The 71,443-nt window shown below is 33.5% G+C and overlaps 6 protein-coding genes across 8 annotated transcripts; 3 read left to right on the forward strand and 3 right to left on the reverse strand.

Annotated features, from left to right (window-relative positions):
* The first annotated feature begins 5,052 nt into the window (after positions 1-5,052).
* Positions 5,053-11,684, forward strand: LOC120085923 (PX domain-containing protein EREL2). Of its 3 annotated transcripts, none has more exons than XM_039042238.1 (10): positions 5,053-5,629; positions 6,321-6,463; positions 6,798-6,888; positions 7,054-7,140; positions 7,709-7,817; positions 7,977-8,773; positions 9,220-9,384; positions 9,470-9,712; positions 10,142-10,360; positions 10,999-11,684. In XM_039042238.1, exons 1-10 carry the CDS (start codon positions 5,537-5,539, stop codon positions 11,263-11,265), a joined length of 2,214 nt encoding a protein of 737 aa, XP_038898166.1. In that variant the 5' UTR covers positions 5,053-5,536; the 3' UTR covers positions 11,266-11,684. The 3 variants fall into 3 exon arrangements, with proteins under 3 accessions (XP_038898166.1, XP_038898167.1, XP_038898168.1); XM_039042239.1 differs by having other exon boundaries at positions 5,054-5,629; positions 6,321-6,431; positions 6,790-6,888; XM_039042240.1 differs by lacking the exon at positions 5,053-5,629 and having other exon boundaries at positions 6,321-6,431.
* Positions 11,685-13,541: 1,857 nt separating this feature from the next.
* Positions 13,542-17,385, forward strand: LOC120085126 (DNA-directed RNA polymerases II, IV and V subunit 6A-like). Its single transcript, XM_039040989.1, has 6 exons — positions 13,542-13,788; positions 14,508-14,541; positions 14,639-14,811; positions 14,899-14,950; positions 15,962-16,029; positions 17,156-17,385. The coding sequence occupies exons 1-6, from the start codon at positions 13,754-13,756 to the stop codon at positions 17,223-17,225; spliced, it is 432 nt and encodes a 143-aa protein (XP_038896917.1). The 5' UTR covers positions 13,542-13,753; the 3' UTR covers positions 17,226-17,385.
* A 6,711-nt stretch (positions 17,386-24,096) lies between these two features.
* Positions 24,097-27,828, forward strand: LOC120086075 (myosin-11). The gene is made up of 2 exons (XM_039042508.1): positions 24,097-24,405; positions 25,357-27,828. The coding sequence occupies exons 1-2, from the start codon at positions 24,343-24,345 to the stop codon at positions 27,658-27,660; spliced, it is 2,367 nt and encodes a 788-aa protein (XP_038898436.1). The 5' UTR covers positions 24,097-24,342; the 3' UTR covers positions 27,661-27,828.
* Positions 27,829-29,080: 1,252 nt separating this feature from the next.
* On the reverse strand, positions 29,081-32,696 carry LOC120085949 (probable serine/threonine-protein kinase DDB_G0292354). Its single transcript, XM_039042281.1, has 5 exons — positions 32,522-32,696; positions 31,759-32,138; positions 31,327-31,418; positions 30,704-31,177; positions 29,081-30,267 (listed from the first exon to the last, which is right to left on the reverse strand). Exons 2-5 carry the CDS (start codon positions 32,122-32,124, stop codon positions 29,316-29,318), a joined length of 1,884 nt encoding a protein of 627 aa, XP_038898209.1. The 5' UTR covers positions 32,125-32,138; positions 32,522-32,696; the 3' UTR covers positions 29,081-29,315.
* A 3,651-nt stretch (positions 32,697-36,347) lies between these two features.
* On the reverse strand, positions 36,348-39,600 carry LOC120086568. The gene is made up of 5 exons (XM_039043286.1): positions 39,049-39,600; positions 38,590-38,689; positions 38,152-38,251; positions 37,751-37,839; positions 36,348-37,151 (listed from the first exon to the last, which is right to left on the reverse strand). The coding sequence occupies exons 1-5, from the start codon at positions 39,260-39,262 to the stop codon at positions 36,821-36,823; spliced, it is 834 nt and encodes a 277-aa protein (XP_038899214.1). The 5' UTR covers positions 39,263-39,600; the 3' UTR covers positions 36,348-36,820.
* Positions 39,601-49,039: 9,439 nt separating this feature from the next.
* Positions 49,040-53,053, reverse strand: LOC120085062 (UDP-N-acetylglucosamine transporter UGNT1). Its single transcript, XM_039040907.1, has 11 exons — positions 52,957-53,053; positions 52,623-52,811; positions 52,092-52,168; positions 51,489-51,644; positions 51,258-51,391; positions 50,662-50,792; positions 50,472-50,516; positions 50,245-50,342; positions 49,728-49,835; positions 49,555-49,611; positions 49,040-49,458 (listed from the first exon to the last, which is right to left on the reverse strand). The coding sequence occupies exons 2-11, from the start codon at positions 52,792-52,794 to the stop codon at positions 49,384-49,386; spliced, it is 1,053 nt and encodes a 350-aa protein (XP_038896835.1). The 5' UTR covers positions 52,795-52,811; positions 52,957-53,053; the 3' UTR covers positions 49,040-49,383.
* Between the last annotated feature and the right edge of the window lie 18,390 nt (positions 53,054-71,443).

Raw genomic sequence — 71,443 nt, forward strand, 5'->3', positions numbered from 1 at the left:
ATAATTCATTCGATGCAATTAATTAACATGAAGTGATTATTGAAGGACTGTGAGGTCTGATGCGGAAGTGAGGATCGGTCTCAATTTACAATTTCACAGTGAATAAAATTATAAAGATCAATATTATGTATTTTGCCATAAATTTACAACATGCTATAACAAATACGGAGAAGAGGGATTAAGGTTGGTTCACTGACCTCTTGAAGAAACTAGTCTTCATGTATTCCCTTTCAATTGGTCACGAACCCTCCTTGGTAATTGACACCAAAAATAACAATAACCAAAAAGGTCAGACACCACCACAATTGAAACCTTGGTACTTTCTTAAGGTTGAGAATATGCAAGAGTTGTGGACTTTGCTTCAATTTTGGTAGAGGAAAGAGTTAGAGATGAGAGGAATTTTGTAGGGAGAGTTTTCCTGTGTACTTAAGGAAAAAGCCAGAGTTCTCTGTGTGATCTCTCACTATCGAAGACTTTTTTTCCTCACACCCAAAAACACCTTACTGTGAAACTGCTTTCACGATTCCCAAATTAGAGAGATATGTGGAGGGAGTGACCCACTCTTATTTTTAGAAATAAAACCATATTATATTTATATATTTATATATCAATAATTAACACAGCTACATAAGACGAAATTCACTCATTCCCTAACGTCGAGGTAAGTAAATAAATTTCTCCCTTAAGGGTCGATTCCGGGTTTGAACATTGTGGCGCCACACTTTCTCTTGGCCCGAGAAGAGTTTGGTCATAGTTGGATCATGACTTATTGTTCATTAGAGGAATCAATGGTACATAAAGAGTTAGATGTAACTACAGGGGTAAAATTGTACTTTTGACTCAGTTGTACTTACGGAAATTTGTAAAGGGTCATTGTATTGTTGACTAGTTATATCCAATGAACACAAGAATATATCTATAGTGCGAATAGTACAACTGTCGGTCTTTAGTAGGGTGAGCGATAGTTAATTGATATTGGGCAATTTAATTAAATAAGTTTAATTAATTATTCAAGTACCATTAGAGCTCCAATCTACAGGTCCATAAGGTCCCTCGGTAGCTCAACTTGAATTATTGAGAATTAATTTTGGATTAATTTGAAATGTTCAGATTAATTGAGGGAATTAATTATATATGCTATAATTAACTATAATTAATTTGAATTAATTATAAGTGTTATAATTAATATAATATATTTGATACATTATAATATAAAGTTTATTTGAGAGGAAATAAATATTTGAATATGATTAGAATATTAGTTATGTGAATGAGATTCATATAATTAAATTTAATATGAATTTGATTTATATTAAATACTATAAGTTATATGAGAGATTATTAACCTTAGTTATATTTGATATAACATAAAGTTATATATATATATATATATATAACTTTATGTTAATTTGATTTATATTAAATACTATAAGTTATATGAGAGATTATTAACCTTAGTTATATTTGATATAACATAAAGGTATATATATATATATATAACTATATTAGTATTTAATATAAATCAAATTCATATTAAATTTAATTCTATATGAATCTCATTCACATAACTAATATTCGAATCATATTCAAATATTTATTTCCTCTCAAATAAACTTTATATTATAATGTATCAAATATATTATATTAATTATAACACTTATAATTAATTCAAATTAATTATAGTTAATTATAGCATATATAATTAATTCCCTCAATTAATCTGAACATTTCAAATTAATCCAAAATTAATTCTCAATAATTCAAGTTGAGCTACCGAGGGACCTTATGGACCTGTAGATTGGAGCTCTAATGGTACTTGAATAATTAATTAAACTTATTTAATTAAATTGCCCAATATCAATTAACTATCGCTCACCCTACTAAAGACCGACAGTTGTACTATTCGCACTATAGATATATTCTTGTGTTCATTGGATATAACTAGTCAACAATACAATGACCCTTTACAAATTTCCGTAAGTACAACTGAGTCAAAAGTACAATTTTACCCCTGTAGTTACATCTAACTCTTTAAGTACCATTGATTCCTCTAATGAACAATAAGTCATGATCCAACTATGACCAAACTCCTCTCGGGCCAAGAGAAAGTGTGGCGCCACAATGTTCAAATCCGGAATCGACCCTTAAGGGAGAAATTTATTTACTTACCTCGACGTTAGGGAATGAGTGAATTTCGTCTTATGTAGCTGTGTTCCTAGCTCCCCAATCAGACAAATCCACAAAATGGTAGGCATATTGAGTCGGCGAATTGACCACTCTCACCCACACAAATCAAAGAACCGCCTTCATAGGTAGAAGTTCACAACTCACTCAGGATTCAGCTCGTGTCATCTATGGTCATCTTGGTGAAATGTAAGTCTCTACTATTAACGGTATTATATAATAAGACTATTCATTTCATGGTCCGATCTTATACAAACCCTTTTGTATAGAACAGTCTCACTCACATGTCTTTACATGAATAATCAGGATCGTATTATTTGTAGAACTTTACAGCAATTGTAACATCCACAAAACAGGTTGTATTCATAGTGTCATTAGGATAGGGTACCCAGCCTTATCCATCTACTACAAATCGTTCAGGTTATCACTTAAATATAATCCATCTATATGTCTCTACATACATGATTAAGCTTCAAAAGATAGCCTTGGATGTTTGTTTATTGCTTTTGTGGATTAATGTTACTAAATGTCAAATAAAATACCTTATATTTTATTAAGTAAATAAATTGATTGTACAATACAATTACAAACTACAAGACCCACGAGATTTAGGACATCAACCCCAACAATTACTGCATAAAAAATATTGAATGAAATTAAAAAATTGAAGACACTCCCAAATTTAATTTCCATCCGCGTTGTTGTTGTCACTTGGCATTGCCGACAAAGGAAAATTTTCTTCCTCTGGAAACTGTAGGGGCTGTTGGAGATACAGCAGGATAGCAGGTCTTGTCAGGAGTTGACCAAGAACTTATTGAATATATCGAAGTGTGAAGCAAAATTGCTCATGTTGTCTTTTTGTTTGGTGTCAAATGAAGTTTTTCATTAAGATCTGCTGGTGTTGAACTCGTTGTGGTTGCCGTTGAACAAACCTTTGCATCTCGACTTCTTGCTACACAAACTCCCGCTGTTGCGGCAAAAGTGTGTCTTATTTGCGCGACAACTCATCAATACTCCCTAAGAATGGTTCCTGGAGGTCTTCATGCAAGAACTTAGACAAGTCATCATTGTCTAGATCAGTTGGTTCATCTTCAGATATAGAAGAAATGTTGTTTTGAGTTCCTTCTTTAATTCGTGGTGAATGCTTACCTAGCTCACCAATGCCTGATCCTTCCCCCATTTGAAAAGTAGTGGGAGGACGGAGGGTTGGATCATCAGCAGTAGGCAATGGCAGAAGGAAGCTTGCAATCATTGACTCCTAAAAAATTGGAGCCTTGCCTTTGTTTTCTTCTAGAGGTGGCGGTGGAGTTTACTCCCTTGGTTTAAGTAGTAATGGAAGGAGGAAGGATTCATTTGGAAGGATTGAAGAGTGTTCATTCAAATCAACAAACAACCTTAGAAATTCCCTTATCAATTGCTCTTGAGGTGGAAAAATGGTCTCAACCTCAGATTCAATGTGGTGCGGTGAAGGAGTCTGTCGTCTAGATTACGGTGAGGGGGATTTCTTTTCTTCATGTTATATTTTAATCAGGACGACGGAGGGAGGGGAATTTGTCTCTATCATCAGCCTCGAGATGGTGTGATCAAGTTTCCTTCTTCAACAGGCGAAGAAGGCACACTGAGTAATTCTTCTTCAGTGCTTGACGCAGTTTGTTCAAATAACCTTTTCACCAACCTCCTTCTTTTGGGCTGGAGAGGCTGCACTAGAGGTGTTGTTTACAACTGAGAAGGCCACTTCTTAGTCTTTTTTTGCTTAACCGCCTTAGCTTGAAGCGGTGAATCCTTCAATGGTCATCGGAGAGTGTTGTTTGTTATGACTCCCCTAACAGGCATCTCTTCTTCATCTTTAAAAACCCCTTGGACAACGTATAACCTTGTTACAATAAAGGGAAATAATAACCGTCCCCTAGATTTAAAAAAATATATCCTGCATCTAGGCTGCGATGATGCGCCCGACATCCATAGGGATGCATCACATAATGCAGTATATCGCCATTACTCGATCCCTTGATATGGAGCTGTTGTGCGTGGTTAGGAGCATCTTATTTATGACAAAATAAAGCCACACATTTGCCTCTAGAGTTAGGCTATGCGGCGACAACGTCCTTATCCCTTTAGTGGAGGTGATCCAATTCGACTCTGGTTTGGCCAACATTCTTAATGCATCTTTCATCTCCTCACGTGTTGGCTCTTCAATTATTTTGTTCCCTTCAACTTCAGGGTCGGTTTATAAGGTGAACAATGCGTTTATCCTATTGGTGCTGAAACTAACTTCCTCATCGCCTATATGAGCAATGTATTTACTGGGATGAGAGGTCCCTTCATAGAACACATGGACCACACTTGGTTTGAGCTTTTAAGGTCCCTTTGCAGAAGTCCCGCCACCTCAAATATTGTTATTGTAACAATATGAAATTTGTGAATTTATTACATTTATTATTATCTTTGAATTTATTACATTTATTATTATCTTTATTGTTATCGTTATTTTTACTGTTACCATTATCGTTATAGTGAAACAGTAACGATAATAGTAACTGTAGTGATAACATAGATTCATAATTATAGATAAACGCGATCAAAAGCAATTATGTTTGTGATTCAGGCCTATTACGATTCGCTCATCAATGAAATCTCATCTAAATTACATCAGTTTAGTAAACATGACCTAAAATATCGTTCCTAGTATTTAGAATATTTGGATGGTAAATTCCCAAAAAAAATTTGACATTGGGCGAGGGCCATACCTCTCTCGGGTCTCGTAAGAAGATTAAAATGGTCATTACGAACGAAGTATGGGGTATTGTCCCAATTCAAATTTAACAACACAATTTAGAGTCATTTTTGGGGAAAAAAGAGAAAATAGGGCCATTATAGCTAATTATTCTGCTTCCGCCGAGATGCTCAAGGAAGAAAGTCTCGGGCGAGACGACGTCAGTTCGGTGTTTGCTTCTCAAGCACCCTCTCTCTCTTCATTTTTTTTCTTTCATTCTCTCTCTTCAACAGCTACAGGACGGAACCCAAAAGCCAAAGCTCAGAGAAAATTCTCAATTCACTCTCTGCACGCGCCTTCAGGTGGCTACGTTTTCCCCCTTTGCTGGCGTAAGATTCTACTTCCATCTGTCCATGGTCAGATTTTCCATCTCTTGTTTTGGTATTTCCTATTCGATCCGATGGAGAAAACATTGCTGATTGCTGTGGAATTCGAGCGGGAGGGTGGTTCATTGAATGGTTAATTGGATTTCATTGCGTAGAGGATAAGGAAGGATAAGGAAGACGATCTAATCGTATTCGTGTTTCCGATCCTGATGATTGTCTTCAGTTTGTGGTAATTTTAGAAGAAATTTGAAGTATGATGCTGAATCGAAGTCCGCCAAAGCATAGACATGATGGAACCTCGCCGTTGCCTCTTGGAATGGACTGGAGCCCTCCTCCTCGAAAATGGGTTGGTCTTGTGTTATGATTATGTGGAATTATTTGCTTGGAATTTCGACTTATGAGAATTCTTAATATAAGTTTTTTTTTTCTTTGGATTTTTCTTGGTGGATTGACCGAATTGATTTCACTGGTTTTGTGGAATTTACTTGTCTGGCTTGCTGGATTATGGGATTTTGAATAATATCTACTGTTTGTTTTCACGATCTCATTGATTTGTAGTTCAATTTAAAATCTACTTTCAAGCTGATGTCTAAACATACCATATTTACTTTAGGTTACTTCTAACGAGTTGCGTCGTTCTTAGTGTATCAGTGTCCTTTTTTTGCACTCCCCCAACGAACTGGAATTCTTCTACCTTCTTCTTCTTCTTCTTCTTCTTTTTTTTAATAGGGCATTTGTGGCTGCTTAGATTGCAATATTTTTCACACCAATTGCTGTTCTTTTAAAATAAAAATTAAAAAAAAAAAAACTGAATTTGATAAGTCTGTGTAAGTTCAGTTAAGAAGTTATCTCATTTTAAGTAATAAATTTAGAAGAAGAAAAGTAAGGATTTGTGGCCTAGCTCTATGTTTTTACCAATGTTGGGTGGTGTATAGCAATAGCAACTATCTCCCTCGTTTCCTTTACTATTGACTGCTCTCTTTATATTTGGTAGTTTACTTATATCTTCACTCGTAAAGCTTTTATTACATGTGCAGAATGGGAAGGACACAGTTTGGCCTCATGACCATCGCACAGGATGGAGTTACTGTGTCATAATACCTTCATGGGTTGCCCTTCCTAAGACACGAGCTGCAGATCCTGTGGTGGTACGCTTTTCAATGGCTCCCAGTTTCTTTTGGTACTTATGGTTGGATGTTTTTTTTAATTAATAGCATGATTGTGCCTTTACGAATAATATCTTAGTCGTTAGTAAATGCTGATGTACAATAATCACTTGCATTACTTGAAGTTGCAAAATATGATGCCCAAAATACGATGTTGCAAGAAAATGTGTTCTAGCATTAATAATTGGCACAAATAATTTCTCTGGTATGAATCAACTTACCCATCTTCTAGCCAATCTGCGCATACTCAAAGGATAAATAACCAAAACGTATCCGATTTCAATCATTTTTTAATAGCATAGCACATCTTTTCTTGTACCTTAACATTATCAAGGGACAGTTCTACAGGGTTCAGGTTGGTGTACAGTCACCTGAAGGGATCACAGCAATGCGGGGAGTATTAAGGCGATTTAATGATTTCATGAATTTATTTTCAGATGTAAGTTTATGCATTTTATTTTACTTGGGAATAACCCCTTTTCACATTGAAAATCTCTCTTTTACCTCCTGTCTTTTGAGGAAAAATGATTTCCATTATTATGTTTGAAATAAAATTACTCTCATGTTTAATTGTTCTCAATTATGAGATTTTATCATTTTCTAGGTTAAAAAGGCTTTTCCAAAGAAAATTATTCCTCCAGCTCCACCCAAAGGAATCTTACGGATGAAAACCAGGGCACTCTTAGAAGAGGTGCGCAATCTGCAGAATGTTGCATGCATGAGCATGTCATTTAATTTCTGTTCTTCCTCAGTGTCTTTGTTTACTTCACACGTAACCTTGCTGGCAGACGTTTTGTATGAATTGATAATCATTGCATGAATCAATCTTGTTGCCAATATGTAAGGAATCAAAAACCAATTCTACAGGAACTTGGAATGAGGAACATTAGAATAAATACCGAGTTACTGACTGTTTTTGACATTCTTAGATCATACCCAAGTTTAGACACTTTGTCCTGCATTACTCTACAATAATTTCTTGGAACGAAAGCGGAATTGCTAATCACCTACATCTGTCTTTCAGATATTATAGGGCTTCTAACAAATTTCTAGATCCCTTGAAGCACTGCACATTTCTACCATGTGTTCCAAGTGTGCTGCGTGTCTATTTTCTGCAGTTTCTACAGTTAACTAAAACCTTTTGGTTTTGAGATAGAGTGTCGAAGTTATCCTTTACATGTGCAATTATTTTTCTGCATTTTGGTTGTGTATCTGTAAGACTGTAACTATTATTCTTCACAGGTTTAATTTTGTTGCAGAGAAGGCGCTCTTTGGAGGAGTGGTTGACAAAGCTGCTGTCTGACATTGATATATCAAGAAGTGTTGCAGTAGCATCCTTCCTTGAGCTAGAAGCTGCCGCTAGGTCTTGTACGTTCTTTCTAGTTTAGAGTACACTTCAAAAATATCTATGCTTTGTTCTAGTTTTTACCCATTTTATAGTGTTAATTCTAAACGTTATAATATGCAGTTCTCCACAACACATATATTGGAGTTCTAATATTTTAATTCCTATGACAATGCTTTCAGCTTTCCAAAATGATAATCAGGGGCCTTCAGGTGAATACCCTGATTATAACAGCAAAATTTCAGCACATCAATCCCCTCCTAATTCAAGCTCATCTACTGTTGCTGGTGGTTTGTCGTTTGCATCAGATTATGGTAGTGATACTGCTTATGAGGCCTCTGAACTTGGTACAGCAAGTCTGGGAAGAGATGATAATTCTGAAATTGCCATAGACGATTTAGCTCTGGATGATGATCTTTCCAGTCCAATCGAAAAACTTGTGAAGTATGGATTGTCCAATATTGATGAGGGACTGTTTATGGGACAGACCATTCTAGAGCAGTTGGAAGGCCTTCCAAAACATAAAGCTCATCCTAGATATAATAACAATTTAAAGGATGGTCACAATGGTAATACTTCCAAGGCATCGTACTTGGATAAAAATGGACTGGTGCCGTTTGCAGAGCCTGAGCATGGCAAGGTAATTGGCCATGCTCGCAAGCTGTCTGATGAGAGTGTAGCAAGTGATGCAAGTTCTCTGAAAGGTGGAGAGATTTCAAGCTTTTCACTTCGGAATTCAGTAGGCAATGGCTCACTTGATCATTCAGGTGCCGAGGTTTCAAATGCAATTGAATTTCATAGCAACCCTGAATTGCATTTTTCACATGATGCACTCCTCTTCCCAAAGGATCATCGACATAAAATGAATAGGGTTCTTTCAACAATGCATCAAAGGCTAGTGACAGCAAAAACAGACATGGAGGACCTTATATCAAGATTGAATCAGGAAATTACCGTGAAAGATTACCTTGCAACAATGGTATAACCATTGATATACTAAAAATTTTCTGTTTATTCCAATTGTGGATTAGCTGGCTGTTCTTGGTTTAGATGTTAGAATATGTCCACTCCAAGGGCCCTTTGGTTATATTTTTCTTTATCTAAATTTTTCAACATATTTTTCAGTAATTCATTTTTCCAGCCATGCAAAGTTTCTTTATGAGTGGCTGTGTTATATGTTTGCTCTGTCATGAGAAATACATACCAGCTGGTCCATATATTGGATGTGCGCTATCATATACTGAATGTCAAATCATTTTTTGATGTCAAGTTTCGTGTTCCAGTTATCCAATAGCTTCTATTCTTTGGACTGAATAATATAACATACGCATGACCAGCTCAATAATACTATCATATGGTTGTAGTTGTAGTTACATGCTGGACACTGACAGAAACCTAATTCATTTTGTGCCAATTTGTTCCCAGGTTAAGGATTTGGAAGTAGAACTCGAAATAAACAAGCAGAAAAGTAAAGAAAACCTTCAACAAGCTATTTTGATGGAGAGGGAAAAAGTTACCCAAATGCAGTGGGAAATGGAGGAACTTCGTCACAAATCATTGGAAATGGAGTTAAAATTGAAGTCTAAAGAGGTTTCTAATCTTCAAAATTGGCTTTATTTACAATGCTATTACTATTTTACACTAACTCCTTTTGATGCCATACAAAATTCTCTAGGGTGAAAATTCATTTTCAGTGCCTACAAAAGGTTTTACCCTTCAGGAGAAAGTCGCCTTGCAAGAAGAGCTCAAATCCACGAAAGAGCAACTAAAGAATGTGTCTAAGCAATTTGAAGAGCTTGAAGGAAAATCAAAAGGAGACATCAGGGTTCTTGTTAAAGAGGTCAAATCTCTTCGAAGTACCCACGCCAAACTTAAACAAGAGCTTAGTCAAACACTTCAACAGAAGTCTGAGACCGAGGTAGTACTGCGATCTGCTAATTGTGCTATGATTAAGGTGTTAAACAATCGTTCAAAGTTCAAACTGATAACAACTGTTTCCTGTTTTTTGCAATACTTGTTTTACATGTTTCAACATGGACTTTTTTATTATTTTTATTTATTTATTTATATATTTTTTTTTTTTGCTTTGGTTTCTCAACCCAACCCTCTTTTTGCCCATATCTCATCTACTTTTTACTTAGTAAACCAAACAAAATCTTTTTTCTCTCTGAGTATATATGTTGAAAAAATAATAATAATAGAAAAACATCTACTATTTTAGCTGGCAATTTGCATTTGCAATATCTGTTCGGTTTATTAACTGAGAAAATTTAGGTGACATATTTTGACAGAATTGAAGAATCTAATTTTAGTATGTCCTGCTACTGTTCCTTTTCTCCTCATTCAGGAATTCCTTCGACAAGAGAGAGAAATGAGACAGCATGCAAACACCGCTTGGAGAAAGCTGCTGTCTGAATGTAGGAGCCTACATGGTCGGCTTAAAAAATGCAGCATGAATTTTTCAGCAGATGATGATTATAACCATGATGTGGAATCATCATCCTTACCTAATGCCTTGGATTTGTTGACGACATCTGATGACCAACTAAATCTCCTCCTGGCTGAGGTATCCAATATGCTTTAATATGTATCTATTATGCTGTAGAGCTCTTTTCTGGTCTGCATACTCTCAAGCCCCAACTAAACCAGTCTCCGCATCCCTCCCACTCCCTGTACCAAACCCCTTGGCTTATGAGCAATGTACTTAATACCCTATTAATATTTGCTTCCAAAGGGCGGTTCCGTTGGCAAAGACACGGTCTTTGAGTAACACCTACACAAAGTTTGCGTGTTCAATTCTTTGACTGAGCTCAATAAAGAAGTTCTTGATGTCTCTTGGGTCAGGGCCAACCCATTTCAGGGTATTTAAAAGAAACTTCAATAATATATCTAACATCTGCCTCAAGGACGTTCATAACACTCAAACCCTTTATCACTGTTGAGTTAGAATCCTTTTTTCATACCATTCTAACTCATCACGCTGCTCCATCTGAGTGCTTGATGATGTTTTCAAGTTATTGGAGTTGGTTTTGTCTACTGTTTTTTCTTGGTACAAGACGAAGCACGCTCTCATTCATTATAGTTTATCATTTTTAGTTAGTAGTTGGTATTCTCTTTTGCAATCATCTTTAGGCATTTGGGGTTCGCTCCTGTTTTCATTTATCAATGAAATGTTTCTTTTACTAAAAAAGGTAAACTGTTCAGGAAAATCTTCTGGCCAATGGCAAACAAACTGCTACTTCAATGGCAGATGATGACGTTCGGGATGGTGACAACGATTCGGTTAAAGTAGACGCAGAGTTGAGGATGATACTTAAAGACATATTCACCGAAAACACTAGGTTGAGGAAACAGGTCAATTCTTATTTCAGGCACAGTATGAGATTGAGGATGTCAAAGGAAGCTGATGGTGCAGAGGCTGCTTCTTCTTCTTCACAAAGTACTAAAGTAAATACCACAACAGAGACATGATTCCCTGTTCCTCAGTATATTATTTCCCTCTTTCTTTCTTTCTTCTTGTTTTTTGCCCCTCCACCCCTTTAAATATAAGAAAGCACTTTGTTGATTCAGAAGCCATTTTGCACATCTTTGGATAAATAATGCTTGGTATAGTCCATAATTTTAGTTAGTGCAAAAGTCAGTCATGTCGTTCTGTGACTTGGCGTTTGCTGACCTAGTTTTTTAGGGAATATATATTTTTTTTTTACTCCCACGATGTTGTGTTACTATAAATTAGGGGGCCCTGCAACTGAAAAGGGATGCTCGTATAGCCCTATACATTTGAGCTTTTTGGCCCCTCCCACATGCCACAACACAGATGTTTTTCTTCTGCTTTTTGTTCATTTTGAGAAGAGATGCAAACAAAGCCAAGAATTGAATTTAGATTTGCACTTTTGGTCGGTCTATTTATGGTCAGTATGTAGATATGTTTTAGGTTGTGATTTTAAGAAATGGTATGACAGATATCTATCTAAGAACATCATCTAAATGAATTTCAATTTCAAGGGCCATTTTGAATATTTATATAAGATTAAAGGGTAATATTTTAACTTTTGAAAGAATGATAACATTTTTATTAGAAACTGTAAAGTTCACAATGTTTTTGTTTGGTTTTGTTTTTGTTTCTGTAATTTAGCATTTTTATGACAAAATGGATGTCAGATTGATTTATTGGTTTGAGAAAGAGAAACCAACTTCATAGAACTTTGACTGAAATGAGTATAACTTCATTGATTTTGTGCTTGTATCATCAATTTTATATTCAAAAGTTCAATTTCCCATCGTAGAAAAAGGGAAGAAAAAAAAGAAATAATAGAACTTTGTTCAAAATCAATATGATCAAACTAAACATAAGAGAGTTGGTCTATATCAATTGAAACCCACAAAATTAATGCAAATTGAGTAATTTAGATCCTGCCTGGTAATCATTTTATTTTTCTTTTTTAAATTAAGTCTATGGACGTCATTTTCACCTTTGTTATAAAAAAAATGGTTTTCAAAGAGTTATTTTTATTTTTGAAATTTGGTTAAAAAATCAATCATTATACTTCAGAAAGATACAAATTATTGTAAAAAACGTGAATGATACAGTCTTAACTTTAAAAAACAAAAATAAAAAATCAAATGGTTATCAAATAAGACCTTAATCATAAATTTTCATCCAATTAATTTTCTCTCCCTAGTGAGGTGGCTTCTTTCATATTTCTTCTTCACTTAGACAATTTTCTTCCAATTGTCATGATAGTAACATCGATAATGTGACGCTTTCTTGAAAAAAAAAATTGTTTTCATAGAAAAATGAACCAACTTATTTATAAATATAGTAAAATTTTATTGTCCATCTAAAGAAGAGTCTCTATATTTTTATTAAAACAATGATATTTTGTTATATTTAAAAATGTTTTAAGTAGTTTTGCCATTTAAAATCATTACCAAAATAATAATAATAATAATAATGTGAAGCTCTTAAAACAAATTAATATATTTTCTTAAGATATTCTTTTCCTTGCTCCTCATGTATGAATGTTTTTCGACTTTCTTTTTGTAATAGAGCTTGCAATAAGGTTGCTCATGTCTTTGTGACAGCAAAGGCCTCGTTTCCTCGTGATATTTTTCGTAGTGTCTCTTCTCTTGTGACGGGTCAAATGAACTTTTTTATTTGGACTTTTCCGCACGGAGTACACTCCATTTTGTCACCTTGGTTGTTTTTAGGCCCCGTTTAACCATTGAAAAGTAATCCATCAATGGTAATGCAAAAAGTGGACCCCGATTGATTACTTTTGTTGTTGTTTACATATTTTTCATAATTGTAATGAGATATGTGGCTCGTCTTGAATTTGTAATCAAAATATGTTATCTGATTGAGGAATAAAATGTGTTCAATTTGATTATGATTAAAATTATGTGGGACCTATTGCTTTTATTAGATATTGTTACTCTAACAACATGAAAATTATGAATTTGCTACATTTATTGTTATATTTATCTTGTCATTATTGTTATCATTGTCGTTACCGTTAGGGTCAAACGGTACTTGTAACAGTAAAATATGACAGATTCATAATTCTATATAAACCTGATAAAAAACAATTCAATTATATTTACGATTCTTGTTTGATAGCACCCATTTTCATTAGAGTTTGGTAAAAGTTTTAATTTTTGATCGCGTTATTTTTTAAAAAAATATTTTTTTTAAAAAAAATTAAAAAAAAAAAAAAATATATCATTTAAGGTCGTGGTAAATTACGAATCCCCTCCCTATCGTTCTTCTCTCTCTCTTCTACTTCCATCAAACCCTATTCCTCCCCTACTTTGCTCTCTTTGTACTTCGGTTCAGACTCGTGCTCCTCGAAAATACCACTCAAGGGTTTTGAATCCGCGTCGGAGCTTAGGTCTTCTGCAACTGAGGGTTTTCGACACTAACCACAGAGCGCGACAACAGTTTTTCTATCCTTCATCAATGGCGGACGAAGATTACAATGACCTTGATATGGGGTTCTCTCTCTCTCTCTCTCTCTCTCTTTATCTATCCATTCTGTTTTTTCTCCAATCCTTTTTATTTTCCTCTGCTCTATTGCTTTCTTAGAAAATTCGTCAAATGCTAAACCCTAATCTCGAAACTAACTTCATTATTCAAGTTCAAGTCATAATGGATTACTAGGCCTCTTGCTGCATATGTATCATAAATTATTCATTAGCAACATCCATGGATTATTACTGAGTGAGAATTCTCAGTTCTTCAAAGCAGGCTTCTATTCGCTTTATTCCCTGTTTTTTATGCCCTTTCTCTTTTGCATCAATGACTCAGCCCTGTTTCTAGAATACAGTTAATTTATCAGAGCTGTATTTTTTTAAAATTTTATTTTATCTGTTAATTTAGCCACCAATATACCATGGTTAGTGTTTTGCATCACATTGTTCCTTATTTGTGTTAATGGATTTTTATTAATCGTGCAAAATCAACACAAGGAATGCAGATAAATGGAATATAGTTGTAAAAATTTATGCACAAGGACGACTTGAAGTCCAACTCTTCGGCCTATGCACAGTGGTTTGTTAGTTGAATTGAATATATTAATACTCCATTCTTAGTTGTAGTTTTGGTCACACTGGTATAATCTTGTTTTGTGAAAGGCCTGTATATTTTTATTTAGGATGATTTGAAGGTGCAAATATCTATCATTTCTTATATTGATAAGTGGTTTTTGCTGCAGATATGAAGATGAGCCACCAGAGCCCGAGATTGAGGTAAGAAATAATTAGTGTGAAATTCCTTTTCAAAGAAAGTGGACTACTGTTCTTTTTGAAGTTGATTAATGATAGTGGAACTGTGAATGACGTATAGGAAGGCGCTGAAGAAGAATTGGATACTAATAACAATGATGATGTTCTAGGTGAACCCATTGAAGCTGAGGAAAAGGAAGATGAAGAACCTGTTGAACGTGTGCGTAAAACCTCAAAATTTATGACTAAGTATGAACGTGCTAGAATTTTGGGTACACGTGCCCTCCAAATCAGGTTCTCTTTTTTTGACATTTGGTACGTCCAAATTTTTACATGCATCAAGTTGATATATGGTAAGATGATTCTTTTTCTTTTGGGCAGCATGAATGCTCCTGTAATGGTCGAGTTGGAGGGTGAGACTGATCCACTTGAGGTTAGATTTTTAAATGTTAAGCTAAAATCTTTTAAAAGCTTTCTTATGGTTTTGGCATTCAGCAGATGTATTTTAGTTGCCCTATATGTGCATGTTGGTTGGTATGCCTACTCAATAGTAAAAGATTAACTTTGCTAACTACAAAAATGCCTGCGAGCATTGAAGTAGGGGGTTAAAGTGAAGTCTTACCTATTGAGGCTTATGCCTTAAGGCAAGACTCTCTTTTGGCCTTGAGCCTTGCACCTTTATTGAACCATAAGAGACTTACGCCTCTCATAGAAGAAATGTACGCCTTTGCAAAAACACCTCGAGGCTTAAAATTTCTATGCCGCGTCTAGTGGATAGAAAAATAATTGTGATTTACCTCATTCTGCAATAATATATAGGTTTGAGTTGTGAGAATTTGAACTATTACTACTTTTTGTGATTTTAAGAACATGGAATACAAAAGGTTTCTATTATAAATCAATCCTACTAGAAACATGGAAAACTTTCAAACTTTTAGAATGAACTTTAAGAACAATGATAATAGTAGTGATATTAAAGATATTCTTATAGAATTATTTTCTTACTTGAAAATTGTGGGTTTATTTATTAATTGAAAATTGTGGGTTTTTCTTTGTTATATGATTATAATGTTTAGCAATACTTGGTCATACCAATTTAGAATTTGTAAAATGCTTTTTATTCAATTGGAGGCTTTCATCGTATTTCAAAAGAAAAAGCCTTAAGGCTACCTTTAGCCTTTTAAAAACAATACAAAGAGTAAAGTCCAACTGAAATGAACTTCAAAGTTTATAGGCAATTTGTATAAAGGTATTGTTTACAGTTTCAACCAACCCATGCTGAACCCAAAGTAATTTGTTGGATGCCATTATGGGTTTCGCTTACTAATTTTGCTGTTTACTGTTTACTGTTTGTAATAGTTCATGCTTTTATAGCGAATTAGGATTTATGCTTGTCCATTATTCTCTGACATCTCAATTCTCATCTAATCCTGCACTGTCTTAGATTGCAATGAAGGAACTTCGTGAGCGGAAGATACCCTTCACCATCCGTCGCTACCTGCCAGATGGAAGGTTAGGCCCTCCCTCTTGGATATTAGTATGTTATCTTTAATGTTTGGAATGGATTCAACTGCCAGCGGGGGTGAGGTGTGCAGAAAACTGAAAACTAAGGCTTCGTTTGCCAACCATTTGATTTTTTAAGATTAAACTTATCAACACTTTTGATATCTATGGATTTGTTTGTTTTGTCACCTATTTTTTACAAGTGTTTTAAACTAAGCCAAAATTTGAAAATTAAGACTTCGTTTGATAACTATTTTGTTTTTAGTTTTTAAAATTAAGCCTATAACCACTACTTTCATATATTGATTCGTTTGTTTTGTTTTTTACATTTCAGGGGTGTTTTTAAAATCCAAGCTAAATTTGAAAACTAAAAAAATGTAGTTTTTAAAAACTTGTTTTTGTTTTTGATATTTGGCCAAGGATTCATATGTTTACATAGAAAATATGAAAATCATGACCAAAAAATGGTGTGAAACAAGCACAATTTTTTAAAAAATGATTGTCAAACGGAGCCTAAAAATAGTTTTTGAAAACATATTTTTGTTTTTAGAATTTGGCTAAGAGTTCAAATCTTTAATTAGAACAGATGAAAACCATGGTGAAGAAGTTAGAAAATAAGTACAGTTATCAATAAAAAAAATCAAATGGTTATCAAATGGGGATTAAGTGCAACGAACTGGTTTGGTTTTTTTTATGTGTAACCCTATAATAGTTGGTAGAAGTTTTTGTTTGTTTATAAAGAAACCTTGAGGGTGTGTTTGGGGCACAGACTGTCCTAAGATTATAATAACCACTTCTTGCTATAGGAAATATTATTTTATATTCTCCAATTAGTTACTATAAACACTATTTCAAAACCTTCATTTATTACCGTATTTACTGTTTGTTATAATTTTTACTATTTTACATTTATCATTTTTTTATTCTTTACTACAGTGTTTACTATTTCCTTTTGAAACTAAAATAGTTTACACCTCAAACACATACTATTATAACTCAAACTAAAATAATCTCTACACTCAAACATAAACTGTTATAGTCTAATTATAATAACCAACTCTTTGTCTCAAATGCTCCTTAAAACTTTAGAATAAGAGCTAAATAAGTGAAGTATGTTTCTGTTCATTCTGGACAGTTACGAAGACTGGGGCGTTGATGAACTGATCGTGGAGGACTCTTGGAAGAGGCAAGTTGGTGGCGCTTGAATTTTGATGTGTTTTGTTAGATAATTAGTTTCTTTCAACTAAATAGCCGATTTGTGAATGTTGTTGCATAATTATATCTATATCTATATCTATAAATATATTGGAATGGAACTTCTTTTGACAAACATTTCTTGCTATTATAAACTAAGCATGCCATTAACACTTGAAAAATCTTCATTAATCAATTACTTTGTGAGTCTTCATTGCTCTTTCTAACTTCTATAAAAGAAACAGAGGTTTGTTAAAAAAAATTTAAGATTATTCTGTGTGGTCGGCTTGTGCTTGCCAGTTTTTTATGTTATGTTTAGTTTTTTGAAACATTTTTACACAGAAAATCTGTTGATTTGAATTATTTTCTTTAGAGTTTTTAGCTCTAATTTTAGACCTTTTTAACCTGTTTCAAATTTTTTTAAATATAGTTACAAGTCAGCTTATTTGTATTTATATGGTCTCTTGAATCTCCTATTTATCTGTTTTTTTAATTTGACTTTGTTTTTGTTATAGGCATGATATTTCAAATTAATGTTTTTTTCCTTTTAAAAGATTTCATTTATTTTGTTTTATATTTCTAGTTGAAAGTTGATTGCCTCTCTGTTAAGATCTTAACTATTGGGTAATATATTGGAAAATATAAATATATATTACATGTACCGTGGCTTACTTTTTAGTGTGTTCACAAATATATTTTAAAATATATATTGTATATATTGTTTGGTATATTAGATGATTTACTATAAAAGTTGATATGCAATTATCAAAAATGTTCTGGTTTGTTTCTAAAAATTTCAAATATATATTGAATATATTGGGTTGTATATATCAAATATTGAACTATTTTTAAATTTTTCAGGAAACTTTCCTATTATTATGAATATCTTTTAGAAAACAGAAAAATAAAATAATAGCCAATGTAAAAAAATTGAAAATTTAGATAATTATGGTTTCATTTGGTTTTTTGTTTTTAAAATTACGGGTGAAAAGTAGGTAAATTTGGAGGTGGGAGTTGAAAAATCAAAAATAAAAAAACAAAATGATTCTCAAACTGCCTTGTATAATTTGATTTGTTTATTTATTTAAGGTTGTGTATAAAAAGCTGTTATAAATTAAAAACTAGTTTTTTCCGAATTTGACAATTCTTACAACCCCATGAGGGGACAGAGAAGGAAAATTACATTATTGTTGATTAGTTTAATGTAATGATGCTGTATATATACTTAGACGTGTGGCAAAAAATTATTGTGGGAGGGAAAATGGGTGGCACTAAACTTCACACGTGTTAGGTGCAGCAGCTTCGATATAATAAGATAGTTGAACCAACCAATTAGAAAACTTAATTTTTTTTTTTTCTAATTTATTTGTAGGGCATTGAATTGAAACTAATATAATACTTTATAGAGGCACGAAAGAGGGGGGAAAACCCTAAAATAAGTCTTGTTATTACCCTTTTTTTTAAAGAGTTTGTATTTATTCTCTCTATAATTTTAAAAGTATATTTCTATTATACTTTTTCTTGCACAAAAATTATTATTATTTAAATTAATTTCGATAAAGATCGGATTAAATTATAAATTTGGTCTCAATAATTTTAGAGAAAATTAAAATTTAATCCCTATGTTTTTTTTGTTTTTTTTTTTTAAAAAAATAATACAGCCCAAGCCATACTCCCTAGCAACTTGAAGAACACTTCAAAGATGATGCCAAAATTGTTATAGCACGGATTGTTTTGTTCTCATCTCGAAGGCAGTGACAAAAAGCAACTACAAATAATAAAGTTCCCAATACACAAAATAATCTTTGATGAAGACACTAATTCAGCAGAAGAATGTACAACCTTACGGAGAAGGTTTGATAATCTGAAGCACTCCGAACTCCATCGTCAACAGGGGAACAGAACCCACCCATTCCCCTTTGATTGCTCTCAAGCCCTCTAGCATAACTTCGGCTTCCAGCAGGCGAACGCTCTGACCTCTAGGAATAAACTTTCAGCCACCCATAATTGCGCTACCATTATGATCTTGAACAATCTACCTTAAACCACCCTTTCCTTTCTTATCGAATCAAGCAACATCCACGTTCAAGTTCCAACACCTAGTCGTGGGTGGAGATCACCATTGAGTTGGGTGGGGGTAATAAAGCAACATTGTTTATCAGCCCACACTTCTCACCACTAGAATTTAGGGGGACTATAATCAATAACAATTTTGAGGGGGTACAACCTTTTTAAAACAAAACTCATTTCTCAAATTCCAGAGGTTGACATGATGATCATCCTACACTTTAGCTTCTGTCTTGAGCCTCTCGGACCACCAACTCCTACCCTACCTACCCTACCCCCTTCCAAATTACCCTCTTAATCCAGAATAAAATGTGAAGGTAGCAGTTACCAACCCTTTTATGGCACTTATTGCCTAACCGACATCCTTAACATGCCTAGGAAATCTTGGAAACACATTTATAACATTCAATAAGCTAGTTGAATGTAAAACAACTTCAGTAACACCAGGGCTCAACATTCAACATCTTACAACACATATATACAAAAACAGAGTTTAGTGGATCTCGACACTTAACACTAGTCCCTAACATGAATGAAACATGTGAACAGATATTACAGAACAAACACCTAAATTTCTTTTTAAACTTGATCTTTAATCTGAAATCTTGGAGTGACAGACCAACAGTGCAATTAACCTCTAAAGAATTGACCACTATATGGGAGGAGAAAAGCAATTAAAATGAGTGAGCTACTAGCCCAGTGAGTGACTAATAAAACACAAACATCATGCTTTGAATTAAAAACTGCCAAGCAAACTCATACTGAAGACTTTTCTTAAAACATAACATACATAGATAAAAACATAGCTTAACATGATCCTTAGTTGAGAGAGAACTCTTTTGCTCAATCCTTCAATGTCAAACTTTAGTTGGTGTGGAATGCTCTCAACACAACCACATCAATTCTACCTACATACACGTGATAATAACTAAGTACCGTCATACCTTAGGTCCTACAGCCTAGATACCTCCTTGTAGTCCTTCAGTATCGAGCTTAACATATTCATTATAATGCTCATTCATTGAAAACATTTATACTTGAAAGCATAGTAACATGAACATGAGCTTTAATATCTTATAGTAGTCAAAATGGTTACTATCAATGGTCTGTACAAAGTCGAAAAGATGTTATCATGATGCTAGATTACTTTAAATCAAGTACTTTCCGAAGTCATAAATCACGACGATTCTTCCTTATTGAGGAATAAACATAAACTTCTAACGCATGCTTTGTGTAAATAAAGCACATAATTACTTAAACATGCTTTTGTGAACTTCCTTTTAACTAAGATGCATTAATAGCTTTCTAAACTTAGTTTGCTTGGATAACATTCTTTAAAATAAGCTAGCATGAGTCTAAACTTTACGTAAAACATGAGTTACTAAAACATTGGGAAAAATATTTAGTTTATCACTTATAGTCTTGGGCGTTCCTCCTAAGATTGGTAAGATCTTTCTATTGGCGTTAACCCTATGGAAATGAATAACATTTTTAGCCAATGCTAATGGTCTTCTTGTGAGACTATCTCACATAAACAAGCTTAACATTTAACTTAAACATCATCTTTCAGTTCAACGCATACCTTTCCTATGCGTTCAATACTTAGAATTTTCTTGGGGTATATGGCTTAGTTATGTGGCCAACTATCATCAACTTATACGCTGATGCATGTCCTAGGCGCTCAACCAACTGCACACCAATGCCCAAACAACACCTTCTTTGCGTTCACGGTTTCAGCAGATGCCCACACAACCTAACACACATCGGCAAACCCTTGCGCACAGCCCAGCGCATCCCTTGCGCTCAACCAGCTCTTCATGCGTACTTGCAGACTGCCTGGGTTGAGCTGCTTGCTTGCTTAGCGGTTGCAGTTGCCTGCTTGTTTAATCAAAATTCCATATTCAACTTTGAGCTAAATGACTAATTTTTCAGACTTTAACTTGGAAAAATTCCTTCTACAAACTTGTTTAAATATTTCTTAACTTGCCTGCCTTAAAATTTAAGCTTTAAATTCCTCTTGGTTTGACTGGAAGCCTTCAATCTTCACCACGGGTCTAGATTCCTCTGAGAGCCTAACTTTCTTGAAGATTTCTTCAAATTTTAACTCGAATCCTTAGGAGTTTTCTTCCAGCAACCCTGGCACTTCAACTACACTCACTAATAGTTTAAGAGGCTTTGGAATCACTTCAATGGCACAAGTAAAAAGCTCAAACCGAGCTCTGGAACTTAAGCCCTTCTTTTATACTACACACTGCATGTTCTCAACCATCCTCAAGCTACCAACTTGCCCACCAAGTGGGTTTAATTCCCCTAATCAGGATAGCTGGCCCACTCAAGTCGGTGGTTAAGCTTTGATCTTCATATAATCATCAATCCAAGGCTCACCATCATCTTACCAATGCATAGTAGCCTTGGACGCATGCTCCAACTAGGCAACGCACACCTTGATGCATCTTGCGCCCATTGCCTTGCCTAATGCCATCGCATGGACCTGCCTGCCCACACAACGTATCTGGCCAACGCACGCTAGCATCTCCTCGCGTCATTACCTAGGGGTGTTCAAAAAACTCGGTAACCCGACCAACCCGGACCGCAAGGGTTGGGTTGGGTTAGATTTTATTTTGGGTTGGGTTGGGTTAAAAATGTTAAAAAATATTAAATTAAGGTTGAGTCTCGGGTTACCCCATGACCCGACCCGACCCGACTCAATACCTGTCTCTTATACACATCTAGATGTGTATAAGAGACAGGCCTCCACCTTGACACTTGCGGCCAACTTTCTTCCATAAGGCATGCCCTTGCCTCTATAACCATTGCGTAGGCCAATGGCCAACGGCAAAGCCTTACCTTCGGCCAACACTTAGCCTCACGCTCAATAAGTGCCCAAACTAACCTCAAGATGAGCTTGGCCAACATATACCCTGCTCAACGCATGGCATCATCTCGGCGTACACTTAGCCGCTCACTCCATGCCCCATGCCCATCATGCGCTCAACTAACCTCCATAAAACATGGCTGCCTCATACCTCAATAACCTTCAACTCATCATGGTCTTCAACGCATGGACACTTTTGGCTTCCACACTTAGCCAAATTTTCCTTACGAAATTTCATCAATGCCTTGCTATCCGAGAGCCTTAATTCTCAACACTTAGAACTTTTCTTCCTTTTCAAACATCCCCGTCCAACTTATTTTCAGTGCGTGATCAATTCAAACACATTAATTCAATTTATGATTATTATGAATTTTTTTAATGTGAAATTAACCATTTGAGAGATGATTCAAAAGCCTTTGAGGGGCATTTAGTAAAAGTAGAGGGTATATTTGCTTAAATTAAATACTTGATCTTAATCTACCATTACCATATTATCAATAAATAAAAATGCCTAGGATTATATCCTTCTCTATCATAGAAACTATTTACCAGAATTTTTAATATAAAAAATTTCAAATAATAAATCATATATACCGAATTCTATTTTTTTAACCATAGAGACGAATTTTGTAATGTATAGATTTTCAAAATGTTTGAAATTACATTGATTACATTTAAGCATTTTTAAAAATATATATAGATTAAAAGGGAATGAGATTCAACGTAGACGGACAATTATTATAATTTAATCATCATTTAATGTTGTGTCGAGTTGTAGATGGAAGAAATTGATGCTCACAAGTATTAATTTCACTTTGGTTTTTATGAAGTTTTCTTATATATATATATATATATATATATAAACCACGTCATGATACTTCTATTTTAAAAATAGTTAGTACTATAGTTGTAGTAAATATTAGTATAAATTTTGTGTTGAAATTTAAAATTTTGAACAATAGACGATATTTTAATTTAGGTTAAATTTATTGGTTAAAATATAATTTTAATCTTTTTTTCTTTTATTTCATTCTATTCTAGTTATGTATTTTTTAAAAAAATATGAAAATAGTCAATGTTTTAATTTAGGTTAAACTACCATTTTAGTACTATAGTTTGATATTTTTTCAATTTTAGGCGGCGTACTCTCAATTATCCAATTTTAGTTCATATACTTACAATAAATATTCAATTTAATTCTTGAAATTTTTTTTTTAAAAAAATAAAATTTGGTTAAATAATAATAATATTTTTTATATAAATAAATATAATATGTGAATATATTTTAAAAAATTATAGTAAAAATGCTAAAAAAAATTGACAGCTAAAAGAATATGAACTAAAATTAAAAAAACTTCAAAAGATAAGAATTGAAATGGTATTTTAATCTTTGTTTTATTATTGACTTTTTAAAAAATAATTTTAGTCCTTCTTATATTTTTTTCTACATTTAATAGTGTATTTTCTTATAAAAAAATTCATAATATTATTATTATGAGCTGTTTTTAAATATAGAAAACGGTTAAAAAATGGTTTCAAATATAACCAATTTTCCCATTCTATTATATATATATTTTTTGTCTATCATTGATAATAAAGTTTTGTTATATTGAAAAAAAAATTTCCAATAACTTTACAATTTAATACAAGTACTCCATTATTAATTTTAAAAATTAAATTTAAGATTTATGAAAAAGTAGAGAATAAAATGAAATAAAATTCAAAATAGAATAACTGAAATTTTAACTAAATCTTTTAATTTGTGCCACGTGGCTAAACACCAGTGGTCAAGGTATTAGAAGAGAACTCCTCGCTATCAGAGCTCCATTACGTAACAAATCCGTCGTATTATAAAATCCGAAAAACGTCGAAAAATCAGCGCAAGTTAGAGCAAACTAAAATGCGCCATTTACCATTTTTTCTTTCCCTCCTTTCATTTGCTTTTTGTCTCCAATTGCTTTCGTTCATCACTGCCTTTTTTCCTCACCGCTCATTTGTTTCTGTGATTCTCTTCCGCCGCGCTTTTTCTTTGATCTGCCGTGAAAGCCTAGGGCTCAACTTGATCGTCTCGTGACTGGGAAAACTGAAATTCTTCTTCACTTTGATGCATTCATTTCTCAGATTGATTCGGTAATCAACAACAGTTTCGTCTTTGTTTGTGCACGGATGTGCTCCACCGGCGTTCCATGGCGTCTCCGGTGGCTACTCATCTCAACATCTCCACCTCTTCCTCTCTCTGCCGTTCCAAGGTTCTCTTCTTTTCTAATCTTATTGCGCATCGTTTTCTAGTTACAGTTTGTTTCACTGTTTTTTTCAAGTCCGGGAAATTGGATGTTATTTTCGGCTGGAGTTTATTGGCTTGGATTTTTCTCGAGTTTTTCGGATCTGTTGGTTTTTTCGACATTGAGAAGTCAGTAGAGATGTTATTTGGAGAGAGATTAACTTCTTGGACCGATAAAGATTGAAGTATATTATAGAACTCATTTTTTAGTTCTATCTTCTTATCATGTTATTACATTTTGATTTCGGTAGTAGATTGTTGTCGAATGATTTGGATCAATATTAACTTCTTGGACCGATAAAGATTTGTAGTATAATTTAGAACTCATTTTTTACTTATATCTTCACATTTTGATTTCGGTAGTAGATTGTTGTCGAATGATTTGGATCGATATTAACTTCTTGGACCGATAAAGATTTGAAGTATATTTTAGAACTCATTTTTTACTTGTATCTTCACACTTTGATTTCGGCAGTAGATTGTTTCCGAATGACTTGGATCGATATTAACTTCTTGGACCGATAAAGAATTGAAGTATATTTTAGAACTCATTTTAGGTAAATATTTTGTCGTTGTTGTTTTATTACATTTTGGTACTTTATTGCTGTTGAATGATTGATGGGCGCATTTCTCTCCCTCTTACTTTTACAATTTACACTGTTGTAGGGATCGTTTATGTACTTACCAATCCTAGTTTGATTTATTATAGAGCCTAATGTGCTTTCTTTTTTTTTTTTTTGCCTATCGTTCCTCTTCTCTTAGCTGTAGGAATCTTTTTCTTTCATCCTGCTCATATCTCATTTGATCACTTTATATCTCTTGGATTTAATTTGAACTAGATAGTAATGGTTTTCTCTATTATCTCACTGGAATTTTCTGAAAGTATTGTTCACTGTTGCTTTTGGTTTCCTGTGTATAGAGGTTGTCTCTGAGGCTCAGTAGGAATCGAACAAAATTTATTACTAGCACAACTCAGAAGAGGAGATCTCATTCCCTGAAGGTTGTCCAGTCAGTCCTGAATAACTGCAAGTCAAATTTAAATGACAATGGAGCAAGTGAAGAAGCAAAACTGCTTCTTGAGAGATTGTATGCCCAGACACAGAGATTGGAAGAACATGTAAACAAAGATCCTCACTCCCCCCAAGATGTTTGGCTAGGGCTCAGTCTTGAAAATCTCGAGTCTGATCTCCAGGCTGCATTGGCAGTATTGAAAAAGAAGGAAGAAGATCTACAAGATGCAGAAAGAACGATTCTATTAGAACGAAGCCAATTAAATAATGCGAGGGAGAAGTTGGAGAAGCAGGAGGAAGAATTAACTGCTGCTTATCATAAACAGCAAAAATTAGAAGATGAGCTTAAGCAGGCAAATCTAGACTTAGCTTCTCAAGCTAGACAGATTGATGAATTAAAACTTCAAATTAGGGAGAAAGACGGGGGGATTGCTGCAGTTGAATCTGCCCTTACTTTGAAAGAAGACGAGTTGAAGAGAATGAGAGATGATTTGGCTAAGAAGAGTGAGGAAGCTGTTAAAACAGATTTTGAACTTAAATCTAAGTCCCAGCTTCTGACTGAAGCCATCGAAGTAGTGAAAAGACAAGAAGTTGAGCTGCAAATGCTTAAAAAGGCTGTGCTAGAGAAAGAAAAAGAACTGGAACTTTCTGTAAAGCTGCAGAAACTTGAAGAGGAAAGACTGGAAGTTGTAGAGAAAAATTTGGAGAACAGGACCATGGAATGGTTGTTAGCACAGGAAGAATTGAAAAAAATGAGAAAGGAAGGATCTAAGAAAGCAGTAGAGATGAACAAAACAGTGAATGACTTCAACCGAGTTAAGAAGCTTCTTGCCGATGTAAAAAGTGAGTTAGTTTCCTCTCAAAAGTCCCTTGTGTCCTCCAGAAAGAAAATAGAAGAACAAGAAGATATTCTTGGGAGGCAAATGGCAGAACTTGAAGAACAAAAGAAGGGTATCAATGCATATATGTCAAGTTTAAAAGATGCTCAAATTGAAGTAGAGAGTGAAAGAGTGAAGCTTAGAGTTGCAGAGGCTCATAACAAGGAGCTTGAATGCGACTTGTTGATGGAAAAGGAGCTCACTGATGAGTTACAGCAACAACTGAAGAAAGAGAAATCCTATCTCCAGCAGGAAACTGAGGAGAAATCACTTCTACAGAAGGAGCTAGAGCATAAACATATCGAGTTCGAGAAAACTCACACTCTCCTTCAAGATAAAGCGTCGGAGTTGGTCGAAGCCAAGTTAGAAATCCAGCATTTGAAATCCGAACAGGTTTCTCTTCAACTTCTTTTGGAAGAGAAAGACTTGGAGATACTCGATGCACAAAAGAAAATTGAGGAATTAAATCAGGAAATTATTGAGCTACAAACGCTTATGAGTATTAAAGAAGCTCAGCTCAATCAGACAACTGCTATGCTGAAAGAGAAAGATGAATGCGTTCAGATAATGCAAAATGAACTAAACGATACAAAGCTGAAAATTTCCGAAGCCGAAGCAGCAGTAGAACACATTGTGGATCTCACAAATAAATTGGTGATTTCCATCAAAGGCGGCGACGACAATGATGTTTTGAATTTGAACAACGATCTTAGCCTCAATCTACAGCAGCAGTTATTCATGAAACCTACTGATAACATGAAACTACAGAAGAAACAGCTCGAAACGGAGTTAGAGCTCACCAAGGAAAGCTTGAGACAAAAAGAAATGGAAATTCTAGCTGCAGAAAGAGCACTGACCGTTAAAGACGAGGAACTAAAAACGGTTCAGGAAAGATTAGATGCAAAGGAGAAAGAATTCGAGAAGATGAAGGAAGAGATGGATGAAGAAGCTAAAGATACAAGGAAGCTATACACATTGGCACAAGACAATGTTGGAGGAGAGGACAACAACATTGAGGACTTTGCAATTGGAAGGCTTCAAGTTGAAGCTGCTCAGTTAGAGGTAGAAGCAGCTACTAGCGCTCTTCAGAAACTCACAGACATGAGCCGAGAGCTTCTGAATAAAGCTAGCCATAGCCTCGAGGTTGATATCGGTTCAAGAAGCATTCACATTCAGCAGCACAATGACGACGAAGACGATGTCGATGCCGGAACAGGCGGTTGGGTTGATAATAACAACACAAGATTTAATGAAGTGAAGGTGGAAGTTTCCCGTCTTTCATCTCTAACTGAACAGCTCTTGAAGGAAGCTGGTATATTTGTTGATGCGAATTAGTGGAGATTTATTGGGATGAATAAAGGGTAGCTTGTGTAAATATTGGTTGCTTTTGGCATTATTTTTCCTTCCCAAGGCACTTCAAAGTTAACAAATTCGATTTTCTCTCTTATTTACTACGGCGACGAATCCGTAGCAATCAATAGAAAAGGTAAATCCTATATGATAGCACTCCATTTTTTCGATTCGGCAGTTTTTCATTCCGTCAAAAATCGATTTTACGGTATAGACACTTATGACCTCTCCCTCTATGCCCTAATTTGCCGCCACAGTCAAAAGGTCGGATGTTTGAGAGTAATTTTGAAATGGTTAAAATCATTTTTATCACTTCCAAAATTATGTTAAACATATTTTTTTAATCATTCAAAATCAATTTTAATGATACGAAAATTACATTTAAAAGTTTAAAATTAAATACTAATTTTGAGCGATTAAAAATGTGTTTTGGAGTGATTTTGAACTTGGCAAAAATGATTTCAATCATTTCAAAATCATTACTAAATATACATTAAAATTGTTGCATAAAGTCATTTGATTGCTATGCTTGGTACGTTGCTTAGTCAAAATAATCAAAATGGTATACCTTCAAGTTCAATTGCTCTTCACTATATGTTGGCTGACATCTCATGGATTTAAATATGAGTAAACATCAAGATTTTCCTCTTCCATCGGATTTGAACTTATGATCTTTAGTAGGAAGTAGAAATGTCTTAATATTGATTTAAGTTTGTACAGGCAACATATAATTTGCTTGAAAGGTAATTCTAAAGTATTTTAGTCAAATTACAAAGATAGTCTTTTTTTAACTTTTAAGCTTTTTGATATCATGATAGTTCAACAATAATTGATATTATACTCGTTTCTTTAAAGTTGAAGGTTCAAATCTTAATTTTTTTCATATTTGTTGTACTCAAAAAGAAAAGAAAAACTTACGAAGTTATCGCTAGCATGCAAATGTATTGAAATATAAAAGATAACGAAGAGTTCTAATATACCCTTCCCTTTTATGTATTTGAAATGCCAGTGGAGCCTAAATAACAAAACAATTGCCTACCTTTTTCTTTACACTGTCTATGTATCCATATACCTCAAACCACTTTGCAAGCTAACTACTTATATTCCTTAACAACGGCCTGACTTTCAATTCTATGTTTAAAAAAATCCACAAAAATGAAGAAAGCAATTGAGTTGGAGAATGAAGAGAGATACATAAGAAACTTACGAAACCTATTAAACATTTTCAAATCTTAGAAATCAACAAGACACAAAATTTAAGGTTCTAAAAACCATTAAATTGTGGTACTTACTGCTTGCTATTAAAAAAAAAAATCCTAGTTTTAAGATTTGAAATTTAATAACTTGCTATATGCTAGTATACAGTTCCAATGTCCAAGGCCTGAACCATCCACCAAACAGCATAGAAAATCTACAACCACTTTTAAGACATGAGCCTTATATAAACACGACCATATTTATAAAACACATTATTCTTCTATACATACACATTCTTAAGCAAAGCTGGCTTGCTTGTTTGTTTCACAACTGTACAGGAGCATTTACATAGTACTGGGAGTATAAACCAGTCAGTAAAGTTAATCTATACAGATAACTTGGCACAACTTTTTGCTGATGGAACGAACAAACTGGTCGTAGCATCATCGTGCGACCGTGCTAACGCCATCTCCGAAAAGAATGTTTTTCACAGGCGGAGGAATCCAAGCTGGATTGTTGGCGTTCTGTCCTTCGATATGTTGAGATTCACAATACACAAGGTTGCTTTGTCCTTTCTTCACCTTTGATCTCCCCACCTTCTTCCCAAATGCAATTCCCAGCTTCATTGCTGTAAACATCCCAAATGCAATCAGAACTGGTCTAACTGACCAGTGAAAGTCCTCAAGGTGTTGGTACTTTTTCACCATCCCTGGACAAGTGCTAAAGTTGACTGCCTCGACCTCGGCTGGATCAGCCATGTATGAATCACATTCTTCTTTGAAAGAGAGAATTCCAGGGAACTTGACCATGAGACAACCATTGGGTAGGATCCACCAAATCCTCCCTGTGGCCCAAACATTTCCTTTTTTACGAGGCCATTCGAATCGTGGTCTCAGGATGCTGGCTTTTATCCGTACAAATTGGCCAACGCAAAACGATTCTGCCATTTGAAACTGGGAAGAGTTACCATTCCAGAGAGTTTCTACACCAATAAAAGCAACAGCTACATTACCAACACGATCGATTGAATGAAGAATTCCCACTGGAGAGTGTTTCTTTTCTGCTTCCTTCAAACGTATCCAGTCACCAACTGCTAACCCGAAACTCACCCGCTCAAGCGTTGAAGCATACACTCTTACGGGATCATGGATTCCACGAACTCTCACCAAAACAAAAGCATCCTTTTCAGTTTCGCGTTCTAAACCCACTATCTTTCCTTCAGGGATGTTCATATTATCTGACTTGCATGAATTCAATGGCTTTCTAGAACGCACCAAGTCATTCACTTGCAAGTGATCCTTTGAGAGAAACCATTCAGTATGTCCAGTGGCATTTGATTTGTTCAACACTTTTGAACTCCCAATGGCTTGCCAGTCGCTATTAACATGTTGAGAGCTACAAAGCAGAATTAACTCCATCAATTAATTATATATATATATACCAAAAAGAGAGAGAGAGAGAGAGAGAGATGGCATTCCTTATAATTACTTGTATCTTCTCTCTTACATTTAATTTTCTCTTTAAAACAGACTTCTCATGTCCCTTATTGTCTACAAATTCTGTTAATGGTCAAAACTTGAAGTCCAAAGATTTAGTTGGATAGTACAGAAAGAAAGAAACTAGTTACTAATGCTAGCTAAATGCATAAATGAATCAAGTAGGAAATTCAAACGAAACCAAAAGTACAAATTATACACCTCAATCAGAGACCAAGAAAAATAATAGACAGAAAACCATACAACTCTTACAATCAAAAGAAGGAAGCATTTTTTGATTGATAAGGAAATCAATGTCATGGGAAAACAGAGCAGATATGAAGGAGAAGGCATACCTCTGGAACACATTTAGTATGTCTGTCAATAAAGGACGACTCCTTAAGTCATATTCAAAGCAACCAAGAAGAACATTCTCGATTAGAGGAGGAAGTCCACTTGGAATACATGGTTTTTCTTGTTTCCTGACAACAGAATGAAATATTTCATCAACTGATTTCCCACGCCATGGCTGTACACCAGTCAACATCTCAATTATGCAGCAGGCAAACCCCCAAGAATCAGTTTCATACGATACCGGACCTCTAACTTCTGGCTGCCATTGTTCTGGTGCCATATAGTTAGGTGTCCCAAGTCTCTGAATTATATCCATATTTGGTATCGGTACACCGTGTAGTAGAAAAGGAATTCCAACATCTCCCAAAATTGCTTGATCCTTGGTGGTAAGGAGCATGTTTGAAGGTTTCAGGTTAAGAACCAAGATCTCTTTTGAGTGCAATTCTAGAATCCCCTGGGCTAGATTGATTCCATATCTGAAACGAGTAGCATATGTGGAGTATTAGTAGCCCCCACAAAAGTTATTAGTTCAATCAATAGATAGCACTTAGAAGCACTAATCTAAAAGATACAGATAACAACTTCATTGTCAACCTAAACATTCAAACCCATATCAAAATATCACCTCAATACATCAGGGAGAGAAAGCTTTCCATCTTTAAGGCGAGCCATTTTATCAGCAACTGATCCTTCATAGAATTTCATGATGATGCATAACTGAAAGAACACACAAAGGACAGTAACATCTTAGCAACCTGTAAGGTACCTAGTTACGGATATTAGTATGGTGGTATTAGTATGGGGCATAAGGGTAATTAGGTAGGGAGTTAGTGTATCTTGATATAAAATTGTTAGGATACCTCCTAACTAGAATAAGACCTAAAACATATTGAGATATAAAAGATGAAACTACAAGATAATCCAAGTATAAGCCACTTGAGACCTCCCTCTTGAGTATTCTAATCCAAACCCTAGATCACTCAACAATTACCTACCTACACATATATTTCGAACAAAATAGCCCTACAAATGCTGAAGCTACAGATACCAGAATTACCTTCCCACCAATTATAGACACTCCATACAGCCTGCAGACACCCTTTGCACCTTGACACTTATAGAAATGATCCTCAAGTTTATCCAAAACAACCCTCAAATGGTCATCTTTAACAGGATTCAACATCTTGACTGCAACTTCATGATACTCATCATAATCCTTAGTGGACTGATGGTGAGTTGCTAACCAAACATCACCGAATACGCCTCGCCCAATTCGATGCCTAAGCTTCACTTTTGAAGGTTCAATCCTAGGGCTTGGATAGTTTGATGAAGCAACCACTGTCCTAACATGATCAGGATCACCATCAAGAAGCTCATACTCAAAAGAAGGAACCGGTTGAGAAGCAGCTTCTTGTGTAGACATTCTTCAAATCAAATCTGAAACAAGAGGAAAAATTTAAAAAAAAAAACAACCCAACCCCCCCCCCCCCCCCCCAACCACAGAAAATGATCACAAATTAAGTAAGAAGAAGAAAAACACAGAACTAAAATAAACATTACACCAAACAACAACAGCTATCAGGAAATTCAAATAAAAACCCAACTGGAACAACAAACAAAGAATGAAACCAAAATCAAAACTAGGCTGATTAATTGGGGAAGAAAAATAATCATATAAACTTGAAATCAAAAGAAGACCCAAATCAAAAGGAAGAAGAAAGACCCTGTTTGTGTGGGTTTCGTGGGAAACAAAAAACAGAGGCAGAAGAGGAAGAAGTTGAAAAGGGCAAAAGGGTTTGGAGGGAAGAGAAAGAACATACCGAAGTGGGAAAAATCGGTGGAAGCTAAGGAAGAAACATGAGAGCGAAAGAGTGAGAGAGAAGAAATAAGGAAGAAAAAGTGTTGATTTTTGTGTAAAAATGGGAAGGAAGAGAGGAAGGGAAGGGGGATTGAGCCGGCAAATCGGCAATGGCATTATTTATTGAAATTACGGATTAGTCCACTTGTTCGCTCTAACTCAACGCCACCACCTTTATTTCTCTTTTTCGAAGTTCTCCCCTTCAAGTTATTATTATTATTTTTTTAATGTTAAATTATTTATTTAAAGAGTTTTATAAAAAAAAATATGGATATTATTTTCAAGGACAATACCACTAAAAATACTTATCCCAGATGTGCTGAGAAATTTTGTTATATTTATGAATATTTTTATTCATTTTTCTATAATTGAGAACAATCCTAAAATTCATGTTTAGATTTTAAGAAAAATTGCAAAACTCACCCCTAAAATATATGATATTTATAATTACATCCTAAAGCTTTTAATTGTAAAAATCAGGACCTCAAACTTCGTTAAAATTGAACCCTTAAATTTACAATAGTTGTAGAAATTAAACTCCCGTATGATAAAAATTGATCCCTCAAACTTATACAATTATTACAATTTCTGCCATTATGTAAGTTTGAGAGCTCAATCTTAATACTTGTATAAGTTTAAGTCTTAATTTTGTCAACTGAAAGTCTGAGAATATCATTGCAACTACCACCATAATTTATGAGTGGTTTTGGCAAATTTTCCTAAAATTTAATTTGAACCACAAAACTTGTGGTTGTTAACACAATCGTATACTAATTAAATTATGCTTAATTTGGCCTGATATTGAATTTTTGAGTAGGAGTGCAACAAAAAATTGAGTAACTGAAAGATCAAGCTTACCAAATGTTTTATTGGTTTTGTTTGATTTTTTAGTATAAAATTCTCATTAGGAGAAAATAAAACATTATTAATTTAAATTGTTTTTTATTCAAAAATAAAGTCTAATCCTAGATTCTTTTGTTATTTTAATTAGAAAAACAAAAAAAAAGGGGAAAACAAAACAAAACAAAACAAAATGTCTAATATCAATCTAAAAAAGAAATATGCTCAATTTCAATTTAAAAAGAGCAAAAAGACCCACTTCAGAACAAAAACGTAAATAAAAATGAAAATTTTGAAGGAAAAAAAAAAAGAGCACAAATTAATCAAACCAATCATAAATTTTCCAAACATACCATCGTCATTAAATAGTAGATATGATATTTTATTTCAATAGTATAAGACAATGGCAAGTTAGATTAATTAAAAAAATATGGAAGGTGATGATTCAAATCAATAGATGATGTCAAAAGGAGTATAACTCAATTGTCATATAAATATGTTAGCGACTATCAAATTTGTGATTCTAATTTTCTTGTTGTAGTAAAAAATGATAGATAATTTTGTTTGAAAAATCAAAATTTAACTAAAAGTCTTTTGTGAATTCTCAAGGATTATCTTATTCAATGTTTGTTCAATTACTCTTTTACCTGTAAAAACGATGTAGCCATTGGGTTCGACAATAATGATATCCCTCAACATACCAAAACTAGTTGGCATCCCACCAGTAGCACGAGATGTAAGGATTGCTACATAGAATAATTTTTTTATTTGAGGACAGTAAAGACTAAATCAAATGAGAAGGGAATAATATGTTATATATTTCATGGTGGATGTTCGAATTATTGGGTTGAGCTGGATTTGAACCAGCGTAGACATATTGTCAATGAATTTACAGTCTATCCCATTAATCACTTGAGTTCAGGGTTCTATTTTATCATCCATTCAATCATCGAGTTTATTCAATACGTAATGTTAGGTAATTAATATTAATTTAGAGTGTGCACCATATTCATTAATTTTTTTTTTCATTATTGATATATTCAAGGTATGTAGATGATTTTTTTTTTCATTTACTTTTTGTTACTCATCCTTAAATACAACTACCAATAACTTAATACATTAAATTATTATTATTATTATTATTATTTCCTTTCGTAAAGGATTCTTATCATTATTATTTTTTATTAACGAAAAAAACATTTGGTAAGCTTTTTTTTTTAAAAATAATAATAATAATGACAATAATGATACTTATAAAAAACACAACTAAATAGAAGTTTTAGTCTGACAAATCACATGGTATCACCCCTAATACGCCCATTTATAAGGTTAAGGCAATAAAGTAACTTTCAAAACTAAAAAAAAAAAAAAAAAAAAAAAAAAAAAAAAAAAAAAAAAAAAAAAAAGGAAAAAAGAGAAGAGTATAACCGGTCGTTTCAGTTGTATCTAATACCATCCATGAATTTTAAAAAATGTCTAATAAATCTTTAAGCTTTCAATCCAATAATTTCTTGTCATAATAAAAATTTTCAAAAATGAACCAAAGTATAAAATTGACTTTTATATCTGATAAAATCTTAGACTTTCAATTTTAAAAAGTTTAGGACAGAATGCACTTTTTGTAAAATGATTCTAAATGGTCTATGACTTAACTTTATTCCAAGAGAGTACTGACTAGAACATTATCTCCTAACACGGATTGGCTGACATGTTAATTTTTTGAATTACATGGCAATTAAGTTTGATAAACAATTTTAAAATTAAACATTGAGTAAAACGCAAAACTTAGTACACAGAAAATTGAAAACTCAAAGATCTAGACTCGATTTGGTAATCATTTTTATTTTTTGTTTTTGGTTTTTGAAAATAAAATATATTTACTTCCAATTTCTTATAATGATTTGCACCTTTCTTAAGTATAATGATTGAATTTTTAACTAAATTTTAAAAAACAAAAACAAGTTTTTAAAAGCTACTTTTTTAATTTTAAAAATTTGCTTGGTTGTTTAAACCATTAGTAAAAAAAATAAATAACAAAGAAAGAAATTTGAAAGTATAAGTAGTGTCTATAGGCTTAATTTTATAAAACAAAAATAAAACAAATGAGATGGTTACCAAATGGGGCCTAATGAGTACAATTGAAATTGAAAATTTATAGACCTATTGAACACAATGGAAAGTTTGAAGACTTATTAGAGACTTTTTCTTCTTCTTCTTCTTTTTATACAAGATGAAATTACATCCATTCATTAAACAAATTTTAAAATTTGAAGATCAAAGAAAACAACGATCAAACTATATTTGTAATTTAACATTTGTATACAACACCCGTAAACAAAGTTGGATTTATCTCTCAAAATTACAACAACTAATTTAGACCATATTTATGAGTGATTTTGAAATGGATAAAGTCACCTTTGCCATATTCAAAATCACTTGATATATATCTTTAAGTATTTAAAATCAATTTAACGATTTGTTTTATACTTCTAAACACAATTTTCACAAATTAAATTTTAAATATTAAAAGTATATTTCGAAATTATTTTAAATATGATAGGAGTGATTTTAACCATTTCAAAATTACTTGTAAACATGCTATTACTTTTTATACCCAAATTTGAATACAAAACAAAAATCGCACAAAGATGTAAGACGACGTTTTTAGTAAGAAATTGTGGAGTGCAATATTGTACATACTAAGTTTTGATAAGTACAAGCAAGCAATTTCTTATTTTGAGAGTCCCTAAAATTTTGTTATCTGTCCCTCAAATAACATCATATAATATAATATTTTTTTCCTGCCAATTTTATGATTGGCCCTCTTAAATTTATGACGTGCATAGAAAAGAAGAGGCATTACTTGGAATTTTTGTAGCCATCAAAACTTGTAAAAGACTAAGAATTAAGGACCCACCGCAGAATGTATAACAAAGCAAAACAGCTACTTGCAATTTACCAAGTTTTTAGAAAATTATGAACAAAAAGATGGTAAATGAAAGCGAAGGACTGAAAATGACAACTAGAAAGACAAAACTATTTAGAGTTATGTCCGTAAGGTACAAGTTGGTTTCTCTATAGGTACAAGATTTTTTTTAGTAGAACAACTGCAGGGTGGATGATTGAACTTCTGACCTCTAGAGACGAAAGTCATACCAATACTACTGAGTCAAGCTTACTTTGATAGGTACAGATATTTTGGTAGGATGCTTATTCTATATCAATGGACAATTTCGTAATTACCTACCATTATTGTCATTAACCACAAAAACAATAATCACCAACTGACTAGCATTATGAATTCTGGTATCTCTATAACACCTTATTATCAAGGGGACTATGAAGGAAGATGAACCCATCAGAGCTTTGACTAACTCAATCTAATTGAATCGTGTGTGTATATTAATAATTTCTAATCTACTTAGACTCCTATGATGGATCTCTTCTTTTTATTCACTTTCTCATAATGTCGTTTCTCACGGCATAATTGTATTAAATTCTTAAAACCACGCACCAGGCTAGGCCGAGTTCCCGATGGACGAACCAGGCTATTGATGCGCGTCTTTCCTGCGGATGCCAGCTTGGTGTGAGAGAACCATCCTCCCAAAAAAACTACCATCTTTGGCTCATGGTTCATGAAGAGCTCATTATTGCCATGGTGTTGAAACCTTCCGCTCTCTATATCGTTGTAGTTATATCTTTCCATATCTTCCTGATCATTTTGCTCGTAGTTTTTTGACCGATATGATATCCTGAGAATTTAGAACTCTTAGTAAGTAGAACAGATTGGCAATTGGAAACAATGGATCAATGAAGAGCCATGGTAAAAGTACGGTCCCGTTTGGTAACCATTTGATTTTTAGTTTTTAGTTTGTAAAAATTAAGCATGCAAGCACCTTTTACACCTTTAGATTTCTTACATTGTTGTCTACTTTATACTCACATTTTTTTTAAAATCAAGCCAAAATTTGAAAACTATAAAAAGTAGTTTTTAAAAATATTGTTATTGTTTATAGAATATGGCTAAGAATTTTACTCATGTGCTTAAGAAAGATGCAAAAAAATTCTAAGAAAAAAGGACGAAATAGGCCTAATTTTTAAAAACCAAAAACAAAAATGAAATAGATACCAAATGGGCCTACATTGTTTAGATTAATAAATAATTAAAGGAACGGATATCTTGTATGCACCCAAAGTTTCTAACAGCATATTCTATCACTTGTCAAGATGGATGTTTTTTTTGTTGTCTCAAGCTTTTGAAAGTCCTTTTAATGCCCAAGTCCCCGATTTTTTTTGTGTTAATAATGATTTTCCCCATCAAGGATCACTATTTAAGAGGTAAGAGTCTCACCTACTGAGCAGTTTTGAGGAAACCACGCATTTCTTTGATTGTTTTCTTATAGCATTGTAGCCAGTTGTGACATGCCGGACAAATTGAAGCTGAACATGTTAAAACAAGGAAGTCCAATTAACGTAAGCATTAAATTGTGTAATTCTATACTCTTCCTTTTCATATTTCATTAACATCCTAGAAGCACATTCCTGACAGTAGCTAGATTCACAAATAATGCATCAATAATCAAGTATAAGCAATGAAACACTAACTCATTTAAAGAAACTTGAATTGTTGTTCAACTAAACAATGCTCTGATTTATGTCATGATGGTAAACGTATTGATCCGACATCACGGGAAATTGAAATCATCAACACAAAGGACTACATAAACTACAGCTATAGAACTAACTACATACCTGATCACCATCCTTGATGCCAAAATTTGCGATGTAGTCTGCGTCATCAACTAACTTTTGACCAGCATAGCATAAGCAGAAATGCCACCACACATGGAGCCTCCATGAATCAAACAAGAACAGAAAACATTTAAATTGAGAAGTACCCTTCTATAAACTTTTGTGTCATAGTTGAAAGATATCCAGATCAAAATTTTCTCAAGTTAAGAATAAGGCAGATAAAGTCTTGGGAAGTTAATAATTTAGAGCTGATAAGTAGTTTTATTAAGCATCTCCTTCAAACTTCCAACAACATGTCATCAATATATCGTCCTTAGTTTTGGCCCGGCATTGATAAATAAACACATGAAATAACTGGAATTTCATAATAGGATCTGACAGAAGATAATGGTAATCTCATTCTTACAATCAAATGGTGAAATAATGAAATAAACCAACCATGAAATCTTTCCCGGTCCATTCTGTGGCATGTGGCTGAAGACCGACTCTACTGCGCCCTTTAATTCAGCAACAGTAGCAGATCTCTTAACTTGAATATCTGCGTCAAACATCTCAATTCATTGAAGTCCTCCTATATTAAAATGGTTGCAACAAACACATTCTTATTCTTCAAATTTAGGACATCAGTTTTTTCACTTTGGTGGTTAAATAATAGCATTGAATATCTCTGCCCTTATTCAGGAAAACAACGGAAAAGAACATAGAAATCATCAACATCTCTGCCCTTAATCAGACATAAAACAAACTCACAAGCAGATAATAATCTCCATTCTCCAGCATCAGCACAAATTACCCCAAATCGAATAAACAAAAGCATCAAACAGAAAACATTCCACAGCCACAGAAACAGAAATTACCGAAACAAGAACATTCCACAGCCACAGAAACAGAAATTACCGAAACAAGAGCCATCCAATTTAAGGACAGAGAGCATGAGAGGCTGATGTGGAAGCTGGCGATATAGAACATTCTTCCTGGAGAGCCCAACGATCATCAAAGGAGACGAAAGAAGCGAGAATGATCTACGATGCTTCTCGACCGTCGTTGGCGGCGGCGGCGGTGGCGGAGGAAACTCCACAACGTCAAGTGTGCAAACACCGTCGATAGCCATGGAAATGGAAGACGATGAGAGGATCGGAAAAGGGATGAAATGGGGTGGCTTAATATGAGGGAAGGGCAGAGAAAAAAGGGAAAGAGATGCTTAGGAAAGAAGAACACGGCATGGTGAAAATGGAGAGAGAGTTGAAGGAGGAGAGTTTTAGGGCTTGGCTTTTCTTGAAGAAAGAGTGGCATTCGGAGCTTGTGTCGGAGGCAATTCCTGAGAACTGAACAAATTTTTAAGCTCTAATTTCAATTTTTTTTTTCCTTTCCTTTTCTTTTTCTTTTTCTTTTCTTTTCTTTTCTTTTCGCTTTTTTAGTACGGTCATGGAGACGATGGTAGTTACGACTGGGTTACGTGGCGCTAACGGTTTCTCAAGCGCCTTCAACTGCCTTTCCTTCTAAAACGATGTCGTTTTCTCTCATTTCGATTTCAAGGCAGAAATGTGGGGAATTTTTTTTTAGAGAAAAATTATTTTAAATGATAAAATTTATGAAAATATTCACAATTAATAGCAAATTATCATAGTCTATTTGCGAAATATTGTCACTCATTTTTCTATATTTAAAAATAACCAAACTTTTATCATATTACTTCGTTTAGGTTTGTTATAAAAGAATTATTTATGAATAGTGGGAGACCAAGAAATAAATAGAGTTGTTTTCAAATAAAGAAAAATTAGTGAACTTATTTATAGGTTTATTATTTATCCATGATAGACTACAAGAGACCGCGATAGACATCTATCAGTGTCAATGATAGATTTTTATTGTAGTCTATCATTGATAGATAGTGAGATTTTGTTATAATAAAAATGTTTTCAATAGTTTTACCATTTAAAATAATTATCCAAATACAAATATCCAAGGAAAAAATAATTTATACAATGAGTTCACGAGTTTTTTCAATCTTTATATTGTATTAACTAATTTTTTTTTTCTTAGTATAATAAGGTAGAGACTTTGAATCACATATCTCTTAATCACTAACCCATATTATATGTAAGTTAAGCTATGCTTGTTTTTGGCAACTAATAATTCATACACACACATAATACTAAAAAAAAAAAAAAAAGACAGAGACGGAAATGGAAAATATGATCCATGTCCTTGTCCCGTTGAACCAACGAAAAGAAAATCATCCATGCTCTCTCCCATTCTTGTCTCCTTTGGAGTAGACTACCTCAAGAAAAATTGGCATCTCTAAATGAAAGTCAATTAAAAGGTTTTATCAAAGAAAAATCTAGCCATATTATAAATATTTAAACCTAGGTGTAACATTGATGCCTATGATTAGTGTCCTAAAAGACTATAATTCTTCCATCACCACAATGTATCATTCTACATGAAATCTAAGTGCCTTATGAATACACATCCTAGTGTCTACTTCATTCAAGCTACTACCTGCCAATTACCTATAAATAGTAGCATTTGATGGGTCTTGAAATTGCATGTTGGTGAGAAAAGTAAAGAAAGAATTGGAGAATGAGAATTTTAGATTTTCATAATTTCCATAACTTTTCTATTTTCTATAATTTTCTTTATTTCATTTCTTTATTCTAAATTTTAGTTTTATAGTTAATTTTATTTTATTTGTTTATATTTTATTATTATACTATATTTTTTCACATTCGTATTTCCATTGTGCTTCTAAATTTTACAACACATTATCAGCACGAGTTTCTATCATTTTTCTCACTAAAGGTAGGCCTTAAAGGTATGTTGTTTTCCCTATCTTCATTATAATTAATAAATTAAATGTTTGTTTTGCATGTTTGGTATATATTAAATTTCTAATATAAATACAATATTTTATGATACTGTTACTATGACAAATCTTAAAAAAATCATAATCTGTAGCATTTGATATTAATGGTAATAATCATTTGTCATGAGTGCTTGATGCCGAAATACACTTGGATGCAATACAGATATGATCATGGAAAGCAATTATTCTTCCTAAAGCTTTTTATGAATGGATTTTAAGGCTCCAAGACTTTAAATCAATATGTTAGATAAGACATTTTTCTATATTTCGTATCTCATATATGCTCATGCAGCAGTGATATCAAGAGAAATATTTTTTTTAAAAAAATTAAACTTATCTAATGTCTTTTCGTGACCGAACGAAATAACGAGTTATTAATTAAAAAATCATGAATCTTAACCAACTAGAGTAACAACATTCCTTAAAGTAAATATTATGAATTTTAATAATCGTGGATGAAAAATCATGAATCCCGACCAACTGGAGCAACACCATTCCCTGAATCGAATGTTGTGAATTTAGCTAAGACTAAACTTTTAATATTCTAAGTCGTTTCTCTTATTGTAATTAATTTGTTTAATGAAGAAGCATGGGGAGTTTATAGTGCAACTACCCACACAATACTTACAAGTAGAAAATATTATTCCAAACTACAATATTGGTTCTGCAAACCTAATTGAAAGATTTGGAAAAACAATATTATTTTGCCTAAAGGAACAAAATTTACAATTGACAATGCATTGTTCTTTAGCCAATCAAAGAGAAATCTATTAAGTTAATTTAAAGATATACATTGCAATGGTTATCATATTGAGACTAAGTAGAAAGAATGAGATGGGGTATTTTATATCATATCTATTATCTCATGTGAAAAACATATACCGGAAAAGTTGTTTGCTTTATCTTCTAGATTATATTATATTCATATACGAATAATTGAAACATATGCAATAATGAATGTGAAATTCATAAATCCAGATATATTTATAATTTAGCATGACTGATCGGGTCATCTGGGGTCTATAATGATGAGAAGAATTATTGAGAATTTCACATGAACATCTATCGAAGATCTAGAAGATTTTTTTATCTAATGAATATTTTGTGATGCTTGATCTCAAGAAAAATTAATAATTAGACCATCACCAGCTAAGGTGGGAATTGAATTACCTACATTTCTTTTTTAACAAATTCATTGTAATATATGTGGATCTATTAACTTAGCAAGTGGACCATTTAGATATTTTATGATATTAATAAAAGCATTTAGTAGATGGTCATATGTGTGCTTATTATCAAGTCGAAATTTTGTATCTGCAAGATTACTTGTTCAAATACTTAAGTTAAAAACACAATTTTCTGATTATAAAATTAAGACCATTCGTCTTGATAATAGTGGTGAATTTACATCCTAACTTTTAATAATTATTGTATGTCAATTGTGATAAGTGTTGAACATCATGTAGCTCATGATGTTCAAACACAAAATGACTTAGCATAATCATTTATAAAATATTTGCAATTAATTGCTAGGTCATTGCTTATAATGAGAGCTAAGCTTCCTACATCTGTATGGGGGTCATGCTATTTTGTATATTGTATCACTTATACGTATTAGGTCAATAGCTTATTATAAGTACTCGCCATTACAATTAGCTTATGGTCATGAGTCAAATTTTTTTTCAATATGAGAATTCTTGGATGTGCAGTATATGTTTCAATTGCTCCACCACAACGTACTAAGATAAGTCCTCAAAGCAGGTTAGGAATATAGGTTGGATATGATTCCCCATCAATTATCAAATATCTCAAATCCTTGACGGGTGATGTATTTACTGTACGATTTTTTTTTATTACCATTTTATGAGACAAATTTTCCAACATTAGGAGGATGAATTAAGAAGCTGGAAAAAGAAATTACATAGAATACATCATTATTGTCTCATTTAGATCCCTGTACAGATTTGTGAATTTGAAGTTTAGAAAATATTTTATTTGCAAAATATAGCAAATCAATTACCGGTTGCATTATAAATGAAAAGATTGTAACTAAGTCATACATACCAGCTGCAAATGTTCCATAAAAAAATTAATATCCCAGTGCAACAATTTGTCATTAATGAATCTAGAACACGCAAAAAGCGTGGGTTCCAAAGATAAAAATTCTCGAGAAAGAAAGATAGTTAATAGTAAAAAAGATTTGGTTGAGGATATAAATACCCATGAAGAAATCCTTAACAGGACTAATGAGGAAGGTGCAATACCTAATATAATAATGAGATTTCAAAAACTATGTCATGACAAGAAAAAGATGAAATCTAATTAACATAGTTATTGACAACATTTTTGCGTATAATGTTATTTTTATATTATATCTTAAATGAGGATCTTGAATCAAGATTTGATGAAGATGTCGACATACAAAATATTGGCCTCCGTGGAAAGAAGGAATCGAAGCATAATTAAATTCACTTTCAAAACGTCAATTTTTTGGACTAGTAGTCCAAACACCAGAAAAAGTCAAACTTGTGGGATATAAATGAGTATTTGTGAGAAAAAGAAATGGAAATAACGAGGTTGTAAGATAGAAAGTAAGACTAGTTGCACAAGGTTTTTCACAAAGACGTGATATCAATCATGAGGAGACATATTCTCTGGTAGTAGATGCAATTATATTAAGATTTTTAATTAGCCTGATTATGTATGAAAATCTGGACATGCATCTTATGGATGCAATCACAACATATTTATATGGATCACTTGATAATGACATTTATATGAGAATCCCAAAAGGATTTAAGATACCTGAAACATATAAATTAAATTCTCAGGAATTTTATTCAATAAAGTTACAGAGATCATTATATGGATTAAAACAATCAGGACGAATGTGGTACAATCAACTGGGTGGATATTTGTTGAAAGAAAGATATCAAAATAATTCAATATGTCCATGTGTTTTTATAACAAGATCATAGTCAGGATTTGCTATTATAACTATGTATATTGATGATTTAAATATATTGAAACTCCTGAAGAGTTTTCAAAAGCAATAGAATATCTTGAAAAAGAATTTGAAATGAAAGATCTTGAAATAACAAAATTTTTTCTTGGCTTGTAAATTAAATATTTAGTAGATGCGATATTCGTTCATCAGTCAACTTATATAGGAAAAATTTTGAAAATATTTTATATGGACAAAACACATCAATTAAACATTCCAATGGAAGTTCATTCACTAAATATGAAGAAAGATATATTTCGGTTTCGAGATGATAATGAAGAACTTATTGGTCCTGAGGTACCATATCTTATTGCAATTGGTGCACTTATGTATCTTGCTAATAATACAAGACCAGATAATGTTTTTCTCTAACAAAAAGACATTGGAATGGAATTAAGCATATACTCCGTTATCTCCAAATATGAGTTTGTTTTATTCAAATAAATCAAATTTTGATCTAGTTAATTATGTAGTTTCTGGATATTTATTTGATCCACACAAAGCTAAATCTCAGGGGAACTGTTATATCATAACGATCAGTGAAACCGACCATAACAGCTACTTCCTCAAATCATGCTAAAATTCTTGCAATTCACGAAGGTAGTTGAGAATATATATGACTAAAATCAATTACTCAACACATTCATGGAACATGTGACTTATCTTTTAGTAAAAATCTTCCAAGGATATTAAATGACAACAACACGGTATATATAGCCCAAATCAAAGGAGGATATATTAAATGAGATAAAACGAAGCATATTTCACCCAAGTTTTTCTACATTTGTAATCTTAAAGAAAATGATGACATCATTATACAACAAATTTATTCGAAGGATAACCTGGCACCACAACTTTTGAAAAATTGGTGCATGATATCGAAATGGGGTGACTCAAAAATCTCAAGTGATGTCTCCATGCGGGGGAGTAAATATATTGCATTTTTTTAGGATTATCAGACTTACATATCCCTTCACTAGCATTTTTTTCCATTAGATTTTTCATAGTAAGGTTTTAACGAGACATATTTCATATACAATGGCCATTTAAGGGAGAGTACTATAAATATTTAAATCTAGGTGTAACATAGATGCCCATGATTAGTGTCCCAAAAGACCATGTGTAATTCTTCCGTCACCACCCTATGTCATTCTACATGAAGTCCAAGTGCCTTATGAATGATCCTTAGTTGCCACTTCATTCCACATCCTAGCTACTTGTCAAATTGTCTTTAAATAGTTGCATTTGGTGAATCTTGGAATTGCATGTTTATGAGAAAAGTAAAGAAATTATTGGAGACTGAGAATTTTAGGGCATGCTTGGTAAAAAATCCAGATTTTGTTGTATGTTTTCAGATTCACTATGCTCAACAAATATCCGTTTGGCAATGGAATCTGTTTCTGAAAACTATTTTTGTATTCTATGATCCAAACAATACAAATTTTGAAAACAACATTGTTATGTTTTCATTGTATCCAAATTTTGAATTTTAAATTTTAAAATGTAAAATTATTTTAAATAAAGATCAAAACGTGTAAAAAAATACAATATGTCATGTTATAAACTTAATTCATTTTCTAAAAAAATATGATAGGTATTATGCAATATATTATAAATTATATAATATTACAAAATAATAACTATATAATTTTTTTAACATCAATAAGTTTACAATAGTTGTCAACTAAATATTAGTACGTAACTACAATTAGTTTTATGATTTATAAATATACAGTATCAATCACATTTTAAATAGGGCCGTTTTCAAATATAGAAAAATGAACCAAAATATTTATAAAATATAGCAAAATTTTAGAATTATCAATGATAGACGCTTATAGACACCGATAGACTTCTATCAGTGTCTATAAGTGACATTGATAAACATTGATAGAAGTCTATCAGTGTCTATCAACGTCTATCATTGATAATCTAAAATTTTGCTATATCTTGTAAATATTTTCAACAGTTTTACCATTTAAAATAATTTACCTTTTAAATAATTGTTTAAATTATAATCTAATTTCTGAATCTGCTACCAAACACATATAAATACAATTCTATTTTCATTGGATCGATTGTTTTCAAATTTATATTTTCAAATTCTCTACCAAACAGTTCCTAGATTTCTACAAACTCCATATTTTTTCTATTTTCTATAATTTATTTTATTTTGTTTATTTATTCTAAATTTTATTTATTTTATTTTATTTTATTTTATTTATATATTTTATTTATTATATTATATTTTCTTCACGTCCATGTTTCCGTTATGCTCCTAAATTTTAGGACAAGCAAGTCTAATTCAAACTTTTTTAGTTTGTAATGTCACTATTTTCTTTTTGAAATTTCAATGCTTATGAGAGCGAAGATCGTCTCCATAGATCACATGGTCATTTGACCTCATTCGTATGTTTCCTATAATAATTAGGAGGAGGTCGCAAAATATAAAATTATTCCAAGTTAAGGATATATACTTTACTTTAAAGTTTTATGAATGGGTCACGGGAAACATAATGGATAGTGTAGCTTGTCAATATTCAATTCTTTATTCTTTAATATGGTGGTCCGATTTTGGTCAGTATGTTGAAAGCAAAAATTGTGTTGAAAGGTTTGTTCGTTATCGAGCCAGAGTGGGCCAAGTTGAATCCGCCATTGGAACTACAGTTTTATGCGTGGGATGTTACCAATTAGAAAAGGAGTTCTCCTTAGTTAAAATTGAGGTCTTCGTTGGGATATTACTTTTAGGCTAAATTATAAAAGGTGTTTATGAACTTTATACTTTCGGTAAAAAATGCTAAGTTTCAAAAATACCCATAAACTTTTAGAATGAGTTAAAAAATACTCTTACCGTTAATTTTGGATGGAAACCGTTAATGTTTTGTTTCATAAATATCCTTGAACTTTAAAAAATTTCAAAAATACCCTTAAACTTTAAAAAAAGTTTAAAAAAATATCCTTCATGTTATATGGACATATATTGTTATTACTTTCTTGCGTCTCTATTTTTCATCCTTTTCTCCCCTCCCTTCAAATATACTCTTACTTCCCTTTTTGTTAACTATTTGACATTTGTTTATCTAAAATAAATAAATAAATAAATAAATAAAATTACACACTTTAATCAAAGTATATGAACTATAATAAGAAGAAATATAATAAATAAAGCACTAAATGATTTCAAGACTTTCATATTTTTTTTTAAATTTTTTGTTTTAATGTTTAAAGTTATTTTTTTCTCACAAGGGATCAACGATTTCTATTCAAATACTAATGGTAGAGGTATTTTTTTTTTTAAAACTTTTATTAAGTTAAGGGTATTTTTGAAAAATTTAAAAGTTTAGGGATATTTTTGAAACAAAACTTTAACGATTTCCATCCAAAACTAACGACAAGGGTTTTTCTGAACTCATTTTAGAAGTTTAGGGATACTTTTGAAACTTTCAAAATTTCAAGGACATTTTTGATACATAGTGTAAAGTTCAAGAGTATTTTTTTTTTTATATATAATTTAGCCTTATTTTTATTTGGAAATCTTATTAATATCTCTTCTTTTTATCACCCTAGAGAGAAGAACAAAATTGCTCATGTTATTGTAATTTTGATATTCTCTGATCTAGAAAGAGATTTTTCCCGATAGTGTCCTGTCCTCCCCTTCACTTGTGATGAGGATGTGAGAAAGTAGTTAATGTGGTTACTTTGTTTCTTTGTTTGCCTTTAAAAAATTCTTGACATTGCTTGCACAGTGATCTCTCATTTAAATGTGATGTCAATTCTTTTCGATCATATTCCTTTTTTACTTAAATCACATTAACTAATTATGTATTTAACAAAGGTATAAACATAGATAAAGAAGTTGTTGGTAAGCATATATAATTTTTTAAAACAAATATTTAAAAATTATGTCATTATGAAGTATACCTTAAGCAAATCTATAATTAACTCATCAAAAGTTGGCAAAGAGAAAAGGTTAAGTTATCATAATAATTAATCCACTGCATTTAAACATGTCTAGATTATTTTTTATTTTTTATTTTAAAAAAAATGTTTAGTATTGTATATTTTGTAAATTTTACTTAAACTGATCAATAATTAGATAAATTTTATAATCTTGCATATACCTGTGGTTTTATATGGTTAAATGTAAGAGAAACCAAAGATTATAATTTGACCATGAATTCAAAAGTTTGGGAGTCATCAATATTGCGCCAACTTCTTACTAATTATTCTTTCTACAGTTGAGTTTAAAAAAGAAAAACAAAATTAAAACTATGTATCGATTTTTTTACCTTCAACTCACTTTCATCCCATGTTGCAATTTTAACATCAAACTTAAGAAGTGTTGCATATTTTACCATATGATAAACGTCCATTTAAAAATTCTATCTAAAAATACTCTTAACTATAAAACATATGTATGGTCCAATGATAAGGTTGTGAAATTTATGAATTTGACAAAGTTATTCCATGATTGATGAATGAACTAAGCAAAATTAATTCTGTACGAATTATGTAGCACAAATTTGAGTCAACATCAAAATTAAGTTACAAAGATTTCTACCTTGTTTTTGGATAAAATGGTGCATTATTAAAATTTTAATCGAGGAAAATTGTGCCATTAAACAAAATGAAGAGTTCACTTTGACGAAATTGAAAATTTAGGATAAAAATTGATATAGCATTACAAGTTAAAAGAGTAAATTTTAAAATCTTTCCCCAAAATGAGCATATAGTTCAAATGACATAATGATTTGTACTATCAACCTCAAAGTTAGAGGCTCTCCCACCCTACATATTGTTAAAAAAAAAAAGAAGGGAAATTTTTCCTAAAAAAATTATCCGAAGATATGATTAATTATTTTATCACTAAGATTAATAGAATGTTCCAAATAAATTTTAATAGTATCAAAATTGCGTTAAAGAAGTATAAAATTTTGAATTAAGCTAAGATGATTTAAAAACATTCTCTCATTCCATAGAAAATAAAAAAGAAAAAGAAAGGTGACCATCATAATTTGTAGCAATCAAGGGAAAAGAAATCAGTTTTCTATTCTTTTTCCAAACATCTAAATTTAATGGTCAATAAAATGGCCGTTGCACCGAGTAAAATATCAAAAAGAGGGTCGGTCTTGAAGAACTGCACCAATAAGTATGGGCTTAAACTGTTCAGGGAATTAGGTTGGTTAAACCCTAAAAAAATTGTGGTTGCCAAGGAAGTCAAACAGAACAAATAGGAATCAAGCAAAAAGATAAATGCTAGTGCCTAAAAAGGAAAAAATTGGATGAGCACCTGCTCAGAGAGCAAGATCTACCCACAAAAAACCAAGCTAATCTCTCCTATTAAACTTACCATTTAGAGGATTTATTTCCCTATGAGCTTATAATAGGCATACAAACCAGAGCCAATAAAACCCAGAAGTTGCCCAATTACATTTAGCTGCAAACACAACAAATCAGAGACTTTAGAAAGACCAAATAAAGGATGATGGTTGAGGAATGATTGTGATCGAATTGGAATAGGTATTTTACTCACCAGGTCAAAAGGAAGGCCGCCAAATATCATCCAACCCAGTCCAATTGTAAAAAGATCCTTTATTATTACAAAGTAACAAGGTCAACATAAATAGAAGTAGGACATTAACGTAAGAAGAAATTTAAGTATGAAATAAATGGGCAAGGGAAATAAGAGAGAAGCTGTGAAAGTACCTTCAGATTACCACATATAGTTTGTGTCACAGCCGAATTTAGAGTGGTGTTTAGAAATATACTATAGTTCAAGAAGAAAGCCAGTGTGCACGAACAAAACATCACTACCTGACCATAGAAAAGGGTTCGCACAGGTCATGGAAAATTGGATATTGCCCAAAACATGGTGAATTTTCAGAAAGAACCCATAAAAGAAATATAAAGATTTGAAAAGTGCAGCAATGAGGGGATGATAGAAATTGATACTACACAACATCACACACTTCTAAATGAATCCATCAAAAATATGATTAAGAGTAAATATATTTTACTATAAAAGGTCTGTGTGCTTGAGAGAAGCAAACTATTTTTTTTTATACAATATGTGGGGCAGGGGAATCGAACCTCAGACCTTTGATAGTAGAAGTTGATTTGTGTTCATGTTGGCACAAACTAATTTTTTCATTAAACAAAATTTGTTGTGTGCGCGCATTTATAGGCCCAATAAAGGGCTCTGTGTGTAGTAAATACGACTTACTAGAAATCCAGGTGAAAAAAGGTGAGGAAAGCTAATAGTTGCCTCCAAGTCACCCCGTATAAATGTCCAGAAAAGTAGAACTGGAGTGCATAAAATTCCTACAGTGGATTCACAAAGGAATAAAATGTCAAGAGTAGGAAATACAAAATTACCTGATTGTATAGGCGGGAAAATGGGAAAAAGTGACAAACCAAAAATCTAGTTTTACAAAGAATCAGTTAGCTCACCGTTGCACCACATGAGGCCAAAGCTATTAAGACCACTTGATTTTCCTAACATAAGGAATTATAGAAAAAGTATTCAGCAACGCATACAAAAAAGTAACTCCATCCAAAGATCCTCAACGGAGGACAAAAATAAAGATAAAGAAATGATGAGAGAAAGACAGAGAATAGAAAAGAAAAGAAGTCAAACTACCAATGCGGGAAATAGTTGCAAGGTAGATTGCTGTGGTGACGTTGGACAAGAAAACTACAGAATAGCCATATACGTCAAAGGACAAGTCACGAGCTCCAGCAATAAATGCACCAAGAACTATCAAACCAACACTGATAACATCCTTTAAATTTTCAGTTGAATTATTAAATCAGAACCATTTCCACTAAAATAGAATATCCAAGTTAATGAAACAAATCAAAAAAGGGAAAAAAACAAATGTCCCTAGCAACAAACTCAAATGAAGAAAAGAGGGGAACAAGGGTATTGACTGTGCAATTTTAGACTCCAGAAGCATGAATCCCTCAACTTAACAGCTAACAGAGAGTGATGGAAAAAAAATTCTGATGAAATCACCTATTTCTCTATTTCAAAAAACCCAAAATCCTCAGATAAAATAAAGCCGCCAAGTGCTCAAGAAGCAAAATAAAGGAAGAACAGTCAACAACATCCCTGCAGATGTTAGACAACCTTCACTAGGAGATCAACTCATAGTATATCTGGAATTTTCAAAAGAAAGGTGGATTATGAAGTTGAAGAAAAAGCAAGAAGATGCATGTAGTAGCTGCAGATCTTACCTTCCAACAATTGAATATGTATACTTTTGTCCTGCCAGCAGATACTCCACAACCATCGTGAAAACAACTGTGGTCCGCCTGAGGGTAGTGTACATGGGAACATTTACTCCACGAACAGACTCCATAGTAGCTAGCTTTCAGGAAGAAATTTTGGAGTTCTTACACATCAATAATAATGTATGAAAGAGATATAAAGCATCTACCATTTCTCATCAAATAATTTAAAGTTACCATGTAAAGCAAATACGTCCCTGCAAGAGGACTGGTTTGCCTCAATGTCTTCATTGGAACCATTGAAGCAGCATTATCAGAAAAGGAATCACCCACTGTAAAAGATATGACTTTCCAGCGTCTCAATGCATACAGAAAAGAACATGAACATACCATCTGCACCACAAATAAGGAAAAATGTGTCTTAACAACAAGCAACATCTCAACAATCACATGTTATCGGAAGAAGAAAAGCGAAACATGTGACCAAAACCATGCATAGTTGAGCAGCGAACATTTAAAGATATGGCATTAAAATGATACCAATCAGTACAAAATATCGCAACCTGATATAAAGGACAACATTAAGGAATAAAAGCACAAAGACATAGCAGTTTCACTAACCTTCACACCTAATATATTCTATACAAGCAGAAAAAGAACATATACCAGTCCAATACTACATTCTATAGACAATGCTCTCCACTGAAAATGTCCAGAATTATAAGATGACAACAACTGAGTATATCGTTCTCTTCAAAACAATATCGATTTTCCAAATCCAAATATTTCACTATCAAGAGTTGTTCAAACTTCATCGAGATAACCAAGTAAGACATTTACCTGAACAAGTGTAACAACGTTTGCACTTGGAAAATTATAAGAAGAAAGTGCAGCTTTGTTGAACAAAACCAATAGCACTGCATAAATGATAAGAAACCTCTGGTTAGATAAAATTGAACAATATTTGACATCATAAGTTGGATCCCAGTCACCGATCAAACAGACTACTGAACATCATCAACTGTGCAGAAAGCCGAACAGTAAAACTAATTTTTATTCTTCTACATTAATTCTTCAGTAGATTATAAACGGAAAAGAAAAAAATAGTAATAACAATAAAATAAAAGTATACATCAAGCAACTGGAAACAGAGTATATTACAAAAGTTGAAACAATTACTCGACATTAACACAAATCACGCCAAATTCTTCGGAAACAGTAAGACAAGTAGAAAACCATCCTCATCGGAAAACCTAATTCTCAGAAAAGTATAATATGCGTAAAAAAATCAAACACTCTGCAGATAGATCTGAACAGAAAATTGGAAAGCCACACGAATCAAACATCGAATTCAGATGCGATTAGGCGTACCTGCACAAGCCATGTAAGAGAGAGCAGCATAGGCTCCTCGTTTGGTCATGGCGGATCCTCTGAAGAGCTTCTCATCGCCTCTGATCAATCGCTCTTTCTCTTCACTGCCGTGTGGAGGATCCGACACCGGCAGCAACAAATTCTTCTCGGAATTCGACGCCTTCAATGACATATTTGAGCTCGCCTTCTCTGTGAAGCGTAGAAATCGATTAGGAATTGGGATTTGGGAGAAGAACAATACAGCGATATGGAGCGCGAAAACCGTTTGGTAGTCGCCAGGTTAAGGGAAGCCAATCAAAAACAGAAAGAAACGATTCTGGACTCGATGAGTTACCAAACGCGGTTAATGAGTTGACTCGCTCGCTCCGTTTGAATATTCTTCGTTGGGAAATTGGCCGTCGTTGCAGTGCAGTGGCTTGTTTGTTGGCGGATTTTTTTGGTTAAAGACAAACAAAATTTTATTTTAAAATTTACCTATTTATTACGGACCTTTGATATTAATATTGTTGTTTTTAAAACTTATTAGATAAATATTGTTGTTTTGAAACTTATTAGAGAAATATTATTGTTTTGGGAATTCGAGGCTAGAGGTGAATGTTGAGAACTCAGACTAATGTGAGGTCGAACGTTGAGACTCGACGAACAAAGAAAAACTTGAAACAATACATAAGTCGAAACTTCAACCCTCGACAAGGGAAATCTCGCGAATCTGCTTACGTTGTCGAAGGTTGAAGTTTCGACACACATCCACCCTCGAGATTGCAGGTTTATTAACTTTTCTTTTCCTCATAGAGGAAATAATGTAATGGAGAATGATATACTATATGTATCTGTGTACTCGAGCTGCTTCTAACAACATATGTATTTTGTTATCATTGCGAATTAGCAGAGGCTTGTGGATTGACATGACGGGTGGGATGGTATATTTCTGGGAAGCGAACTCTAGCGCGAATATGAAGCGCATGGATACAAGTTATGCCTTGGAATGAAAGACAATTCCAATTAGCTTTGTCTACGAACAAAAAAGTAGATCTTAATCAAAAAAGCGTTTGTGATTGTTCCAGAAGAAAGAAAGCTAGTAATCATTAATGAAAAATAACAACAATAAACAGAGAGAGCGAGATATGAAGAGCGCGCGAGCACAGAGAGCGAGATCTTTAGGAGAGAGCGATACTGAGTAGAGTGAAGATCTTAGGAGAGAGCAAGAGTGAGAGAAAAAGATCTTAGGAGAGAGCAAGAGTGAGAAGAAAAAGATCTTAGGAAGAGAGCGAGAGTCTTCAAAAGTTTTTTGAACTTTTCATAGAAATATATATAAAAAAAAGAGAAAAAAGAGCTAATAATCATACTATAATTGAATAAATCATTTGACTATAATTGAATATATTAGATTTTATACTAATAATTGAATAATCATTAGACAAATTTGAATATATTAGATTATTATAACTATAATTGAAATAATCATTTGACAACAAATTGAATATATTAGATTATTATACTATAATTGAATAATCACTAGACAATAATTAAATAAATTGAATATATTAAGATTATTATACTATAATTGAAATATATTAAGGTTATTATAATGTAAAACTTTATTGATTACAAAAAAAAAAAAAAAAAAATTGAATATACAGTAGATTATTTATAAAAAATTGAATATACAATAAATTATAAAAAAAAATTGAATATACAATAAAATGAATATATAATAAAAAAAATTATTTATTATTCAATCGCTAACTATCTGGAGCTCGTCTTAGTAACGAAGGACACTTCCTTCGATTATGTCCTAACTGTTACAAAATCCACATCGTTGTCGAGTAGTTGATTCTGTCCAATCCCCATCTCGTTGTGATAACGTGAACTTTTCGGGTGTCAGTTTATGTTTATCGTGTCGGGTGTCAGTTTCAAATTCAAAAGTTCAACAAAGCAATTGAAGATATCAAAGGAATAAATCGGAGCTGTCTAAGTTTTTTTTGATAACATTAGTTTAGAGTAATGGACTTACACATGATGGAGGATTCAGATATGGGTGGATGATGACAAATCTATCAGAGTGCATAAATGGAGTCCTCAAAGGAGCTCGAATGTTGCCTATAAATGCTCTTACTCAGATAACATTCTTCAAATGCGTGAACTATTTCGAGAAAAGAAGAGCAGAAATAAGGGATGCATTAGAGCATCAAGATAAACCCAGGACCTGTTGATCCCGATGTTTTGTACGACCAGTCCATTCATCGATCATATGTTGTATGGCGAGATCGTACTACTGGAGAAATATCTTGCAGACATCGAGAGGCAGAATTTATTCAGTTGGACTGGCATCTGATCACAGCCTTGGTCGAGAGATGGAGGCCCGAGACGCATACATTCCATATGTCTGTTGGAGAGTGCACTATCACTCTACAAGACATAAAAGAAGAAAGGATTAGAAAGAAGAAGGTGGAATGTGTAATAATTAAAAAGGAAAAAAAGGGAAATTTGTACGGTATTCTCACTCTCTATCAAAATCTCGCTCTCGCTCTCGCTCTCGCTCTCAATCTCGCTCTCGCTCATGCTCACGCTCAAAATCCCGCTCTCTTAAACTCTCGCTGTCTCTCATAATCTCGCCCTCGAATTTGATTAGCTTGTTAGCTCGTTAGCAGCAAAAAGAAGGAGATTCATTAGCTCGTTATTTAGTTAGATAGAATCCGTTTGAAAACAACAATATTTTCCTAAAAAAAAAAGGAAGGTCGAGGGTTCAAAATTCGACCTCGACTTATTTAAAACAACAATATTTTTACAAATAGTTTGAAAACAACAATATTTTCCTAAATAGTTTCTAAAAGTACAATATCCTTTTAATTTTTCCCATTTATTACCCACTAAATTTTTTTTTTTTTTTTTTACATAAAATTTAAATTTATATCATATTTGATAGGATAGTTATTTTAAATGGCAAAACTATTTGAAATATTTTCAATATAGCAAAATACCAGTATCTAATATCTATCACTTATGGATATCTTAATGATATTGTTTTATATTTATAAATAAGTTGGCTTATTTTAGTATATTTAAAAACAATCCTATTTTATCATTAAGTATTAAAACTTTTTAATTTGCTAATAACTTATTAAACACAAAATTCAGGCTCTTAAAAATGAAGCTAAATAGGCATTAGGCAACAACCGCAGAGACACTTTTGTTATTGCTTCATCTAAATTGTTAAAAATATAAAAATAAAAATAAAAATAAAAAACATGATTGTTTCAAAGTTATTTGACCATTTTATGAGTCTAAAATTTGAAGTTCTCTAGGGAAAATTTCCATGAAAGTCTTCGATTTATTGAATTTAGATATTAAGTTCTAACCATAAAACCATGTTTATTATTATTTTCTGTAAGAAAAATAATTAAATTGATTTGACTATAACCAATACAAATACTTTTTGAAGACTGAGGTTGGTTCTAGCCCTTCCCTCATCAGATGGAGGATAGGGAATGGTTGTCATGTTTTCATTGCAGAAGGTCTCTGGAATCCCAATTTTGGAAACTTTAAGCCGAGTTGGATCTCTATTTCCTTTAGAAACAAACTTGTGTCAAATTTTTTAAATGTTAATGGTGAATGGAACATCGAGTCCGTTGGGAGGTCTTTCCAGAGCAGACGAGATTATATGGGACAGGGACAAGAAAGGGAAGTTCTCTGTAAAAAGTGCTTACCATCTGGATATTAAGTTAGCTTCCCCATCGATGGCCTCTTCTTCCAACAACCATATTAATAGTAACATGTGGAAAGATTTTTAAGGGTCGATATTTCTAAAAAAATCAAGATTGCGGGGTGAAAAATCGTAAATGATATCATTCCTACGGCATGTAATTTAGCGCAAAAAGGAATCAACACTAATTTACTTTGTTCTTTTTGTAGGGCTTTAAAGAAACGGTTGGATTGATGTCCTAAATCTCTTATATTCTCGTAGTTTGTAAATTTCGGTAAACAAATTGTTATTAATAAAAAATAATTGTTATTTTACGTACATTGACTCAATCCAATAAACTAAGATACTATATTATTTTATGTAACTTAAATATGTATGTGGAGACATACAGGTGGATCATGTTTAAGAAATAACCTGAATGGTCTGTAGTAGATTGATAAGGCTCGTTACCTTATCCTGGTAACACTACGGATACAACTCGCTTTGTAATTATTACAATAGTTGTAAAGTGCTACAAATGATCTGATCCTGATCATTTATGTGGAGATATGTGAGCGGAGGTAACCTATGTTGGATTTTATGTCCTAAAACTCACAGTTTGTAATGCTAAAAATATTCTATTATCAATAAAGATGTTATTGACGTTTATTTAATAAAACTGTTATTGAATATGTGAATTGCACTGGTAAAGTCTAAATCCAATAAACTAAAGATCCATGGCTATTATTTGAATACATGAACTTTATGTGGAGACATAAGAGTGGATCAAGTTCAGTAAATAGCCAAAACGGTCTATAGTATATGAATAAGGCTAGGTACCTTATTTTGGTAACACTATTGGATGCAGCCCACTCTGTAGTTGTTACAATTTGTTGTAAACTGCTACAAACAAAGTGATCTTGATTCGTTCATGAATTGACATGAGGTGTGAGGGCATCCTATGCAATGAGTTTGCATAAGATAAGACCAAGAATTGAGTCACTCTTACTTTATAACGTTGTTTATTGTTTAAGATAAACTATTTCAAAGCGATGACTTAGGTAACTTGACTTTAATCCTGAGCTAACTATGAACTCTTATTTATTCAGGATTATCCTTAGATTTGCATGGATGAGGGTTGGCTCAACAGCGCCGACTCAATAAGCCTCCCATTTTAGGGTAAGACTGGGTAGATAGTTGGAGACATAGGGTGCAAGACGGAATTCACTCCTAGTCATTTTTAGGGATAGTAGAGAGGTTGTTCCCTTAAGTGATGATTCTGAGTCTTGAACAAGGGGCCTCACCCTCTCATTGGCTCGAGAGGGACTCGGTTTAGTGATTGGATTACAAACCAATTGTTCATTAGAGGACCAGTGGGACTTATGGAGCAAGATGTAATCTCAAGTGTAAAACAACTTTTGACCTAGCGGTTATTACGAACAACCTGTGAAGGGTTAACTTACTAATCATGGTTATATTGAGTGGACTTAATATATCTACAGTGAGAAGAGTGTAACTACTGGCTTTAATGGAGTGACCTGGTAGTTAATGAATGATAGTTAATTAGGTTAAAGAGTTTAGCCGGTTATCGCGAATCGTTGGAGCCTATGATCTAGCTCATATCCAACTAAACCTTAGAACAGTGTGATGAACGAATTTGAAGTGTTCAAATTTGGTTTTTGGATCAAAGCAGTAGATATATACGATATATTTAACCTAATATTTAATTGTGAATTAAACATAAAAAGAGAGAAAATAAGAGATATTTAAATAAGATTTAAATATCAAGATTATGAATAGAGATTCATATAAATTGGGAATAGTGTTAGATTTAATATTAAATTAAATTATTTTAATTTAAAAATTGATTATTAGAATTAATTTTGAAATTAAATGGAATTGATCAAAATTGCATTAAAAGTCAAATTGTTAACTAGGTAAAAAATGTAATGGAAGTCAAATTGTTGACTTTGGACTTTGAGAGTCAAACTTTGACCAAGTTAGTGGAAAGATCCAACATTTGTGTGTGAGAAATGCCAACTTTTGCATGGTTAAGTGTTGTTTTTATTTGAAGACACTTGTCCCGCTAAATTCCACTTTGAGTTAGCGGATTTTTGAATGTCCAATTCTCATCAAACTCAAAGTTGCATGTCTGCATGTAATGGTCTTTAAAAAGGAGAGTTTATTGTTTTTTAAGAACTCTTAACCATAGTGGGTTTTGATGAGATTATGTGATAATCTCATCCATTTTTTCTCTCAAAGCTTTAGCATTTTTCCTCTCTAAATTAGTCACTCACCGAATTCCACCACCCTATTCTAAGGCTGGAGAATAGTCGGGAAGACTCTCGTGGTGGTCTACGAACTGTTCGTGAGGAGATTGAAGTTGATTTGGAGAAGATTTAAAGACTACAATGGTTGTATTCTTTTCCCCCATTTTCTTGTTTTATTGCATGCATGCTTATCTTTGTAATTAATTTAATTAGAGTACTTTAGATCTATTTTTTTCCTGCTGCACATGTGTTTGTTCCATCAATTGGTATCAGAGCATGCTTAAAGTACTCAATTTTTGGTTAATTCATGCATATGGTGGGTATTGATTCATGTGATGAATGTTGTGTGTGTTGAAATGGATAATTTCGGTTTTGGCATCTGTTTTTCCTCTTGGGTTGTAATAATTATTGTAATTTCCCGATGTTTTTTTGGGTTTAAGTTATCCTGAAGCGTTTGTAAATTTGTTAGAGTCATTAGAGTCGAAATTAGGATATAATTGCTCGGCTTCGGCAAAGAGGACAACTTCATTTTGTTAAAAAATGGCTCATAGACCCGGTAAACACTCCCAGACTCGAGAACCCAGTTCGTCCTCGCTTCCTCGTTCCTCGTGCATGCCTGCTTCCTTGTTTGATCCGACTCGCTCGCGCGTCTAACCCGACCCATTTCGCCCTTCTCTTTCTCATTTCTCGATTCCTCGCGCGCCTGCTTCCGCGTTCGACTCGACCCAACCCGCACGCCCAATTTCGACCCACGCGCCTCCTCCATTGACCAGCTCCAGCGCGTTGACTCAGTTGATCCAAATGGTTTGGACTGGTCTAGTTGACTTGGTTGAGCCAGTTTGACCGGTTCATCCTGGTTTTTGGATTTTTTGAGCCAGTTCGAGTGGTTTTTGGCTGGTTCTAGTTGGTTCAAAGAGTTTGAAGCCAGTTCGAAAGAGCTGCTTGCTGTTTATTGTAATAAGTGTAGCTTTCAGCTTGCTTAGGATGCCAAAACCGGTCCATTTTAGTGTGTTTATTTAATTATGCATTGTGAATGTATGAATTAAATATTTTATCTATTGTGTGCATATTGTATACTATGTAGATTTAAAATCCCACCATAGGATAAGCATGTAGCATGCATTGCAAGTATATTATAAGTGTTATAATGTATAGTATGCATGTGTAGGATTTCATGGCTTTTGATATAAGTTGTTATATTGATACATGGAATGCATGTTTAAATAATTGTTATATAAAAGCATATTATGGATGCAATATATGTCTATTATTTATAAGTTGTAATAAAATTAGATTAGACATTAAAATCCATAAGAAAGATAAGTTGCATGCTCATATAGATTAACCACCTATTTTAATAGTTAAAATAAGTCGACATCTTGTAAAATATGGTTACAAACTCAACTGGTATATAATCCTGTCGAAAGCTGGGGGTATTTAAGTTGACGGTCTATGGAACACCTCCTACCTGGGGCTTATGACCAAATAATTGAGCGTTGTTAATCGGTTTTATGAGCACACATGAGCGGTGTAAGGTGTTTAAATTGGTTTTTCACATAGACATCGTAGGTTAAATCCAATTATAAACTTTATACTTGGATAAATACCTAGACTTAGGTTGTTTAATTAGTCGGAACATTCCTAAGTAAATATTTACTCAAAAACAAGTAGAACAATTCTGTGGGAGTTTAATAACATATATGATATGTTGTTAGAACGCTTTAGTGGGAATTTAATAACGTATATGATATGTTGTTAGAACACTTCGATGGGAGATTAATAACATATACGATATGTTGTTTTTAGCATTCGCGTCCCTAAGAGTTTACATCGAGATTCATGCGACACTTCGTGTCACTCTGGAAGTGACCTCCATTCGGAAAGTGTTTGCATGAATCGAGATTAAGGTGAATAGGGGAAGTTGTTCATAGTAAAATCAAATACATAAGGTTTTGATTTTAATTCTCACGTCCCTAAAAGAATTCACATCGTAAGATTCATACAACGCTTTGTGTCACCCTGGAAGTGACCTCCATTCGAAAAGTGTTTGCATGAATCGAGATCAAGGTGAATAAGGGGAAGTTGTTCATTAGAAATTCAAATATGTGATATATCGATTTCAGCTCTCACATCCCTAGAAGCACATCGTGAGATTCATACAACGCTTCTGTCACCTTGGAAGTGACCTCCATTCGGAAAGTGTTCGTATGGGTCAAGATTAAGGTGAATGGGGGAAAGTAGTTCATAGTAAATGGGTGAAGGATATGTGTCAACGTGTATAACAGTCTCTTTCATTGGTTTGAGCCATGAGATTTCTATGTTGTGCCTGCTGGTTAGCTTTAAGCAGCCCTTGCTAGTTGTTTAACGATGGCTATCCACTCGGAAGGTTGTAATATGGGATTTAGAACAATTCAAACGCCAGAAATGGATAGGATTTTTTAGGTCGTTTTCCAATTTTGACTCTCCAATTCAATAGCATCATTGGGGCCGCTAATCTATGAGATCTAAAAATGGAGAGTTATACTTACAGAATTACTAAGCGTTAGTAATTCTTGACCGAAAATGGTAACTAAATGACTATCAAAATATGGGTTATTCTGGAGATAGTATTTAGTCAAGAATATCTTGCTTTAGTGAAGGAGTATTTGACTGCCCGTCGGTAACACTTATTCTGACTCACTATAGTATCATTGCAAAGAAAATAATGAAATTTGGATACATTATTACTTTGTTAAAATTTGATTAGGTTTAGTAATTAGAATTTGTTTATAATTTCAGCATGTTGAATTCTTCAAATTTACTCGCTTCCGACACTTTTAACGGTAAATCAACATGGAAATCAAATATACTAACAATTGATGATTTAAACTATGTTTTAACAGAGGAATGTCCTCTATCTCCCAATTCTGTTACTTACTATAAAGCACAACAAAGTAAATATGATTTACTTGTCATTGAGACGTGCTTGGTGGAAAATGATAAGTTAGCCTGGATAATGGATTTAGGAGCCGCTAATCATATCTGTACTTTTGCTCAGGAACTAGTTCCTGGAGACAAATTACAGAAGGCGAAGCAACCTTTAAGGTAAGGATCAGGGAGGTTGTTTCGGCAAAAGCAGTGGGAGATATAAAGTTATTGGAGATAGACACATTTTACTTGAAAATGTTTATTACATTCTTTTTATGAAAAGGAATTTAATTTCTATCTCATGTTTGCTAAAACAAAATTATAAAGTTTCTTTTGAATATAATGAAATGTTCATTATCTCAAAAAGGTAATATAGTATGTTCAGAAAATCTAGAGAATAACTTATACGTTTTAAAACCGATTGAGGTAAAGGCCGTTTTAAATATAGAGATGTTTAAAATAGCTAAAACTCATCATAAGAAAAAGAAAATTTCTCCAAATGCCTATCTTTGGCACCTAAGACTAGGTAACATTAATCTAAATAGGATTGGGAGATTGATTAAAAGTGGACTTCTAAACCAGTTAGAAGATAGCTCTTTGCTGCCATGTGAATCTTTTCTTGAGGGTAAGATGACTAAAACATCTTTTATTGAAAAAGGTCTTAGAGAAAAAGAACCCTTAGAGCTAGTACATTCAGACCTTTGTGGTCCAATGAATGTTAAGGCGAGAGGAGGGTAAATATTTCATCGGCTTTATCGATGATTATAACGAGAACACAAGTTTCTCGGGTGATTCGAGGTCGAACTTAGAGACTTGTAGCTAAATGGTATGCGGTGATGTGTTTGCGGCGAATGAATAAAAGAATGATGAGGGTGATAAGCTAAACACTACTCCTACTCCTAACTAACAGACAAAGTAGTGGAAGTATGAATGAGAGATAGAGACATGACAACTGTTGATGCATAGTAAAATGTATGGGCAAATAGATAAAATGGTGAGGATGTCTTCATCGCAACCCTAAGCTTGACCGCAAGGGCAACCCCAGCCAACGCAAGCTATGCGATCATGCTATACACATTTGACGTAGATGCATGCTATAGTGTCGGGAAGCCTATTTCTAACCCTCTATATGACCGATGATGGAACACGAGACATATGCAGCGGAAAAAGGACCTGATTACACTCTAATTACTTTTAATTAAAAGGAAATTAGCATGCAATTTGAAGGAAAAACAGTAATTAAAAATTACCTTTGAAGCTCCCAAAAACCGCTTTTCCTCGCTGAGTCTCGACCCAAACTCTTTCGGACCACCACTAGATTTGACCTACTATCCTCTGGACTCAGAACCGGGTTTAGGCTCGATGGATGAAGAAAACCGAGAGAGAGAAAGAGATGGAAAGAGAAATGGATCTTTGGATTGGGTTTTGGGTTATGAATTTTCCTCAAAATAGAGTTTTTTTTAGAGCCCAAATTTGAAAACAATTTTGGCAAAATGGGCAAAAGTTTTTAATCCAAATTCAAAGTCCATATTTATAGAAAAGAGTCATGCAAAAATTGCATAAAATCAATTCATAAAAACCCAACACCTAGAATCCACTATCTAAGTGGGCTTAATGTCTCCACTACAAGCCAACACCTAGCCCACTATTTTGTTAGTGGAATTATCCAATAAAAGTTTGGATTTTCCCATTAACTTTAGTCAAAGAGCAAAGTAGTCATTTTGTCAAAATCAAACTTTGACAAAAAAGTCAACATTTTGACTTTTTATGATTTTTTTCGTGTTGACTAATTTTGACCTCCCGAGCATGAATCCACATTCATTTTCTCGAAATTCAAATCACATTTGAATATAAGATCAGTCAAAGTTTGACTTTTCAAAGTCAAAAGTTAACTCTTTGACTTTTTACGTCTTTGACCATTTCCATTATTTTCGAGCTTCCGAATATGAACGTATTCATATTCTTGATATTTAAATCACATTTAAATATTAAAGCCGTATCTCTAAAACCGAAAAACCCGACCATTATATCACATATACTTGTCGGTTTCTCTCTCTTCACCTAATTCGAACAATTCGAATTATTCTATTATACTGTTCTAAGTTTACTCCATATGAGCTAGTAGGGGAACCTAATGGACCTATAGATCATGGGCTCCAACGATCTGAGATTAACCGGTAAAACTCTTTAACATGATTAATCAACATTTATTAACTAACGGGTCATTCCACTAAAGTCCCGTAGTTGCATTCCCCTCACTGTAGATATATTTCTGTCCATCTGATATAACCATAATCAATAAGCTAATCCTTCACAGGTAGTTCGTAATCTCGGCTGGGTCATAAAACCGTTTTACCCCTAAGACTACATCTTGTTCTTTAAGTTCCACTGATCCTCTAATGAACAATTGGTTTAAGGGCCAACCTATAAACCGAATCCCTTTCGGGCCAAGGAGAGGGTGAAGCCCCTTGTTTAAGACCTGGATTCAGTACTAAAGGGAACAACCTATCTACTATCCCTATAACGGGTAGGAGTGAATTCCGTCTTGTACCCTATGTTCCCAGCTATCCACCTGATCTTACCCCTGAAATGGGAGGCTTATTAGGCCAGCGATGATGAGATGCCCTCACCTATGCAGATCTAAGGATAATTCCGAGTGAACATGAGTTCATAGTTAGCTCAGGATTAAGATTAAGTTATCTAGGTTATCAATTAACAAAATAGTCAGTTTTATACATAAAACGACATTTAGAACGTAAAGAGTGACTATTTCATGGTTCGGTCTTATGTAAACTCATTGCATTTGATGCCCCCACTCACATATCTCTATATGAACGATTCAGGATCACATCATTTGTACTAACTATAAAGTGGGCCGCATCCATAGTGTCCCCAGAATAAGACGCTCAACCTTATTCATATACTATAGACCATTTTGGCTATATATTTGAACTTGATCCACATTTATGTCACTACATAAAGTTCAAACTACATTAAATAGCCTTAGGATCTTAGTTTATTGGATTCAAGATTACAATTTCAATAACAATTTTATTGAAAAAAAAAACAGAATATGTTTATTAATTTACAAACTACGAGTTTTAGAACATAAAATCCAACAACCACATACCACCAAACCTACTTAAAGGGTGCACACTCTGTGTAGTAGTAAACGAAGCTTATCTCTAAGTTCTCCATTCTTGCTTATGTGATCCAATCTGCTCTCTCGAGTCTTAGATTTGGTTTTTAGACTACTCTCCCAAGTATGCCTAAATGAGGAATGATGTGTTCATAAGACAAGGTAATCACATAAACCTGGCTGATGTAAGATTATTCCTATCTCTAGTGAACACTTGCTTACATTGCTTAATGCCACCAACCATTTACCCTCCCGGGCAGTTAGTTGCTGCTGATTCTACTCATAGATAAGCATTGCGCCCGCTTATAGACAAGCGTTGCTACAGCTTCACACTAAGCAAATAAGGTTTTCTCACAAGACTCGCGCAATGCATACCTCCCGTTGGTTTGCTACATGCTTCATATCTCTATGCCGTATGATTAAGTATGCGATACTCTGGCAGTCTCACTAAGTGGTGCAATGAAAGTAAAGGATACTAAGTAAATGAAGATAGAGATGGAATCGAAGAAAAATAAAGAAATGCATTGATCACAAAATGTATTAATTCTTTAAGCCAAAATGTAATACAATACAAGGAAGGAAGAGAAATAGAAGGGCCAGTTGGAAGCAATGTCTTGCTTCTAGCAGATGTGTGTCAAGGCTGTCGGTGGTGCCATGGATGGGTGGTGAAGTAGACTCTCTCGAGCTCTAACTCCGACGAAGGCTCCGGTCGTCACTCGGAATGATTGAAGGGGATGAAGAACTCTTAAGCTATCTTCTCATGCTTTGATCTGGATCACAAGGATCCACCCAAAGGTAGAAACTTGGATTATTTGAAATTCTGCTCAACAACTTCAATTTATAGAGCTTGATCGCCGACAACATTAATGGACCGGCTCTGAATCTGACACTCGCGACATGATGGTCCTTTTCTGAATCTCTACTGCTAACGGCGTGGTAGGTGAAATGTCAACATCATCTTTTGATACTCCCGAGGTATGCGGTCATGTTTGCATTCCACCAACCTTGCGATCATCTCTCTATTATGGTTATTATTCTGTAGCTGCAATCTCTCTGCGATGTTCGCATTCGCTTGATGGCCGCAACTTCCATGCGATGGACACATGTGGTTAATGGCCGCAACATCTAAGATATGACCGCATTCGCTTGATAGCCGCAACGTCTTTGCGATGGACGCATGCGGTTGATGGCCGCAACATCCATGCGTCGAACGTATGCATTCGCCTCTGCGATGGAGAGATTCTCGCATACGATCGTCTTTGCGATAGCCTGGCTTCCGCGCATGCGATCGCTTTCTGCAGTTGCTGCAAAAATAAAAAATTGAACGAATAATAACGCATAATAATAGGTTAGCCAAGATTCTTAATACCGATCGACGTAAACTCATTTTCTCATGAATTCCTAACATAATCGCCGCTTATTCTGCTTAACAGCCCTCATAATTCTAAATAAAAGGCCTATAATGATGTGCATTTCTGCCCGTTATCAGAAGATCACATTAAAAATAATCAACCTTGCAGTAAGCTAGTATTAAGTGAGATAACCAGAGAAACTACAGATAGATCAACAAGAGTTGTTGATCGAGCAAGTCCTTCAACAAGAGTTGTTGATGAAACCGGTACTTCACATCCTTCTCAAGAGTTAAGAATGCCTCGACGTAGTGGGAGGGTTGTGTAGCAGCCTGACTGGTCCATGGGTTTAATTGAGACTTAGGTCGTCATACCTGATGATAGCTTAGAGGATCCATTGACTTTTAAACAAGCAATGGGTGATGTGGATAAAGACCAGTGGATAAAAGCCATAGACCTCGAAATGGAGTCAATGTACTTCAATTCAGTCTGAGATCTTGTAGATTAACCAGAGGGGTTTATTGCACAGAGTGAAGAGCAAAAGGTTTGCAAGCTTAATAGATACATTTATGGGCTAAAACAAACATCTCAATCCTGGAACATGATATTTGATACTGCGATCAAATCTTATGCCTTTGAACAGAATGTTGACAAACCTTGTGTTTACAAGAATATTGTCAATAAAACTATAGCTTTTCTAGTTTTAGATGTTGTTGATATTCTACTCATTGGGAATGAAGTAGAATTTCTAGCTGACATTTAGACATGTCTAGCCACGCAATTCCAAATGAAGGATTTGGGAGAAGCACAGTATGCTATTAGGATCCGAATCGTTCGAAACCGCAAGAACATAATGATAGACTTGTCTCAAGCATCTTATATAGACAAGATGTTGTCTCGATATAAAATGCAAGATTCCAAAAAAGGTATATTACCTTTCAGAAATGGAATTCATCTGTCTAAGGAACAGTGTCCTAAGACACCTTAAGAGGTTGAGGTTATGAGACGAATTCCATATGCATTAGTAGTAGGGAGTTTAATGTATGCCATGTTGTGTACTCATCCCAACATATGCTATGTAGTTGGAATTGTCAACAAATATCAATCCAATCTTGGATATGATCATTAGATTGCCGTTAAAAACATCCTTAAGTATCCTCGAAGAACGAGGGACTATATGCTCGTGTATGGTGTTAAGGATCTAATCCTTACTAAATATACCGATTCTGACTTTCAGATCGATATAGATTCTAGGAATCTACTTCGGGGTCAGTATTCACTCTGAACGGAGGAGCTATAGTATAGAGGAGTATCGAGCAAAGTTGTATTGCTGACTCTACCATGAAAATTGAGTATGTACACCGAGGAAACGTGATTGTCACGCAGATTGCCTCTGAAGACAACTTGGCTTATCCATTTACAAAGGTCCTCTAGGCTAAGTGTTCGAGAGCCACCTAGTGAGGCTAGGACTGCGAGGTAGATAGAACTAGGGCAAGTGGAAGAAATACTAGGTATCTGATGCCCTAGTTTATTGTATTTGTTCTCTCATTACTCAACATTATATATATATTTGTATATATATGTAAAATCCACTGGAGTTTTAGTCCAAGTGGGAGTTTGTTGGGTTTTATGTCCTAAAACTCGTAGTTTGTAATATTAAAAATATTCTATTATCAGTAAAGATGTTATTGACGTTTATTCAATAAAACTGTTATTGAATATGTGAATTGCACTTGTAAAATCTAAATCCAATAAACTAAAAATCCATGACTATTATTTGAATACATGAACTTTATGTGGAGACATAAGAGTGGATCAAGTTCAGTAAATAGCCAAAACGGTCTATAGTATATGAATAAGACTGAATACCTTATTCTGGTAACACTATTGGATGCGATCCACTCTATAGTTGTTACAATTTGTTGTAAAGTGCTACAAATGAAGTGATCCTGATTTGTTCATGTATTGACATGAGGAGTGAGGGTGTCCTATACAATGAGTTTGCATAAGATCAGACAAAGAATTAAGTCAATCTTACTTTATAACGTTGTTTACTATTTAAGACTGACTATTTCAAAGCGATGACCTAGGTAACTTGACCTTAATCCTGAACTAACTATGAACTCCTATTTATTTGGGATTATCTTTAGATTTTCATGGGTGAGGGTTAGCTCAATAGTGTCGGCTCAATAAGCCTCCCATTTCAGGGGTAAGACCGGGTAGATAGTTGGGGACATAGTGTGCAAGACGAAATTCACCCCTACTCACTTTTAGAGATAGTAGAGAGGTTGTTCCCTTAAGTGCTGACTCCGGGTCTCAAACAAGAGGCCCCACCCTCTCATTGACCCGAAAGGGACTCGATTTAGTGATTGGATCACAACCATTGTTCATTAGAGGATCAGTGGGACTTATGGAGCAAGATATAATCTCAGGGGTAAAACAACTTTTGACCCAGCCATTATTACGAATAACTTGTGAAGGATTAACTTACTAATCATGGTTATATTGAGTGGACATAATATATCTACAGTGAGGGGAGTGCAACTACTAGGCTTTAGTGGATTGACCCGGTAGTTAACGAATAATGGTTAATTAGGTTAAAGAGTTTAACCAGTTAATCACGGATCGTTGGAGCCCATGATCTGTAGGTCTGTGAGGTCCCCTACTAGCTCATATCGGACAAAATCTTAAAACAGTGTGACGAATGAATTTGAAGTGTTCAAATTTGATTTTTGGAGCAAAAAGGTAAATATATACGATATATTTAACCTAATGTTTAATTGCGAATTAAACATAAAGAGAGAGAAAATAAGAGATATTTAAATAAGATTTAAATATCAAGATTATGAATAAGGATTCGTATAAATTAAGATTAGTGTTGGATTTAATATTAAATTAAATTATTTAATTAATTATTTAGTATTATTTTAATTTTAAAATTGATTATTAGAATTAATTTTGAAATTAAATGGAATTGGTCAAAATTGCATTAAAAGTCAAATTGTTAACTAAGTAAAAAAATGCAATGGAAGTCAAATTGTTGACTTTAGACTTTGAGAGTCAAACTTTGACCAAGTTAGTGGAAAGATCCAACATTTGTGAGTGGGAATGCCAACTTTTGCATGGCTAAGTGTTGTCTTCATATGAAGACACGTATCTCACTAAATTTCACTTTGAGTTAGTGGTTTAATGTCAAATTCTCATCAAACTCAAAGTTCCATGTTTGCATGTAATGGTTTTTAAAAGGGAGTGTTTATTGGTTTTTAAGAACTCTTGGTCATAGTGGGTTTTGATGAGATTATGTGATAATCTCATCCCCTTTTTCTCTCAAAGTTTTAGCATGTTTTCTCTCCAAATTAGTCACTCACTGGATTCCACCATCCCATTATAAGGTCGGAGAATAGTCGGAAAGACTTTCGTGGTGGTCTACGAATTGTTCGTGAGGAAATTGGGGCTGATTTGGAGAAGATTCAAATACTACAAAGGTTGTATTCTTTTCCCCATTTTTCTTGTTTTATTGTATGCATGCTTATCTTTGTAATTAATCTAATTAGAATACTTTAGATCCATTTTTCTTCCACTGCCCATGTGTTTGTTCCAACATCCTATACAACGTGTTTGTATAAGTCTCTTTTTATAACACTATTGTTAGAAAAGATTTACATTTCACTAAGATGACCATAAATGACTTGACCTTAATCCTGAGTGAGTAGTAAACTCCTACCTATAAGAGCGATCCTTTGATCTGCATGGATGAGAGTGGCCAGATTCATCGACTCAATATGCCTACTATTTTAGGGATTTGTCTTATTAGAGAGCTGGGAACACAGCTTCACAAGAAGGAATTCACTCCTTCCCGTTGTTAAGGTAAGTACATAAATTACTCCTCTAAGGGTTGATTCTGGGCCTTGAACAATGTGATTCTACACTCTCTCCTGGCCTGAGAGGGGTTCGATTATAATTGGACTATGACTTTGTTGATTAGAGGGATTAGTTGTACTTAAGAAGTTAGATGTAATTATAAGGGTAAAATAGTAACTTTGACACAATTGTACTTACGAGCAATTTGTGAAGAGTCAACACACTGTTCATTAGTTATATCAAATGGACACAGAAATATATTTATAGTAGAAGAGTACAACTATCGGTCTTTAATGGAGTGGTTGGCAGTTAATGAAGGTTGATTAATTTAATTAAAGAGTTTAATTAATTAATCTTGTATCATTGGAGCTTCAATCTATAGGTCCATACGATCCCCTTGTTAGCTCAATAAGGATTAATGAGAATCAATTAATTTTAGATTAATTTGAATTGTTCAAATTAATTAAAGGCAATTAAATATATACGATATAATTAATATAATGCATGCAATACACTATAATATATAGTCTTAATGAGAGAAATAAATATTTGAATATGATTCAAATATAAATAATATGAATGTGATTCATATAAAAACTGTAGGTTAAAATTAATATGAATATGACTCATATTAATACTATAGTTTATATTGTTGGGGTTGATGTCTTAAATCTTAGGGTCCTATAGTTTATAAACATGTATGAACAAACATTATGTGATTTATATTATATGATATTTTATTCACATTGTACATTGTCTATGAAATATATGATATTTTAGTTGCTTAACCACAAACCAATAAACTAAGATCCATGGTTTTCATTGTAACTTAAACATGTATGTGGAGACATACAAGTGGATCGTGTTTAAGTAATAACCTAAATGGTCTGTAGTATATGGATAAGGCTAGATACCTTATCCTGGTCACACTATGAGTATGACTTGCTTTGTTGGTGTTACAAATGTTGTAAAGTGTTACAAATAATATGATTCTAATCATTCATGTACTAGACATGTGAGCAGGGATATTCCATACAAAAGAATTTGTATAAGACCGGACTACAAAACGTTTAGTCTCGTTATATAACGCCGTTCATAATTGAGACTTTCATTTCACTAGGATGACCATAGGTAACATGACCTTAATCCTGAGTGAGTTGAGAACTCCTGCCTATGAGGGTGGTCCTTCGATTTGCATGGGTGAGAGTGGCCAGATTCTTGACTCAACAAGCCTACCATTTTGAGGATTTGTCTGATTGGGAAGCTGGAAACTCAACTACATAAGATGGAATTCACTCCTTCTTCGATCAATGTGACACCCCACCCTCTCTTGGCCCAAGAGGGGTTTAATCATAGTGGGACTATGATCTACTGTTGATTAGAGGGATCAGGGGTACTTAAGGAGTTAGATGTAACTACAAGGGCAAAACGGTAATTTGACCTAACTGCGCAATTTGTGAAGGGTCATCGTACTGTTGATTGGTTATAATGGACACAGAAATATATCTATAGTGCGAAGAGTGCAGTTGTCAGTCTTTAGTGGAGTGCTCGACAGTTAACGAATGGTAGATAGTGTGATTAAAGGGTTTAATCAGTTATTCACGTATCGTTGG

This window comes from Benincasa hispida, chromosome 9 (assembly GCF_009727055.1).
Source record: "Benincasa hispida cultivar B227 chromosome 9, ASM972705v1, whole genome shotgun sequence".
NCBI classification, from domain to species: Eukaryota; Viridiplantae; Streptophyta; class Magnoliopsida; order Cucurbitales; family Cucurbitaceae; genus Benincasa; species Benincasa hispida.

What these genes read in the sequence shown, in the direction of transcription:
- LOC120086075 (XM_039042508.1), top strand. Translation starts at nt 24,343, where the DNA reads ATGGCGTCTCCGGTGGCTACTCATCTCAACATCTCCACCTCTTCCTCT. An exon ending in CCTCTCTCTGCCGTTCCAAG is followed by an intron (nt 24,406 to 25,356) that starts GTTCTCTTCTTT and finishes TCCTGTGTATAG; the next exon opens with AGGTTGTCTCTGAGGCTCAG.
- LOC120085949 (XM_039042281.1), bottom strand. Translation starts at nt 32,124, where the DNA reads ATGTCTACACAAGAAGCTGCTTCTCAACCGGTTCCTTCTTTTGAGTAT. An exon ending in TGTCTATAATTGGTGGGAAG is followed by an intron (nt 31,419 to 31,758) that starts GTAATTCTGGTA and finishes GTGTTCTTTCAG; the next exon opens with TTATGCATCATCATGAAATT. An exon ending in TCTCTCCCTGATGTATTGAG is followed by an intron (nt 31,178 to 31,326) that starts GTGATATTTTGA and finishes TACTCGTTTCAG; the next exon opens with ATATGGAATCAATCTAGCCC.
- LOC120085126 (XM_039040989.1), top strand. Translation starts at nt 13,754, where the DNA reads ATGGCGGACGAAGATTACAATGACCTTGATATGGG. An exon ending in TACAATGACCTTGATATGGG is followed by an intron (nt 13,789 to 14,507) that starts GTTCTCTCTCTC and finishes TTTTTGCTGCAG; the next exon opens with ATATGAAGATGAGCCACCAG. An exon ending in CACCAGAGCCCGAGATTGAG is followed by an intron (nt 14,542 to 14,638) that starts GTAAGAAATAAT and finishes AATGACGTATAG; the next exon opens with GAAGGCGCTGAAGAAGAATT.
- LOC120086568 (XM_039043286.1), bottom strand. Translation starts at nt 39,262, where the DNA reads ATGGCTATCGACGGTGTTTGCACACTTGACGTTGTGGAGTTTCCTCCG. An exon ending in GGACCGGGAAAGATTTCATG is followed by an intron (nt 38,252 to 38,589) that starts GTTGGTTTATTT and finishes TGATTCATGGAG; the next exon opens with GCTCCATGTGTGGTGGCATT. An exon ending in TCCTCAAAACTGCTCAGTAG is followed by an intron (nt 37,152 to 37,750) that starts GTGAGACTCTTA and finishes CTAAATTCTCAG; the next exon opens with GATATCATATCGGTCAAAAA.
- LOC120085062 (XM_039040907.1), bottom strand. Translation starts at nt 52,794, where the DNA reads ATGTCATTGAAGGCGTCGAATTCCGAGAAGAATTTGTTGCTGCCGGTG. An exon ending in ACATATTCAATTGTTGGAAG is followed by an intron (nt 50,793 to 51,257) that starts GTAAGATCTGCA and finishes GGATGTTATCAG; the next exon opens with TGTTGGTTTGATAGTTCTTG. An exon ending in TGCAACTATTTCCCGCATTG is followed by an intron (nt 50,517 to 50,661) that starts GTAGTTTGACTT and finishes TCCTTATGTTAG; the next exon opens with GAAAATCAAGTGGTCTTAAT.
- LOC120085923 (XM_039042238.1), top strand. Translation starts at nt 5,537, where the DNA reads ATGATGCTGAATCGAAGTCCGCCAAAGCATAGACATGATGGAACCTCG. An exon ending in TCATGAATTTATTTTCAGAT is followed by an intron (nt 6,889 to 7,053) that starts GTAAGTTTATGC and finishes ATCATTTTCTAG; the next exon opens with GTTAAAAAGGCTTTTCCAAA. An exon ending in TAAAATTGAAGTCTAAAGAG is followed by an intron (nt 9,385 to 9,469) that starts GTTTCTAATCTT and finishes AAAATTCTCTAG; the next exon opens with GGTGAAAATTCATTTTCAGT.